We start from the raw sequence: 72,089 nt of genomic DNA, 5'->3' as shown, positions 1-72,089 counted from the left end.
CTGCAGCGAGCCTAATATGCTGTAAATCTGGTAGGTTGTAAAAGAAACTTGTTGCTGGGAGTGCTTGCAGAAAATTCATCTACAAAGAATGATTTGATAACCAAAAATATGGCTGGATTTCTGATCTTCTTTGCATAAGTTGGAGTAATGTTAATCAGGAGCACAAGACCAGTAAACAAAAATGCTTCCTCTTGCCTCACTTGCACTACATTTATCTTTTACATTGCTAAATGAGTACATGCCAGACATCTGTTTGATAGTAAAGGTTCAGCATGCTCTGCACAGACAAATGTAGTGGTAATGGAACTGGCCTTTAATAAGTTATTAAAGTTACAGAAGACAACTCTGTACTACTCCTTCTTAATCTGCCCTGAGAAACCTGGAAAGGCATGCAGTTTAATAAAGGTTGTTCACTCATTTAGAGCTAACTCTAGATTTGAAGGGTGCTAGCTATTATGTTTCAGCACAAAGCCCTCTCTGTTCAAACAGAAGAACAAGTCTCCTTGAAACTTCAAGTTCGTAAGGATAAAGATGCAGGTTCAGAGAACCCGAATTCCACTTCAGTTTCGTTGTACAGTGCTTCCTATTAGCTGCTTGTCTCTGAAGACCTACCAGCAGGAAACAGAAAGTGCTAGCAGGAGAACTAGAATATAATTTATATCACCTGATTTTGTGCTCAAGCACATCCTAATACATGTAAGCTTTCAGAAGTCCTGAATGACATAAAAATCAAGTGAACAAAGTGGAAAATCAGTCATGGGAGAGGTACGTGATAGGAGAAGACTATTTCAGAGTTATGAGATTAAATACATGCTGCACTTGTTAAAAGATAATTTCTCCTGGGGAAAAGATAGCAGACAGAAAGTTTACTTCTGAAAGGAAGAAAGGAAGGCAGAAACATCATTAACAATCTATGTTTGTGATTTGTGAGTTGCTGGAGGCAAAAAGCAATATTTTTAAGGAAAGACATATGATGTGACAATTTTATGATAAAATACGGAGTGAAGAGATAGAGAATACATCTTAATTTTTTTCTAAAACTTATCTCAGGCTCTGTTTCTGTCACTAGGACTGATAAGTTTGGTGGTCATTGTTCAACAAAGATTATTATTGTGGTTTCACTTACAGAACAAACAATATAATTGTTAAGCAAACTTAGAGAGAACACAGAAGGAAAGAAAAGAGATAGGGCAAGGTCTTACCACTCCCTCTGCTCTGCACATCTTCAGACAAAGCAGTGACTGAAGATGAGGTATGGAAAAGAAACCCAACATTGTTTAACTTCTGGACATGAAAGATTTTCTGTGCTCCCAACCGCTAGTTTCAAAACAGGATCTCAGTTTCTCAGAGAAGGAGTATCAATGGCTCATCCCAGCAGAGGAGCTGACTTGCTGCATTGCTGTTTTCAAAGTCTGGTGAATAATTTATTGATGTGTGCTTCTGTCTCACATCTGTGCACACAAACAGGCAACATCAGTTTGAGAAAGGATACTGACATGCTGAAGGAGGGATTTGTATGTATGACTGCTTGTTGCATTCAGTGAAACATCTTTTGCCAATGGGAGCTTCCTCTAACGGTGAGTACAATTTTCTGAGCTCAGATTAGATCCTGTCTTTGAAAAAAACACTATTTCTGGGCAATTCTTGGATGCTCAGTACTTCGTGTTTTGTCACTCCCATGCAGTATTATTGTTTTCATACTACTGTGTTATTTATCATCGTTTATACTTACTGTTTACTTTCTTCAAGTGTCTGAGATATGCTTTTTTTTGTTGTTGTTTTGAGACTGGGATTGTGAAAGAAGTGAGGATATTTTGCACTTATTTGTAGACCCTTAAGGTATATTGCTATTATTAGTTAACACTTCAAATAGTAAAGGTTCAGAGTGTTGGCAGTTTCAAATAGTCATGCAATTTTTAAACACTCATATAATAATTAATTATCTTGCACATAACAACCTAACAAGTGTTTGCTGTAATCATAAATCATTGTATTTTCATGTCTTCTTCTATTTTTTTCCATAATATCTGCCTTGAATGCAGAGATAGTAGGAGAAGTTATAGATACCCTAAATGATAGGAAGAGACTGATTCTTGGTAGACCCTCATGTTATAAATTTTATGGACATCTTATTACAGAGATTCACAGTTCCAAATGAATTTGTGACATTTCCAGGAAGGTTCAATGAAATTTTCCCCTATCAGCTGGTGTTCAAATGCAGCTACAGAGGGGATGTGACTCACAGGGAATTACTAAATTATTGGTCTGTATGGAGAACCAAAGGGACTGAACATTGGCAACACTGCTCCTCAGTGGAGAAACCTTGAAAACTGTTTTCTTTGAAAAGAATTATTCCAATTTATGTACATTTTGTTTTGCTTTTTACCCTCTAGTAAACTTACAAGAATAAAAAATTGTGGAAAATACTTAGAGAAAGAAATTATCCAGCCTGTAGAAAAAAGATGTTGAAAAGGGGACTGAGAAGCCAGCATGTGGCTAGATTGCTAGTTACAATAGCAAAATCTCTCAATTAAAGACTTGATAAACAGTGGTTCATCAGAAGAAAAGAAATTTCTTTTATATTGATTAACATGTGATGTAAGTAAAACAGTAGCAATAGTCATTTTTGTGAGATTCATGCTGAGAAAAAGACTGTGATTAACAGCTGAACACTATGGTCCTGAGAAAAAAAATAAATAAACAACTTCAAACTGAAATACCAAACATATATACAAAAATGCAATGAATGCAAGAACTGAGCTGTATACAGAACTCCCATGATAAAGATGAAAAAAAAAAAAAAAGGAGATAATACCTTTTAAATATCTTCATGAAAAAATAAATAAATAAGACACTGATATAGAGGTTGTGTCTGAACACAAGAGAGAAATTTGATGAGTTTTATGACTCTAGACAAAACTTGATCAAAACTTGCACATCAAAACTTGATCAAAACTTGCACAGTTAAGAATTTTTCCTTTCCCACATAACTTTGGAGAAAAGAATCTCTAATCAAAGACTGAATCTTTTGTGGAGAGTGTGAATCCAGCTTACTGGGGAGATTTATGAGAGCAGCAGCTTTATCACTATAAAGATGTCTCCTACTGAATTTCAGGGAGAGCACTGAACTAAAATAGCCATCAGTTTGGAACAAGTGTATCAAGATAAAAGGAGACAAAAATAAGACAAAGAAAGAATAACAGGGAAAATAACCCTCATAGGTTAGTGTGCTGAAAGAGCAACAAAACCAGGAAGAAGGACTAGCCTTTGGGCTATCATATGGGGGAGAGGGAAAACAAAACCTAGTCAAAACCTAAACTTCAGGTAGCCCCAGGACAAAAAGGTCACTAAGTACACCAACTTAAAAAGTGGAGCTTTATAACAACAGAAGTGTGTGTCTAGCAGATCTATAGGTTCTCAGTGCACAGACTTTGCTGCCAGCAATTCTACTGACATGTTTAAGGCCAGCTCAGTAGACTCCGGCTGGATTGTTCAGCCAGCTGTAACATCATCTCAGCAATAATAAGTGGTGATGTTTGCTTAGAAAAATGTGATGAAGTGGTGTTGCTATTTATAAAGCACTGTTCTGTGGGCAAAGAAAGATATCAATGAGAATCTCTATACTAATAATAAAAAATCTGCTAGAGGCTGTTTTTTATTCAAATTTCTTTAGAATAGAAAATTCTGATATCTCAAAACCAAAAAAAATCTTCAAAATGTGGGTGTCAGCTATCTCAAATTATAAATTAAAATGCTGAAGCTTTTCTTTTAGAAATTAAAATGAAAGGAAAATTAAATATCAAGCATTTTATATTTAATATGCTTTTCTGTGGAACAAAAAGACTTTGAGTCATAAAATACATGCATGTTTGTGTATTAATATGTTTTTTTAATATGGTCTGCTCTTCACTGATGATAGTTTTTATACAACTGGTGATGACTAGCCTTCAGAGTGAAGTCTCAGCTAAAGACCCATAAAGTTTTTATTTTTTCACTCCTAGCAAAGAAGTGCTTTTAAAGTAACTGACTAAATTCCCTCTAGGGTTAGGGCAGGCTCCTTTAGAGTTCTCTGCACTGTGAGTTCTTGATGACGATAGTTAAGAATGAAAATTAGTTGGACACAAGTGCTTCTTCAAACGTCTTCAGAGACATCTGCTTCTTTCCTTTCACTGTTTATTGTGCTAAGGCACTTAAACAGTATCACTAGGTACCTAAAACTAAAATCTAAATGACAAGCCTGAATTTTCTAAGCTAGACTGCAAGCTAGTCCTAGATTTTCATGAAAGTAAGTGGTTGAGTAAAGGAAAAGTACTTTGCATTGGCAGAACCTGGGGAAAAATATCACTGGGAGCTCACCCAGCCATCGGACAATGTACATGGGAAGGAGACTGAATTTCCAGCTGGAGATACCATTTTTTTCTTACCGAAGTCCTTCATACAGGTAAAAAGTTCATGGCAAACCAGCCACCCTCAGTGTTGGAGCTTGAAAAACTATATACTTGTCTGCAGTGATTTGTGACTTTGTCACAAGACTGATCCATAATGCAGTTGACACAGGTGATGGAGCATGGCAGAATTACACATGTCAGTAATAGGAAAGTACCTGTCCTATTGAGCAGCTTGAGGTGCTACATTTGTCACTGGGACTGTCTGTTCAAGCACATGATATGCTTGACATGTCTGATTCACTTTGAAGAATTGAACTTCATCAAATGGTCTGTATTTTATAAACTAATACATTTCATCCTGCTAGATATGTTGAAGGCTAAATATTGTTTTAAGGTGTATCAGTGGATCCTGAGCTACAGGATTGCAAAAAAGATGAGATCACAAACACAGAAGTAAGGTTACCTAAGAAAATGGTGGAATTTTTTTGACTGAAACATTATTTTTCTTGGAGAGGGTGAGAGAGAATGAATTCACCATTTCCCTGGTGTGTAGATTGTTCAAATGTACAACTTTTTCCAATTTGAATGTTATTGGCGTTTATTTCATTTTATTTCATTATTTATTTTATTTTTTTTTTATTCCTGAGATTTGAGAGATCTTTAGTAATCAATATCATTCAGAAACACACATACAGCTTGAAATAGTCACCTGCCATCTGCATCCACCCTGTACTACAGCAGTCAACTCAGACAGTGAGGATGTGAAGTCCTGTTCACAGATGCCCAGTCCACAAAGTAGTCCCTTCTTTGTCCTGTATGTTTTGCATCTCCTAAGTACATTTTAGTGTATTAAAATGTACCTTGATAGAATGGTCTCAGTTTACTGAGCAATTTACCAAGTGCAATGGTATTTCTTCATCATTATTTAGCATTCTGTTTATCTTTGCATCATTTGATGTGATTTTATCAGCAGTGGTTTTATATTATTTCCATATCACTGAAGAAGATATTAATTAGCGTCAGCTCTACTGTCAGCCCCTCCAGAATTTCCACAGAAAGCAGACCTAGGCCAGTGTTTTTAAAGTTTCCTCCCCCCTTCCCCCACTCGAGTTTATAAATATATTGGAATTAATAAACTTTCTTTTTGCTGGTTTTGATGAGAGTTTTACAAAGGGATTTCTCAGAATCAGGAATGTGTAACAAAACTGAAGATTACAGATTTATCTTTTAGAATAAGAAATCCAGGTTTTAGGAATTTGGAAAGTCCCAGTGCAGATTACCCTTTTCTTGATTCAGCCTGCTGTGGTTTAACCCCAGCAGGGAGCTAAGCCCCATGCAGCCACTCACTCTCCTCAAAGTGGGGTGGAGGAGGGAGTCAAAAGCTAAAAATGCAAGAACTCATGGGTTGAGATAAAGACAGTTTACTAGATAAAACAAAATCTATGTATGCAGCAAAGCAGAATAAGTATTTGCTTCACTACTCCCTGTGTGCAGGCAGATGTTCAGCAATGTCTGGGAAAGCAGGGCTCATCACACATAACGGTTGACAAACTGCATCACTCTAAACGTCCCCTCCCTACCTCTTCCTTTCTCCCAGCTGTTATTGCTGAGCATGATGCCATACAGTATGGGACATCCTTTTGGTCTGCCTGGCCCAGCTGTCTAGGCTGTGTCTTCCAACTCCTGGTGCACACCCAGCCTCCTCAGTGGCAGGGCAGCATAAGAAGTAGAAGAGTTGATGCTGTGTAAGCACTGCTCAGCAACAGCTAAAACATCAGTGTGTTTTCAAAGCTGTTTTCATCACAAATCAAAAGCATAGAACCATCCCAGATAACTACCTCCCAAATGTCTTGTCATACTTTATTTATTCTTAGACAGGTCTCAATACCTCTTTTGGGGTCTATGTGTTGGATGATTCTTAATTCATTGATAATAAAGACTGCTACCTTTAAAGTCAGAATTTTAGTAGTCAGTACTTAACTATTCTATTTCTGCAGTTGTCTTTATCAACCAAACCTGTAATTCCTGCCAAAATTGAATCTTATTTTTTGACAAGACTATTTTCCTTCTAGCCACACCAAGTGATGCTAATTATACTCTTATACTTTATTCTTTCTTAGCTATGTCTTGTTTCAACCTTTTCCTAACAGAAGTGATGATTAAAATGAGTTACTTTGTTACATCCTGTAGGAATCAAGATGTAATAGAGGATAAAATTCCTAAGAACAGAATGCATTGCAATGAGACACAACTCTTTTATGTTCTCTGTGTTTTCCAAAACAAAAGCAAAACACAAACAAAAACAAACAAACAAACACAAACACAAGCAAGAAAAATATCCTGTAAAGTATATGTTTTTATAATTAAAACATCAGTGGCAGAGAGTGACTGTGAAGGAGTGGTGGAGATGAAGTGTTAGGGACTGACTGCAGCCCCCATTCCCTGTTCCCCTGTGCCGCTCAGGGAGGGAGGTAGAAGAGGGTAGATGGGGGGGGGGGGGGGGGAGGGGGAAGGTGTGCTTACTTTGCTTTTAGTTTCTCACAAGGTCTGTGATAGTCTGATAATGATAAGCAACAAATTACCCTAATCTCCCTATGCTGAGCCTGTTCTGCCCATGATGATAACTGGTGAGTGATCTTGCTGTCCTTATCTCAACACTTGAGCCCTTTCCATCATATTTTCTTCACTTTTCCTTTGAGGAGGGGGAGTGAGAGAGTGGCTCTGGTAGAGTTCACCTGCCCAGCAATGTAAAATCACTACATCCAGGAATCATCTCACTTTTCAGAAAGACCTCTAATGTTGAAAAAACAAATACATACAAAATGTGTCAAAGAAAATAAAAAGACCTCTCATCTCTAATTTCCATATGGGAATGATTAGAAGATTACTTTCTTAGCCTCTTTTTTTTTTTTTTTTTTTTTTTTTTTTTTTGTTAAGCAGGGATAAAGCATAAAGGAACACCTCAGTAACCCTTGGTTCTCAACATGCACCTATTCTTATTATGCTTTGATACATAATAGTTCTTTGCTGATGTGATTCAGAATAGCTCAGATAAATTGATTGCTCAGACAAATTAGCTGCTTTAAATCAGTCAATAATCTAGCCTGAAATAGATCATTCTAGTTACAGAGCTATCAAGCATCAGAATACTCCAAGCATGCTGCCCTACATCCTGCCATCTGACTTTCCTTAATTCTTCAGCTATTAACATCCATCTTTGTTTTGCCTTTCAGTGGCAGTGCCTGAAAGAGACTCTACACAATTATTTCCTGCCAGAATCAAACAGAACAAGCTCCTTCATTCTTCACAGCTATCTTCCATTCCAATGAATAACCTAAAATCTTCAACTTGCCTGGCCACACTGGCCAGGAAATTTTTGTTTTGTTTATTTTATATAGAAGAAACCAGCTTCTATAAAATATACATTTTATATAAATCCGTATGTTTATGTTGTTTTTTTTTTTTTTTTTTTTAGAATCTATTAGGAATACTTAAACACTCATCTTTTTGCGAAACTTAAACAGTTAGCTTCAGTGCAGCATTAACCTGAATATCCTTCTGTCACTGAAGAGTTTCATAAAATCTGCAGATTAGGTGCTTAGAGTTCTGCCTGTAATCTGTGTTGCCCAGGCGGATTATAACTCTCATGATATCATATAGTAGCCTTTTGATTGAAAGATGTGAAGATTTGTGTCAGCACATTGTGAAAGCTGAAGTGAAAACTGCTTATGAAGAAGTAGATTATGAGCTGTTGATGATACAGCTCCTTTGAGACCATGTGGGATGGCAGATAATCCAATTTAATGTCAAACTGACTCATAACAAAATATTTAGCTGTTTCTGAATCAGTTTTTCTGAACTTTTTTTGATGAGCAAAAGCCTCAATATTTTGGCATTGATTTGTAATGAAAAGATGCTTTTCCAAGGGATTAGAAATTCAAACTTTTGCTTATAATATTTTGGCAGTATAATATGATACTCCAAGGGCTACAGAATCCTACTGAAAGGGCAACTTGGTTCACAGACTACTTTAGATCATCTTATTCCCTCCTCTCCATCAACCCAGTAAATCTTTTTTGTCACTGTCTTTCTCCTGGCATCTAAGTGATGAATTTTGCAGGTGTCAGGATTCACACCTTTCTTCCTTCTCTTTTCTTCTTTAATGAAAAAATGTTTGGTCAGTACACCCTGAAAGTAACATAGCCACATTTGAAGCACGGTTAAAGGAAACTACCGGTCTGGAAGGATAATATATGTATTTTTTCCTATTTGAAACATATAAAAGACCAAGCAATTCAAAACTACTACATCCCTTTTACTTCCTAATCAATAACTCTTAGTGGGATATTGGGCTTCTGTGGTAACTCCCAATTGAAATGATAAATGAGCTACTGCAAATAGAAAAAAATTTAGAACAGCATAATCACAGAGAAAGGGTCCAAAAAGGTCTGAAGAGCCTTGCTGCAGGATAATGACTGTCAAATAGTGATCACTATTGCTGTCAACAAATAACAGTAACAGGTTCTGTTTAATGAATAGTAACATGAACAAGAGTGTTACTCTGAAGAGATTAAAATGCTCAACACTTGCACCAGAAAATGTACAGTGTACAGTTCTGTTTTTCAAACTGGATTGCAATTTGCTGTTTGACTGCCGTATCAAGCCTTAAGTTAAAGGGATAAAAATTTCTGACAATGGTAGCTTTCTACGGTTTGGGTTAAGAATGGGGAAAAAGTCTCTAAAATGAACCAGCCATTATGGTTTAACTCAAATGTTTTAGGTATCACATAAAAGACATGGCATATTCTTATGGAATTTGAAGGATTTTTTTTTTTTTTCCGATGACATCGAAAGATTGGAAATTAGTTGTTTCCATAGTCTAGCATATGCATTTTTAATGTTTTTATCCAGATTCCATGCAGAAAAAGCTTATTTGGCAACTGCTTTTGCCCTCCAACCCCCAAGAAAAGAATAATAAAAAAATCTCTGTGGCCAATTTTAACTAAATTTGACAGACAGTTAAAGGTCTAAATGATATTCATTTCCTATAAATGTCATGCAATAGAACAAGCAGAAAGTGCATCAAAGTACTTCTGCACTGAAAGAGAGGACAAAGTCAAATAAATTTAGTAAGGGCATATGGGAAAACAAGGTAAGAATTTACTGCAGGAAAAGCTTTTACCAAAACTCACACATTCAATACATGTTGGCTGGGCATAAATCCATGGAATCCTACCACGTGCACGCCTGGCTTCAGATTGGTTTGTGGCCTGGAAAGAGATGGAAAAACTTGACTCAGGCTTCTGGGCTTGCCATAGGAACTTAGAAACTTGCCATAGGAAGTTACCCTTAGTGTGTTTTACACAGTTCTCCAGTGCCAAGGAGTGGGGCAGGAAGTGTTGCACATTGTATCCTGCTCAGCAGCTGAGTATGACCTGGGGAAGGAGTGAGGGCAGGAGGAATGGGTCATCACAGCAAGAGCACCCCAGAGCAAGGCATCCACACAGTCACAAACTGCTTTCTCACGCCTGTCAAAAAGGCTGATTAAGCTCAGTGACTTTTAACCTCTTCCAGGTAATGCTTTTTGCTTTAATTTTACTGTAAAGAAGGAGGCAAAGGGCTGTTTGGCAGTAGCACTCATTTCACACCAGCTGCTCAAGAGGATGGCAGCTGATCAGTAGCTACAGTCTCAGGCTCTGAGAGTTAAGTTTCTAAAGTTCATCGTAAAAGCAACAACATAAAAAAGAAAAGTCTTTGAGGTGTTTTATCCCATCTCTCTTCTCTTATCTTTTGTCTTTGCACACAAAATATCTCTATGGCAGCGAGCTGTGGATTTATCATTCCTGTATCAAGCACCACAGATGGAAATAGAATTGAAATTAGAGTCCTCTTTCAAAAACAAACAAACAAACAAACAAAAAAAAATCTGTCTGCAGATCTTATCCACAAGGAATGAAAAAGCATATCCTCCTTTTGAAAAAACACACAAAGACACAAACAAACCAAAAAAAAAAACAACAACCAACCAACCAAAACTCACATGTATGTCACATTCTTCCAGTCTCCCATCTGTGCTTTCCCATATGGAAATCAAGGTGTGTTCAGCTTCTCTCTCTGCTATTTTATGTAAAGCAATTAGGACTCTATCTATTAAGAAGCTCATTTTAATTGGGGTTGAGAACACTCACCACCTTAGTGATGAGGCCTGCTTTGCTTTCCTTTGCTGCTTTGCATTTCCTGGTTATGCTTTGCTTCTCCTGGTGCTACTTTCCTTTGCTCTGCTTTGCCTTCCCTGGCCTTGCTTCGTTTGCTGTTTCAGGCCATTTTTTCCTTTCTTTAGCTTTGCTTTGCTCTGCTTTGCTTTGCTTTGCTTTGCCTTTCATCTTTTATTCTTTTTTTTTTTTTTTTTTTTTTTTTTTTTTTTTTTTTTTTTTTCTGCTTCATGTTTACATTAAAGAAGCAATAGAGTTCAGACTTTGTATATAGTCTGGACAGGCAATATTTTACCACTTTCCTCTTATTTCTTGTCCTTCTTGACATTTTCAGTAAGAGGTGAGAAGGTATTTGCAGAGTTTGCCAATTCTTTTTCCTTTCCAGCTAAGTCCTGACACATAAAGAGACTTTATACTCATTTAACAGCATGAAAATTCTTTGCATATGGCCAGACAGTGGGTGACCTCTCAACTACTTAATATGCTAATATATATATTGCAGTCTTATCAGTGACTCATATCTAATATTCTTTTACAAGCTAATGCTCTGATGGGAAATGAGAAGTCCTGCAACTGGGATTTCTGTCCTATGCCCCCAGATGTACAGGTGGCTAAAAGCAGGAAAGGGAAGGACCTGGGGTTCCTGGAGGACAAAAAGTCGACCATGAGCCAGCAGTGTATCCTTGCAGCAAAGAGGGTCAACAGCCTCTGCATTGCCAACAGATTGAAGGAGGTGATCATTCCCCCTCTACTCAGCACTGGTGAAACATATCTGGAGTTCTGGGCTAGGTCTCGGCTCCTCAGTATGAGGGAACAATGAAAGAGACTCCAGCAAAGGGCCATGAAAATGATTATGTGCATCTCTCATGTGAGGAAGCTGAGAGAGCTAGGACTGTTCAGCCTGGAGAAGAGAAGGCTCAGGGGAGATCTTTTCAAGGTGTATCTGATGTAAGTAGATAAAGGCAGACTGTTCTTATTATGGTGCCCATGGACAGAATAAAAAGCAATGGGCACAGTCTGAAAAACAGGAAATTCAATTTAACCATGAGAAAAAATCTTCTTTACTGTTAACTCAAAGCATAACTGGCAATCAAAAAGCGTTACCCTTTTCTCCAGACCTTTGAACTGTGCAGATAGAGCACAAAGGAAAAAGCATAGGTATTTCGGGGGGTTCTTAGGGAGAGACCTCAGTTGTGCAACCAGGAACATGGCTGTATTAATGATAGAAAAAGTATAAGATACCCTTCAAAAAAATCTGTGATGCAAAGCATGGTTTGACATGAACACCGTTGAGCATAATTGCTTATGAACACCGTTGAGCATAATTGCTTATGTGCCTGAATATTGCCTTTAAGTATTGTATATTCTTTTCCTCTGCTGCATTTATCTGTCCTGGAGCATGCTTTTAGACGGGGTTTACACCAGAATTTAAACTGGCCATGGTAGGGATGCTATGGCCCCATATTCTCTCCCAATCATATAGTTCCCCTCTGGTGCCACTACTGCTTAGAGAGCTGCATGGAAAACTTATTATACAGATGGTTTTCCCCACCATACTTATATAAATGTAGGCTGATTTACATCAGTTCACTGAACTTTCTCCTTGGCTTCATAAATGTCAGTGTAAGGGATTGGGAGACAACAGGTTGGGGAATCAGGGGTGCTGCAACTCCCTGATTTAAATCAGCTGGAATTACATTAATGTAAAAGCCCAAACTTGTTAACATCACATTTAATTCTATGTCACCAAACAATAAGTTTGACATCAATAAATACTGAGCAGAAAGGGAGGTTGACATATGTAAAGACAATCATAATGCTTTTCACAAATGGTTACTGTATGCTGGTATGAGAATGAAACAAGTCTTGTCCTTCTCCAGCTCTGACCTTTTTCTGCCTTTCTTTTGACACTTTCACAGCCCACATTACTCTCACAGGGCCTATTCACTGTGTCTAAACCATTGCTTAAATGTATATACAAATGAACTCTAATGCAATACAATACACAATTTTATTGCTATTTTGTGAAATAAGTAACTCACAAATATATGTATTTGTATATATATACATATATGTTTGTGTATATATGTGTGTGTGTGTGTGTGTGTGTGTGTGTGTGTGTATAAAAAATAGCCAGGAAATGTTACTAGAAGGAATAAGCAGTGAACTTGCATACATATCTTTTCAGCCAATTCTTGATTTTGTATCTTCTGTATCTTCACAAAACAGAATTATGCCTACTCTAAAGCAACCTGGACCTGAATTTTACTGTAGTGTCTTTGTTTTTTGCAGAATACACACTCTGAGTTTACTGTTGCAGAGGTTGGCAAATATAAACAAAGGTTTTATTATTTTGAAAATAAAGGACACAATCTCTCATATCTGCTTTGTTATGTACTCAGTGCTAAATTGTTCCAACCCCAGCTCCACAGTGAGGAAAATTAGTTCTCATCTGCTGGTGACAGAAGCTTCCCTCGTAAAAGCAGTCATGGTTTCTATGGATTCACTTCTTTGTTTTGAAGTCTAATAAATAGTGAACTTCATTGCAGTGGAGACACGAATGGGATATGTCTCCTCTACTTGGCTTCTCCCCAGTGTCCCCTCCAAGCATGTCAGAAGTGAGTATATTTGAACTTTTACCCTTTACCAAGTTGGGTAGAAACTGGCTTCTGAGTTCAAATACTGAGTGCAGAAACATAGATTAATACAGATGACTTGACATAAGCCTCTTTTCCTATGAAAAAGAAGCTGAAGAACAGATGAATCTGAATGCAAAGGAAGAACCCACTCTCAGAGCATGCTCGTTAGGACTGGAATAATCTTAATAGCAACATGATGATTAACAGAGAACAATGACAGGAAGGAAATGATAGTAGCTGCCTAAAGAGAAGAAATCTGAGGATGAGCTAGTTCTAGGTTTCAAAGCATGAAGTGAGAAAAAGGCATATGAGAAGTGTATGAAAGTATAATTTCCTTCATTCTTTGGTAGGCCTTCACAAAAGGGCAAAGCACAGTGAAAGACTCTTTTGAGGCTTGATATCTCCCATTCTTTCTTTGCTAGGAAGAAAAATAAAATGCTGTTGTGTGCATGTACATGTGTGTGTCTGAAGGGAAGGGATACCAAGTCCATGCATGCTGATATGTGCATGTGGAGAGACTTATGTACAAACATTTGGCATATTATTCTATGTCAGATAGTGCCAGATTAAAGACTTACAAGGCAAAATGATGATTAACAGATAACATGATGTTTTATTTTTTTTTTAATCTAACTTTTGACATTTTGAAAATTTTTGATTTGTCTTTTATTGAATTTCTTATTGCTCTAAATTTAATACTGAGGTATGAATTCAACATTACATACTAATGATACTCTCACTGTAGTGTCAAGCATGGTATGAACTAAAAAACCCTGACTTTGTAAGGTACATCCAACCATCTGAAATTAGGAGTGAAGAAGAAAAATTTGATTTACTATTTGTGATCAGAGGAAACAGAACAGTGATTGGTGAAATGAATCCTTATCCCTAATGTGTTAATCTCAATTTATATGCATTCATCTGGATTCTGTTTGTTTTCTTGAAAACAGCTTTCCAGATGTTTAAACAGATGAGTATCTGTAACTCCAGGGAAGAAAAGTCCAAATTTTTAAGCCTCATAATGTGATAGTTCAATTTAAACTGGAAAGACATACTTTGTATAGAAGATTAAAATACGTTGTTCTTCATAGGTAAACATTAGCTGTTCTGGGAGACTGTCTCACTCCTTCTCTGTCTGTTTTCTTTCTTCTTCCCTCAGATAACAAGAACTAAGCATAGGTAACCAGCAATAGGACTAGAAAGAATGTCCTCAAGTTGCACCAGGGGAAGTTTAGGTTTGAAATAAGAGACATTTCTTCTTAGAAAGAGCAGTCAGGCATTGGAACAGGTTGCCCAGAGAGGTGGTGGAGTCACTGTCCCTTTGGTTGATTAAGGAAAGGTTGGATGTGGTGCTTAGGGATGTGGTTTAGTGGGTGACAGTGGGGGTAGGAGGATGTTTGGACCAGATGATCTTGGAGGTCTTTTTCAGCCTTAATGATTCTACGATTCCTTCTTGGTGTCCGATCAACCTTTCTTCTTTCCAGTTCTGACACAGAAACTATGCTTTACTGCAGGATTATGGATTTAGTACAATGTTGGTCTATTGAGTAACCCAGAAGACTGTTTAGCCTATTAGCGACAGCTCTGAAGAACTGGTGGTCATCAAGCAATGTCCAAACGGTTTTTATACCAGGGTCACATCAGACTAACTTTAGTCGGTGGACTGATGATGCTTTAGTGGCTGAAGCACACTTATGGAGCTCATCTCCCAATTCAACATCATCTGAAGAGTATCTAGTTCCTGTATTTTGAGTGCTTTGTGAATCAGAGCATGGTATGTGGGGACAATCTGGAGATTTACTTCAAAAATACTCCTTTACTACAAAGATACTCCTTATCTAAGCTATAATGCTAAAGTAGACCACCCCAAATCACTCTTTAACTTTCTCCCACCAGTTTTCTCTCTGGCAACTTCCTCATGGAGGAGAACTGATAAGGCTTTTAGCAGATTCTGTAGCTTCTGTTATCTCTAGATTACCTCTATTATCCGTAACTCAGAAATATCAAAGAAAGCACCCAAAAACTCATACTTAAAACATGCTAATGCAGTCTCTGAAGCATCTTGCACTTCCCAGACAATACCAAGCTGAAAAGCAGTTCCCTTCTGTGAAGTATCTCCAACAGACAGACCGATTAGTAATCACAGAAGGAAGCAGAACTACGTAGCAACTATGCAATCAAGTAATGGCACAGAGAGACATAGATGGTGTCTGTCCCTTGATAGAGATTGGAACTGCTACTGCCTTTGAACCTTTTATCTCAGGCTTAAAATGTTAAAAGTGAAGAGATGCACTCAGTGGCCCTCAGAGGATTTTACATTCTATGGGACTTCCAAAGTTCATGTTAAACTTCACAGACAGAGGTCAGATGTCAGTCATGCTTACTTGCCACGTCTCTGCCAGACCTGGAATCTGACAACGATCCATCCTGGAGGGTTGTTTTGCAGTCAGAGTGACTAATTTATCTTTTTCACCCCTATGTAATTTATCTGAGTCAGAACGAATTTTATGAGTTTGGCCCAGAGACAAGGCAAAGATTTGGGCCAGCTTCTTCTACTGCAGGGGGTGGCTCACCTCTACTTGTTTGCAACCTATGAATTTATTAATGGATCCAAATATAGCCAGTGACCTTCTGTGACAGATGGTGAATCATGTCTTACTTCCAGTGCATAAATTAACATTTTAAAAGGATTTTTAAAACACTGTTGACTTTAGTGAGTGAAACATAATAACAAGGATTTGCTGAAATCTGATGCTATAAGTTTGGATATGTTGAAAATTCATTATCTGAGGAAAAATATCATATTATTGTGCCATTAACAAGGACATTGCAAGCTGCCATTTGTTTTAAAATGATGTATGGTTTATGAGGCTGAAACAGACAAGTCACGATGATTTGCCTTGAAGATGATTTATGAATCATGACTAGAGGAAATCATTTCACTCACATTGCTTGCTGGAAGTCAGATCCCTTGGCTTTTTCTTTCATCAGAGAAGTATCTCTGTGGCCCTCAAAATTTTGAACTAGAACCTCCTAACCTTCTAAATTCTCCCCCCCACCCCCTTTTATAAAAACAAACAAACAAACAAACAAAAATATTTTATTTGTTTATTTTTTATTGATAAACACATTTCAATAGGCTAGTTATGCTTTCTTTTGGCCTGTTCTTTTTTTTTTTTTTTTTTTTTTCATACCATGTTTAAGCAATATTACCAAAATCTGGTCACAGTCATTGACACAGATAATGTGTAGATAACCAAGAGGAACTCAAGTTATAACTGAACATGAGTGCAAAGTAGAAGATCCAGTAAACAAATACAAATGTAAATGCCTTGCCATATTTTCTCTCCCCCTGGAAAAAGTTGCATTCACACAATTAGAACAGTGCACACTGACTAAGCCCTAAGCAACTATTGAAACCACAGGGCACAAGTGTTATATACAGTTACTAAGTTTATTATGTCTTTTCTCCATTTATATTGTATGTGGGATAATGCCCATCATTGTCATCCCTCATGCTAGAACAGCAGCCTGCTAATTTTGAATGCCAGTGAGAACAGAGAACAACCAAATGCACATTCTTGCCCTTCCCTTTCTTCTCTTTCAGCTGCAGGTGGGAGGATCTTTTTCTTGGATACTGCCTGATGAGATTTGGATACTTTTTCTTCAACTTAACGAATTCTTTGTCTGAGTCACTGAAATACTTACATGAACTGGTCATGTGTGAAGCCTGGAGGAAACACAAAGTATATTAAGTATTGGTCTATTTAAACATAAGCAAGTCAGACGAAAAATACATTTGGATGGATGCAAAATCTTTCAGCCCTTCTCTTTGTCCTACATCCAAAATTAGAAAATTCAAATATGACAATGAGCTTGGAGATCTCATTGCATTGCAGAGCAAGAAATCCCAGCAGAACTAGAGTACATTGTAAATTGCATATAAGACGTAGGGCCCCCGAGAAATCCCCATAAATTCCTGAACTCCTTTTCCTCTGTAAAATAAATGCACATACACCAAGGTGTCAGGAATGCTGAAGCGGAACAGACAAGATCTGACCTAAGGCAGTTTGGTGTAATTATTAGAAAACATAAAGTAATGACAGAATATGTAAAGACTTTTGTGGATTGTAGTGTAGTTACACTAAGGAGATCTAAAAGTAATTAACTAGTAAGCTGCAGTGCTGCTTAGAAGAAATAAAAGTCATATATTCATCTCATAATCACAAGGATACCACATGGAAATTAATTACCATGTAATTATATGATCAGTATTTATCAAATTTAAATAGTATTTGTGCCCCTTTAATTTGAATTGCCACTTTAATTCTAAAATATTAAATTACTAAACCTCCTGTGACTGTGATCTAAATCTAGAGTAGTAATCACTGTGTGTGGTAAAGCGTGTAAGAAAAAGTCGCTGAATGCTGAATGACCTAGTTCACTTTCTATATACACAAGAAAAAAAAATTGGCTGATGGAATTTCACTGCATATCCCTCTTTGGATTCTTTTTTCATATTCTTTTAAAAATATTTCCATTTTGACTGAGCTAGAGGTTTGATCTAGCCCAGTCCAAGACAGCAGGTAAGCATATGCCCATACCCAGATAATCTGCTTGGAGACAGGAGGTTTAGAATATGCTTTAAAGTCAGGGCATGACTCATTGCTGTGTTACACAGGGGTAAGTCATGGCCTTGTGCTTATGTTTCCTCAGAGGTAGCATAGCAGTCTTCAGCAGAGTTGGCAAAAATTAATATGCTGCACTAAAAAGGAGGTTCAGGTTTTGTCCAGTCCTAGGTGACTCCTGCCAGAAGAACAGTAGGAGCAGAAGAGAGTGGACAGTGATGGATGAGGAGCTAAGGGCGAAGTCCTGGGGAAACCAGCCTGCTGCTCTAGTTGTGACAAGAGGGATGGTGATAACAGAGCATGGGGTTTGAAGCTTTTATGAGAGATTGGTGCACCAAGCAGTGGCCTTCACCTTCTAGTCTCTCCTGGGTGGCATCAGGAAAGCAAGCTGATTTTTCAGGGCTTTGAAATAGTTACTGTGAGCAGTGAGCCATATCCAGCTCATGATCCTTGGCAGTATCCTGCCCAGGACATCTGCCAGCTTTGCTGGTGCCTTGGATCTGCTCAGTTTTCCTGAAGAGGTATATTTTTTTTGAGAGGTATTTTCGCTCTAGGATGGTACAGCTCACTTGCTTTGTACATAAGATCTTGGCTGCTGGCCCTAGCATTGGAAAGCAAAGGTTGCTTTTGGGGTTGGGAGGAAAAATTGTTGTTTTCAGTTGTTGCTGCAATTTAGTTGCCGTGGAAACCTGTTTATGACAAGAGTATCTTCCTTGCGGTAATTTCTCTGAGACCACCAGCTATCACTGATATTTGCAAGGTGATAATTTTAATTAATTGACACCCTGAATTGTAGGACTTTGCCTGCCCCCCCAAAAAAGTTTGAAAATTAATACAATACCAGCACAGGTGAAATCATAAAATCTGATCAAATGAAAACTGATGAATGGAAGTGGAAATGTCTATAACTAAGTATCTGAGACTTAATAAGACTAGTTCCTGCTCCCTGACTTGTTTTTAAACCCTACTCACAAGAAGTATGTTCATGTGTGGACACCCACATAATGCTCCACACAGGTGAAATTTGGATTGACAGCACACAAGGCAAGACAGCAAAGAATCAGGAAAACATTTTTCCAGAATCCTGAAGCAGAAATGTAAAGATGTTCATCACTGATTGTCCCTCAAACACAATATATGGTTACTCACCTTTCTTTGACATCTACATCAACCTGAGATACTGTAAGGCAAGCATGAGATATTCAGAAAATCCAAACCTAGACCTGCGTGATATGGCTGGCTACTCTTAAACTCTTTTGATCTTTGGAAATTGAAATTCCAGATCTGGATCTGATACGTTCTACTTTCTATAACTGTGAAATCAAAGCCAAGAGATAACTGTCATTTCCCAGAGAAAGATTGAAATAATACCTGAAGATCTACCTTAGTATAGGTCTCTTAATATTTTTCTGCATATAACTTGTATTTTTCTTAGTTGTATCTTTTCCTTGGGCATATCTTGTGAGCATTTTTTCCAGTTTCGTTGTAGTATATGGAAGTAGCTATGTGAATGGTATTATTCATTGTCCTTTGAGTAGTTCATGAAGACATCTATTCAAATACATGGGAAGGTCATCATTTTTGTGCTGACAGCATGAAAGGAGGTACAGTACTGGGCAAGAAAGCTAAATTTTGTATAGATATTCATTGTTTCAAATAAAAAAAAAAAAAAAAAAAAGAGAGAGAGAGAGAGAATGAAATAATCCTCCCTAAACAATTCTGAATGCATGAATACAGAGTGTCTGGCTATAGAATTGGAGGGTAAAGATACAAAAATCTGAAGTTAAATTCTCTTTTTCATGCCTTGCTTTTGCAGCTCATAGTCCTGCAAATGCCACATTCAATGATCTGATCTCTTGTCAAAAAGGTGCTTTTTTTTTTGTTGTTTGTTTGTGTTTGTGTGTGTGTGTGTGCTGGTAACTAACAAGCATGGTAGAATGAATCAGTAACTTTTCTCAAGTTAGACGAAAACTTAATTGATTTTTCTTATTGCTTATGGTCCCAAACTCTCCTAGCTCTAAGCTCTGTTTACATAAGTGTGTTGTGTGCCCTCTCCTTTGCCTTTAATCATTTTAATTATTTTCTTCTCTGAAAATCTAAGTTACTACGGCTAACAATTTCTTCTGTCTTTCAATGTTGGAATGAAGCATGTTATGTTTTTATGTTGAAAAAACGCAAAATTCCACTCATTCATCATCAGTAGAGTGAGAAAGTGTGTTCCAATTGCTTCTCACCATCAGCAATGTCTGAGATAGAAATGATTTTATGGAATAACTTTGTGGCTTTTAAATAGAAGTAATTGTTTACTCAAAAAGTAGTTTGGCAATAGTCAGAATGACAGTTTCTATGGGAGTCATTGTACTTGGGGAACTATTTGTTCTCCTGATTCTATTTATCACAAGGTGATTAAGAGGCAGAAGCTGTCCACAGTTTAGTTTTCAGAGTGAATTTTTGGAGGACTGTATCAAATGTTCAGCTAGGGTGCCAACATTTGACAACATTGTCCCTTAGTTACTGATACAAATCTGAAGGGATTGCTGCTTGAGGAGTAACATTTGATTTACAGCAGTACAAAGAGCATAACTGACAGTAGGATGCATCTATACTTGTATGTTTAGGGTAAAGCATTTATCATGTGGTGTATAGAATGAACCAGTGTGGAAGTGGAGCTCTTGTTAGTTTAATGTCTTTTACCATTTATCACAGCCCAGGTCAATTGCTCATCTTTGAATACTGAAAAAAAAAAAAAAAAAAAAAAAAGAATAATTTTGTGGCATATATCACATTGTCAAATTACCAGTTAAAAATTAAATTTGATTAAGCATGTAGGTTGAGCCAAGTAAAACAGTGAAGGTAGGCATATGTTTTGATATTCTTTATCAATGAAATCCACACTTGAGAAAAGTGAAACAATCCGATATGATCTAGTTTTCATACACTGACATGACCATAATATAAGGAGTTGACACATAATGCTGAAAACTGTTGCTGGAACCCAGCCGCATAGCAAGTGAGCAGCAGGAACTGATGTGCTTTTCCTGACTCTTATACGGGCTTTTGTCATGTAGTAACAGTTTCTCCCTTCCAGTCCCTTTGCCTGGGTTCTGTAGTACTCACTAAGGCATCTTCATGATTGGCAGGATTTCTAGATGAAGCTGGACTTTAAGGACAACTACCATTCCTGATTACCCGTGAAAATCAGGACTTGTAGATAGTTCCATAATTCTTAACATAATATTCAGCCAATATCCAGATCAAAAACTTCTGTTACAGTTTTTTGGAAATCTTTAGATCAAGACTTACATTCCTAATTTCAGGTGGTTTCTATTTCCTCATCTATGCTACCTGAATGCAGGAATTGTGGGTCAAAAAAATACCATCTGCCGGGACAAAAAGACAGCCTACATAAGGTCTGAGAAGATGGCGCAGCTACTGCCAGTACTGCAACTGTGTCTTATGCTGTATAATGTGTTGCAAATAAGGGTATGTGCTTGAAAATTCTGCATAGCCTTCTGGTGGCTCTTCCACAAATAGGATAAGAAACAGCTTTTACATACAATTACAGAAAGTTTTTCACTTAAAGTGTTTTTGGAGACTTCTGTTTCTGGAGCTGAAGGACATCAGAATTACATTCATTATATGTTCTCAGTGCACATTGTATGTACCCTTGCTTTGATTCTTCTTAAAATTTTAAACAAAAGCACATCAGCAGAATTAAATCACATAAGAAGACAATATTCATACTAAGGAAAAATATGTATGCAGTGACATTCAAGATAATATTGTTGCCAAAGACTCTGTTCTAATTTGTAACAGCAGCATCACACAATCATTAACCTAATAATAATATTAAGAACTGTATCAACTGTATCAACAGCAGTTTGAAAATCAAAACCTTATCTGTGTGTCATACGCTATGCCACAGAGGGAAAATGTAAAATATTTCTACGTCATAGAAGGAAGAGTCAGCAAGAGACAGCAATTTTCATCTCCAAAACACTTCATAAACAACAACAGTCACTGTAAATATCACTACCCCCATTTCTATAGATAAGGATAATATAATTTACTTTCACATTGTCATGAGTCATTCTGAGCAATTTCAGCACTGCTCAGTTTCATTTTCTGTGTTTTTGATAAAAACATCAGACTAATATTCCAGCCTCTCAAACATAATTATTTCAATCTACGATCTATTTACATTGGACAATGTAAGTTATATGTAAACAAAAAACTGAGAAGGTGAGACTGCACACATAGTATGTGATATTCATGCACAAAGAAATAAAACCAAGGGAGAATGAATTAGGCAAGTGTGAATTATGACTTCTTTAAGAGAAGCTTTAAATTTCATAATCACTATGTTAGTTATTTAATATAGGTCTTCAGTGCTAAACTGTAATAGTTAACTGTAATAGTTAACTTCATATTTATTTAGTCAATTGCAATTAAAATAATTAAAGTATGAGGCATATAAACTTATTAGCCTAGTGCTGATAACATGATTAGTGTGCTAGTAAAAACATAGTATCACAACAGAGAAACTGACCCCTATAAGAAAGGTTAATAGTTTTATTTATCATTTATTGACACATATGTACATGATCTCCAACCTCATTTTCTTTCCAGGACATGATCAATGTATTCTGAACTTCAATACACTTCTTATGTTAAAAAGCTGTAAAAGCAAGAACTTATTGATGCAATTATTTTGTATAATTATTTTATGTTTTCTAATTATGAGTTGTGCAATCTTTATTAGTTGAATAGTGAATATTGTTGAATAGTGAATATAATTGAATCTAATATTAGATGAACTCTAACTAGTCAGACAGATAACAGCTAGATAAAAAGTTTGATGTGATACAATATATTTTTTTTCAATCAGTGGAAATACAGTAACATAACATTCCTCTTAAAAAATGTGTTGACTTTACTTAATTTATTCCAGGCAGTTTCTGTGCCATTATTCATCAGATAAACTCCAAAAGTTGTGTTAAAGCTGGGTTGGAAGTGGGGATACTCTACTTTATTAAGATGAAATCACATGACACTTGCCGAGGCGATCGGCTCCGGGGCAGACACGTTCTGCAGCGGAGCGGGAGATCTGACGGGCAGGGCTAATTTTTCCGGCACCGAGACTGGGAGCCGCCAGGACCCGGCAGCCCTCGAGGGAGGTGAACGAGGCGCGAACGAGGCGTAGGCGGAGCCAGCAGCGCCCCCTCCCCGGCCGTTCAAAAGCTGCCCCTAGGGAGCGCGGCGACCAGGACGGGCAAACAGGGGAAGGTTTACAATCTTTGGAAAAGAGGGCAGGCCACTGAGGAGGACTATAAGGAGGAGGACAAAATTGGGAAGGCCAAAGCTCATCTGGAGCTCAATCTGGAGACTGCCGTTGAAGACAACAAAAAATGTTTTTACACATACATCAACGCAAAACAGAGGACTAAGGAGAATCTCCAGCCTTTACTGGATGTGGGGGGGGAACTTAGTTACAAAAGATGAGGAAAAGGCGGAGGTGCTTAATGCCTTCTTTGCCTCAGTCTTTAGCGGCAAAACCAGATTCTGGATACCCAGTACCCTAAACTGGTGGAAGGGGATGTCCCTTCCAGGGCCAGAATGGAGGGCAGAATGTGGCCCTCACTATCCATGAAGAACTGGTTGGTGACCTGCTACAGCACTTGGATGTATGCAAGTCGATGGGGCCAGATGGGATCCACCCGAGGATACTGAGAGAACTGGCAGAGGAGCTGGCCAAGCCGCTTACCATCATTTATCAGCAGTCCTGGCTATCGGGGGAGGTCCCAGTCGACTGGTGGCTAGCAAACGTGACGCCCATCTACAAGAAAGGCTGGAGGGCAGACCCTGGAAACTATAGGCCTGTCAGTTTGACCTCAGTGCCAGGGAATCTCATGGAGCAGATTATCTTGAGTGTCATCACTTGGCACTTGCAGGGCAACCATGTCATCAGGCCCAGTCAGCATGGATTTATGAAAGGCGGGTCCTGCTTGACGAACCTGATCTCCTTCTATGACAAAGTGACATGTTTATTGGATGAGGGGAAGGCTCTGGATGTGGTCTACCTTGATTTCAGTAAGGCTTTTGACACGATTTCCCACAGCATTCTCCTCAAGAAACTGTCTGATCGTGGCTTGGACTGGCGTATGCTTCGTTGTGTTAAAAACTGGCTGGATAGCCAGGCCCAAAGAGTCATGGTGAATGGAGTCAAGTCCAGTTGGAGGCTGGTCACTAGTGGCATTCCCCAGGGCTCGGTACTGGGGCCGGTCCTCTTTAATATCTTTATTGATGATCTGGATGAGGGTATTGAGTGCACCCTCAGTAAGGTCACAGATGACACCAAGCTAGGTGCGTGTGTCAATCTGCTTGAGGGCAGGAAGGCTCTGCAGGAGGATCTGGATAGGCTGGACCGATGGGCTGAGGTCAACTGTATGAAGTTCAACAAGGCCAAGTGCTGGGTCCTCACCTGGGGCGCAATAACTCCAAGCAGAGCTACAGGCTGGGAGATGAGTGGTTGGAAAGCTGCCAGGCAGAGAAGGACCTGGGAGTATTGGTTGATAGTCGGCTGAATATGAGCCAGCAGTGTGCTCAGGTGGCCAAGAAGGCCAACAGCATCCTGGCTTGCATAAGAAGCAGTGTGGCCAGCAGGTCTAGGGAAGTGATTGTCCCCCTGTACTTAGCTCTGGTGAGGCCGTATCTCGAGTGCTGTGTTCAGCTTTGGGCCTCACTACAAGAAGGACATCGAGGAGCTCAAAAGAGTCCAGAGAAGGGCGACAAAGCTGGTGAGGGGTCTGGAGCACAAGTCCTACGAGGAGCGGCTGGGGGAACTGGGTTTGTTCAGCCTGGAGAAGAGGAGGCTCAGGGGCAACCTTATTGCTCTTTATAAGTACATCAAAGGAGGCTGTAGCAAGGTGGGGGTTGGTCTATTCTCCCATGTGCCTGGTGACAGGATGAGGGGGAATGGGCTTAAGTTGCACCAGAGGAGGTTTAGGTTGGCTATTAGGAAGAACATCTTTACTGAGAGGGTTGTGAGGCATTGGAGTGGGCTGCCCAGGGAAGTGGTGGAGTCACCATCCCTGGAGGTCTTTAAAAGGTGTTTAGATGTTGAACTTAGCGATATGGTTTAGTGGAGGACTTGTGTTAGGTCAGAGGTTGGACTTGATGATCTTGAGGTCTTTTCCAACCTAGATGATTCTGTGATTCTGTTATTCTGTGATTTTCTCTTTAGAACCATGGTTGACTTCAGAAGAAACTATACTGAAGTAGCAAGTAGTGTTTTTTGACTGAAAAAACAAATGGCTGGAAAAATTTGTAATATGTTTAGCATACTTAAGTATTTTGTTAGCTCAGGGGAGAACTTCATAAGTAGGAAATGCTGAAGGTGATTTCATTTAGTCATATTTAGAAGTCATTACAGGCTTGTCATGAGAGGTTCACTTTAAAGCACCAGGTCTGTGATGGCAGTTCTGGCTTCATTCTGGGTCTCAATTCCCTTTTAATAAGGGCACAATACCTGTCATGGCTTGATGAGAAACAGAAAAGTTTTAATGTGACCACTTGACATGACTGCAAATGATGAGACATTTTATTCTTTGAACGTTTTATTTTCTTACATCTAGATAAGAATGTTATGTGTAAAGACAACACTGTGGGATGCTAAGGCCTAAAGGTTTTAGTGACTTAAGTGTTGGAAGCCCACAGAAGTAATCAGACTTAAAGTCAATCAGTCAGGTCATGCTGTGCTTTGATATACCAGAAAGAAGAAAGAAAGCTTCAAAGATTTTTAGGGTTTTTTAAAAAGACTTGTGGGTGCCATTTGTATAGCCATCTTCATATTCAAGCCATCCAAACTAGTTATTCAGAAAGAAACTGAAAAAAAAATGGGAAAAGTAAAATGATCAAAAGCAGTGCTTACACATTTAGACATGTAATAACCTTGTACGTTTCATCAATGAAGTTTTATTATAATCTAAAAAAAGGTATTCTTACATGGGCGAGAGTGTGAGAGAGAATGAGGAAAGGAGACAAGAAATGTGATTCACTATAACCAGTGAAGAATTTTATGAATATTTTGATCCAGAAGTTATTGCAAGTTTGTTTTTTCTGTCTTCCTTCCAGTAAAAGAAAGTTGCTTTAATTTAAATAGAAAGCTTTAAAGGCAAATATATATTTAAAAAAATCCACTAAAATTTTATATTAATTCTGTAGCAGATTGTTTTTAACACAGCTTTTTGTGTTTATATAGAAGTCGTATAATAAGTTCCATTATATAATTAATGTATAGCAAATTCTAAGAAAGACCACAGTGGCTGCAGAAGTCTTTCAGTGCAGATTTATCATACTGAAATAGAAATATCTGATAAGAGTACAATTAGGCACAAAGCTAGCAGACCACATTAGTAACCTGTCTACCCAGTCCATTGGCTTATTTATACTGGCTGGAACAAAATCCTCACATAGATGGTAAAAACACTTGTAAGGAAAATAATGACTCAGAAAAAGCCTTACTTTAAGTCCTATCATTTTGAGATGAATTAATGATTTGAATTAGGAGCTTTTAACACTCTTCAAAACATTTACTTCCACTCTCTGAACTTTAACATGGAGGTGTATACCCATGTAGACATTTAAGTATTAATGTGCAGCTTCATGTATGACTTGTCTCTGTGTCTAATCCTATTTTTGGTTTAATTGTTTAGCCTCAGCAGTAATCTGGCACAGAAAAGCCTTCTGAATAGTTTAGATACATCTACATTTGCCTCAACTCACTGGTCTCAGGAGTGCTATGAGATGTAGAACATCTGATTTTCCCATAATTTTCCTGTAGGCAGCCTGAATGTGGTTCAATTTTAGATTTCATCTGTCTTTGTATTAGGCAACAATGAAGCTCTTCTAGGAAGGGCCAGCTTGTCTCCTGACAAGAATGTCAGTCATGTTATGCGACTGCAAGGGCAGATGAAATAACTCAAAGGCAGAGTCCAGAGTCACAAAGTCCATCCACATACTAAATAAATCTCTGCCACATTTTGCAAATTCTCCCAGCTCCTGAGATATCTCCTGCAAAACCACTGCAAGAATGCTCCTGCAGGCAAGGAATATGGATGAATGCAAATGTGGCCATCAGCCTGGCCTTAGAATATTTCTTACCCACCAATGTAGAGGCAACAGCTGTACTGTAGTAGGATACATACTAAGTAGATACAAATTTGCTTATGTGAGAAAATTTGTCTGCAATACAAGTTCTGTATTTGCTTGAGTAAGGCTCCACATGACAGCTATAGCCCTAAACTTGATTCCCAGGTAGGACTTTAAAATATCATTAAAAGCCTGCAGCCTGACATCCTGGCTTACAATATTAGGCTATAAATAAGTCTACATATTATTGTACAGACAGGTTTTTACTCATTCCACCTATACTTTAAGCCAAAAGGATATCAGCCAGCTTTAAACTAAAGGCACCATGGTCAGAATTATCCTTGCTCAGAGCACAATGCTGGCTAATGAAGCTATGTTGTTTCTGGATGAGACCTTGATTGCATCCAGCCAGTTCAGAGCACAAGCACAACAAGCTCAGAGCTGTCTGCAAAGGATCAAATGGATCCTGAAATGAGGCAAATTGCAAGCTCTTAAGTGAAAACTTTAATGGCTACTTCCCCAATTTCTAGAGCAAGAATGAGACCAAACTGTGGTTAATGTGAGAACTGAAGTTGTGTAAAATCGGGGTTGGACCCGATGATCTTTCAAGGTCCCTTCCAACCCCTTCAATTCTGTGATTCTGTGAAAATTCCACTAACCTTGCTTACTCAAAAGTGATTGTGCAGGCATAACAGTGGAGAGTATGTTAAGCAGAGAAAGAGACAGTGGAAACTGTCCCACTGTCCCAAAATAAGGAGGATAGCTAAGAAAAACAAGATGAGCAGTGCGAAATCGGTAAAAAACAAAAAATCATGGGCCCTCTAGTCATGAGAGAAGGGGGAAAAAAAAAGGGAAAAGGAAAAGGCTAAAATAATGATTGGTCAAATAAAATTGTACATATATGATACAGTAATAAGCATTGAGTAGTTTGTGAACCTGTAGTACTCAGCCAGTGAGGAAATGGGAGGAATTAAGCTTTGTATAATTGCGAATATAAGGTTATGATAATGCTTTTGCTGTGCACTCCTTCTTGCAATCACTAATAAAAACGCTGCTTCACTGAAATCCTCACCTGAGCCTGTGGATGCAGATTGTTTCTCACAGTTGAGAAACAGTAACCTGATGCCAGTTGTGAAGCAAAGTTGTGGAGTGCTTGTATATTGGTCCAGTGCTGCATCAGACTGTGTCAATACAGCATAGATGTAATCAAGGGTAATGAAGAAATATTGGTATGATGAGTGACATTTTGGAATGATTTTTAATCTTCTTAGATATCCCAACTGTTTTAGTGTAGAAGGTATTTTGGGGTAGTAATGTTGAATGAATATATATAGCTCTTTGCATGCTTGTATTTATCCTTGTGTGTCCCTATATTTGTTGCTATTAATAGATGCTCTAGCAGAAAAATAATGAATGTATTGGAATAACAGAGTGGAAGCTGACATGGATATTGGAGGCAGAAGGCAGCATGCTTTTAAGAATGTCAAGTGAAGGTAAATATAAATTCCTGATACAAATTTTGATGACTAGCCCATGATTTGTTTTTCAGTGTTCATACTTGTATCATTTACTTTCTTACTGCAGGCAGAAATCACATGAGAAGAAATTCTGAAGTCCTTATTCTTTAGCCAAGCAAAACTGTCAGAGACCAAGTATTCCACTATTCTTAGGTGGATTCAGACCAACAAAATATACTTGTTATCTGTTGTTTTCCACAAATTCTGTAACATATTAATATGCTGAATGCAGATTTCAGGCATGTTTAGGTCTTGCTGTTCAGAAGCAGAGGGAGGTTAGACTCTTTGATGCCCAAGGCCTCATCTCTGAATGCCTCTCTCTTCACCACACTGCATGAGAATTTAGCAGCTGATGAAGCGATGGAGGGGGAAGAAAGTCAGTGTGACTAACATGCTCGATTGGTTGTATTCTCCTAAAGCAAGGCAACCACCTAGGACTGAATTCTGATATTCTGAGTCTCAAGATTTGGACTGCTGTGCTCCTGGGGCAGTACAAATATGTGCCATTCAGGGCTTGTCATAAATCCAGTTTTGCCCTTAAAAAATGGTGAATTTTATTAAAGTGAGAAAAATACTGTTAGTAAGAAGAAGGGCACATTTGGAAGTGCTGTAAATAGCTTGTCTCTGTTAAACTTGGTGGAATTTGACTGCTATCACCAGTTCACAATTTTGATAATATTTTGGCAGAAATGAGCCTTGAGGTTCCGCCATAGCGAGTTCATTGTTACTGTTATTTTCTCTTAGGTTTCACAGCAGGGAGAAATGAAATGAGTGTGAAATCTTGTTAGCTATCTGAAGACCATCTGTATTTTCTTAATGAATGCAGCATTCCTCTTGAAACCATGAAATATGTAATATATTATGTTGATTCTAAAACAAATTGTGTGGAATTTAAACTTTACATATACAGTGAACCTTCCTTTATTTAGGAGATTCTCCTGTGAAATCTACCAATGTGATATTAATCATTTAGCAGCTGCTACAAGAAAGAGCTCTTAGAAGGTTTTCCTTAAAGTCTGGCATTGAAGTAATTACTTATTGGCTATAGGCACTTGATTTTATCCAGTGAGGAATGCTGAATTTTAGCTCATTACTTTTTATGATGGCTATGTCCTTTAGTGTAAACCTTTCATTGGTTGTAAGCAGTCTATACATTCTAAAGCTATAAAACACAAGGATGGGGGAGGACGAGTTATATGTACAGCCTACCTGAAAGGAATTTTTCTCCTTTGAAATCCTTTGAGGAAACCTTTAAATAGTACCAAATGTTAATGCAGAATAGCAGTAAAATATTCAGCTGAGTTTCACAAATGAAGATGTGTGTTTCATAAGTGTCCCAGAAGAGCTATGAAATGTCATATCTTATAAGCCATTAAGTATTAGGCTGCTTAGATTCTTAGTGCAGAATTGGCATGGTTTAATTTTTGCATTGTCATTAACACAATGATACAGCATATTGAGGTTTCACAGAGCCTTTTAAAAAGCAAGATGGCATGAAATGTGGTTGGGGAATAAGAGGCAGGTTGTGCTAGAGAATCTCCACTGCTCTCACTTACCAAAATAATTGACACTTCATTATGTCAATGCTGTGGGATCTAAGACAGGTTCACAGCTCCTGAGATCAGACACACAGCTGAGCCAAAACCTCACTCCATGTTGGAAAAGGGGATAGACATGAACCATGCCTATACAGCTGGCTGATCCTGGTTTCCATGGAAAGAAAAACTACTACTGAGCAGAAGAGGACCCCTGGTGCACTGTCCCACATCCCCAGATTTGGACAATGAAGGGTCAGGTGTCTCCTGTGGCACCATCAGAAAGGTGCCATAAAAAAAATACCCCCAGTATTTATATATAATATTATATATATTATATTATATTATATAATTATATTCTATATTCTATATTCTATATTATATTCTATATATTATATTATATATTTAATTATAATATATTAAATATTAAATTAAAAAATTAATTAAATTATTTTATTAAATTAATTAAATTTATATATATAATATATATATAATATATATATATAATATATATATATAATATATATTATAAATATAATATATATAATATATAATATAATATTATATATATTATATTATATATATTATATTTATATACAAATACTGTGAGCCAGGTAGCCAGGGAGGAAAAGAACTTTTTTTTTTTTTTTTTTTTTTAAGTCCATTTAATTTTTTTTATTGTATGCACTTGCTTGATCTAGTCCACTTGATGAAATAGGGTAGTGAAATTTAGCTTTATATCAAGTTTGTGGCTTTTGGAAAGCCACCAGCTATAAATCAAGTATGAGAAAGAAAGTCTTATATAAAATAAGGATTATAATAAAAACTGTTAGGGACCATTAACTTTAAGCATTGTTACTGCTCTATGAATATTACAATTAAGCATCTCCTTAAATTTGAAACATTAAGGGGTAACTTCTTGCATACACAACATTTAAGTTTGGGTGTAAAATGTTTGCAATATAAACACCACAGAGGTGAATGCAGATAGCTGTTTTTATTTATGACTTTCTTATATGATTAAGTGAAGCTTTTCCTATTCATTTGTTTTCCTAGACACGGGGCCTTGCCTTGGAGGAACTATTTTGCCTATTTGCGTCTATGTAAATGAAAGGCATGGGGGGCATTCTTCTACAACAATTAGCTCTACAACAACTTTGCACAGCACAACATTTGATTTTTGAAAAGCCCTTACAATTTGACCCTCAAGAAGCAGAAGTCCAGATGAGTAACCTTCACAGTGCTGTTCTTTTATTTAAGCACCACAGAGAATGAGAAAGGAAAGGAGCCAGGGTTCCCAGCTTAGCTGTTTGATACAGGTAATCAACAAACAAAGCTCTAAGCAAAACTGTGGCAAGAAATAATTATCACGTTCATTCCCTTTGTTATCATGGTCTCTTGTCTTTATGGAGCTGAGCACTGTTCCCTACTACAGTAAGTGTTGATTCGAGAATCACCAAGTAAAAGCTGTACTCGGTGTGGGTGCATTCCTTTCACTTAGCACAATAATTTTCTGTTCTTACTGTTCTCATGCTTGGTCACATCTCTGTGATGTAATGAAATGGGGAATGGAAAGGGGGAAAAGAAAGGTTTCACATTTGAAATGCGCTTGCCAGTTCATTCTCCTTTTCCTTCTCCTTCAGCTTGGCCTTGAAATTCTCCATTACAGAATCCCTCACTGAGCAAAGGAGTGCATGAAAACCAGCCAAGAGCCCTCAGGTCCCCTGCCCCACAGCACAGAGCATACACCATTTCAGAATACAGGCTGGAAGATTTGAGGACAAAGAGATTGGAATGAAGACACTGCTTGATGGGAGGAGTGGGTGAGGGAAGCCTGTGAATTACTTGCTTCTTGGTGAAGAGAGAGTTTATCTGAGAATATGCACTTCAGGGAGAGGATCCTGCCTCACCTCTCCAGGCACAACTTTGGTTTTGGATGGCAGCACACTTGGGTCTCTCACTTGGAAGCTGGGAACTTAAATGTCATGCTGGCTCTAATGCAGATCAGGGTCTGCCCCGTGACTCTCCCACTGCTGATTGTCCTACGTAGAGTCTACAACAGACAGGAGGTGCCTCACCACAACTTTGGTAGGTATATATGCCTCTGTTGTGACTTTACCTCAAAAGAAAACTGCTGCATTAGACAGAAATTAATTTAATCTGTTGGGCAATCCCTGGATTGTTCTGATACACAACTTTTCAATTAGCAGTAGTGGTGTTTTCAGAATTGGGAGCTCTTTTACCCTGTGTTTCTCTGTAATTTCTTGCCAGTGTTTAAAGGAGCATTTGTGAAGAAAATAAAAATGTTTTCTATGGCTTGACTTTTCATCACATACTCCAATGTGCATAGGTTAAGTTGTTAAGCAAAATCCTGTGTAGACAGGAGTTCTGTTTATACTTACCCACAATATGTATAACATTATAATATATATAAACTGAGTAACTTTGTCATGGGATATTGTTTAGACCATACATCTATTTCTTGTAACATATGCATTGTTAAGTTCAATAATACTAGGTACTTGAGGGTAGAGAGGATTAATTGCAGACTCTGTTTTTGCAAGCAGGAAGCAGCCACTTAGGGTGTATATGTGTGGGTACTGAAAGTGAAATGAAAAGCAACAACGGGTAACGACAAAAGTTCATGCTGAAACAGAAAATAATATCAAATGAGGCTTTGTTGAACAAGGAGCCCCTGTGAAGTGGGGTTTCGTACCCCTTATTGGCTTCATATTCTTTCTGTAGAGCTCAGAAATCCTGAGCCTTCATTACTTTTTTATTGCAGCCTGCACCTTTCCCTACTCCCACAGGCACACATGTAGCAGAGCTATGGAAAGGTTTATTTCCTCATGCTAGCAAGGATTTAATTGTGTGAGCTGTTGGACACTTATATCTCTTATTCAAGTCATCACAGCTGAGGGCACTCAGGATCCTCCAAGATCAAAAAAAATAGAAACCACAACATCTTCCTATCTTTCAAGAAGTGAGAAGAAAATCCATAGTAGTGCTAATCCTGCTCTGTCTCCAGTGCTACTAATTCTTGTTTGAATGAGTGCTAGTGCTGCTTTTCTAATTTCTGATTTACAGCAGGTGATTATCACTTGCCCTCCTAACAATCTATTTTTAACTACTCCTAGTAAATATCTACATTTTTGAAATGAAATGGGATCATGAGAAGTCACTCTACGTTAACTTGAAAACTAGGAATTATTCAAATTTGTTGCTGTTCTCAAGGCTACCTCAACATATAAAGTAATTTAGATGTTAAACCATCTGTAATGCTTCTTCCCATAAAACATAGAGTGAAATTCTAACACACCGATTAATTTGTTATTTTTTGCTTTCCATTCATAACACTACAAAGCCAGGCTGTTTTCAGATGTCCTATGTTTTATTCATAAATCTACCTTTAAAACAATAATAAATTTTAAATGATACTAAAGCAAAAAACATTTAAGTTAGTGGCAGCTATAACTGTTTCCTTTCGAGCAAAATAATTAAACAGGGATTATAATATTATTTATTTTAACGTGGTTGGCATTACGTTTTCTCATATACGAGCTTTTGGCATTGATTAACTTTATTTTCATTTAAATTAAAGCCCAACAAGAAGAAAAAATAAAAGTCAAGTGCCCATCAGACAGTATAGTCTCACACAGAATTCAGAGCACTGAATGAAATGGAAACCATCTCTGCAGGAAGAGTGCTTCATAATTTAAAAGCAAAGTACACAAAAATCAACTACTATGTGTTTACTGCCTCATATGCCATATGAAGGATGTTATCACTCACACTTTTTAAATAGCTCTTCAAAATGAACTTGTTCTGTATGGCTTGCAGCTGTTTGCATTTTTATAAGTTTAGGAGAAAATTACAAATTGTGGATGGATTTGCACTTACTCAGCTTTGTATCTCAAAGATTTTTTAGAGATATATAAAGGCCAATATAAAAACAATTCAGTATGGAAAAATAAGCTTGGACAGACCTGTTTTTGCCTCACAGAAATTGAACATCAAGATAGCTAGGTTTCCTTTTCATCACCATTAATTTATCTGAATCTATGTTCTGAAAACTGACTGGATACTGGCAAGAACATAAACATACAAGTTGGATAATGACATTAGGTTGATTTTTATAACTGGTGATACATGGCAGGCAGTATTCAGTGCTCTAAATGTCAGTGCAGGTCCCGTAAGAGGTACTTGACTGGTTCTGGACACCAGAAACAGTATATTTGAGCTAGCACAATGCCCTCCTGCAGTTCTTTTACTATATCTAGTAACAGTATGCTTTGACTTTCAAATCCCATGCTGCATTTCTCAGACTGAGATCCAACATGAACCCCCAAGCATATTTTGCCTGTGACATAATAAAATGTCACACAGCCACATGCATAAAATGCTTCATTTTGTAGTATCTTCTCATAATACAGCATCATTTTGAACATCATAGTGGCAAGTGTGGATTCTATTAGTTACCACATAGCCCTCAGGTACAAGAAGTCCTTTCACTTTTGCCCCTCATACCTAAAAAGCAAAAAGGTTGCATCTTGATACTACCCCTGCAGAAGTTCTTCACAGAGTCACAGAATGTTCCAAGTTGGAAGGGACCCACAAGGACCATCGAGTCCAACTCCTGGCTCCACACAGGACCTCCCAAAAACCAGGCCATTTGTCTGAAAGCATTGTCCAAACACTTCTTGGACTCTGGCAGGCTCAGTGCTGTGACCACTGACTGCACTGGGGAGACTGTCCCAGTGCCCGACCACCTCCGGGTGCAGAATCTTTCCCTAACCCCCAGCCCGACCCTCCCCTGTCCCAGCTCCATGCCATTCCCTCAAGTCCTGTCGCTGTTCCCAGAGAGCAGAGCTCAGCACCTGCCCCTCCTCTCCCCTCGTGAGGGAGCTGCAGGCCACCACGGGGCTTCCCCTCAGCCTGCTCTGCTCTGGGCTGAACAAACCGAGTGACTTCAGCCACTCCTCATACATCTTCCCCTCCATTCCCCATCTTCATAGTCCTCCTTCAGATGCTTTCTAATAGTTTTATGTTCTTCTTATACTGTGGCGCCCAAAACTGCACACAGTACTTAAGTTGGGGCTGCACAAATCCACAAATCTTCCTCTCCAGTTTAATTCATGCTTTACTGACATAAACCCTTTCCCACCTCTTCCACTTATTAATCCTCTCTGCCCACTACAACAGTTCTTTGATCATTCACCTCTGAAAAGTCTGTGAATATCAAAATGATATGTCATTCTGGACTTTTAAAGCAGGATTTGCTTCCTCTAATTTAACTGCCTAGAATTTGTGTATTTCAGCCATTCATTTAAACTTCATTTACAGTGAGTAGAGAGAAGCAGGCATCTTCAAGTATATATTCATCCTACCTATCTAAAATACATACTTTTTTTAATCATTCCTTTAATCAGTTCAAGGGGGAAAGGACCTACACATAAAGCTACATTCATAGCCTTAATATTGTGCAAGATGAAGCAACTTCGCCAAAAATCCAGTTGGTTCTTAACTACTCATTCCATTTGGGAGGCTACTGCTTCCAGTAAATTTCCAAATGATTATTATTATTATTATTTCCCTTCTAAGCCAAACCAATGTGTGTAATGGTATTTTCAGCCTACATTGTTGCTGTATATTGAGAAGAGAGGCAGTGAAGATCACATCAGATAGCATAACTGGGGATGTGTTGGAATAGTGAGCTTCTTACTCTGGAGTAACACAGTAAAGGAGTAAAACTTTCAGAAGAAATGATCTCTTTTGGGTTGCTCATGATCTCCTCAGCTGTTGAGTGTTTACATTGACTCTGACCTGGAGCTTTTTTTTTGAGATCTTTGATTTCAGTAATAGCTAATTGTTAAATACCCTCAGAAATTTTGTGTGCAGAACAAAGGCAGGGAATAGCATAACAGGTATTGGCACCCTATATTATTTATTTCTTCAAAAGAAATGGAACTATTTTGATGAAAACGCAAGAATTCTATTTGGACAGCACAAAAAAAAAAATAATAAAAAGCATTTCTTATTTTCTTGAAGCATTTCTTTCTTTTACTTATTTTTTCTTTTCTAGCTGAACTGACAGTCTGAACAGCGAATTTTCTGGATCATGAATTTCTAAAATTGTCTTAGTTGCTTTACGCTTCCCTGTTAGATACTTCTCTTTGAATTTGTCCAAGTTCTACAACTTAAACATTTAAACATTTTCATTCCTACCTTTTACCCAGTAAATACCAATTCCCCAGTGTTGCTTCATTCTGCTTATAGTTTTTCTAAACAAGTGATTAGAAGCCCATAAATCATCCAGTTTCCTGTTTTGCTGTTATGACACTGCAACTTGTGTGCTTCTTTTCCTGTGGAAGAGGCAAGGAGCAGGTGACGAGCTGTGGTGTTGGGAAGAGGTATCTTCTCGCCACCTACCATGATAACCCCACAAGGCTGAGGGAGGATGTGACAGGTAAAAGTGCTCCATTGCTACGTGATTGGACGTTAGCAAAGATAATCCTGTATTACTTTACATAGTTGAAGCCATTCAACCTTACATTTCTGCTACAAACACACGTTTGAAAACAACATGGGCTTCTTCAGCTGTAAAGTTTCCTTGCCTAGAGCAAAGTGATAGGTAATGGTTGAAAATTTTGTTTCACCCCTCTCACCACACAGAGTTATCAGATTCATATCTCCATCTCCTTCGTTGAATCAGGGCCAAATATTCATCACCTCACAGGAGAGATCCTTTGATGCACGTACATGATGAATGCAGCATCCAGTTCAGCTCACCACATTATCAGACAAACAATTTGAAAGAGAAATTAATGCTTTATTTTTCCAGTTTTATCTGCTTTAGAGTTTTATCCTGAATTCAATATCAAACCAGCAAATATTATTGTAACTAAAGAGAGGGACCAGATTGTATTACTTTTGTCTGTCCTAGCTGCTAAGCTTTGTGGAGGAGCCTGTAAATTTCATGCTGTGATGCTATGCATAGTAATGTATATATAATGGTAAAGCCTTCATCACATCAAGCATTACAGGATACAACATAGGGAATGGGGTTTTTAGTCTGGGAGGACAGTTCAGGTTAGGTACCTTAGGCTTTTTCTTATGCTGGTAAAATATCCTCATTAGTGATTTGGATAACAGAATAAAGAGTAAGCTTAAAAAATTTGCAGATGATGCTGAGCTGAATGATTTGAAAGTACTGTGGAGGAATCAGAAAGATTAGAATTCAAAGGTTCTTGATAAATTGAAGAAATAATCTGAAATCAGAGAGACAAAATCCACTAAAGAAAACTGTATAGTTCAACGCTTAGGAAGGAAAAATCAAAGGTTTAAGTACAAAATGAGTTATAACTGAGTTGTCAAAGATAGTGCAGTGAAGACCGTGAGGGCTAAAGCAAATCACTAATGAAACATGAATCCCTGCTGGGTTGTTATAACAAAAAAAGTGTATCTCATTCTGTGATATATTAGCACGAATAGTATATAAAGGAAACAATTACTTCTGTTAAGTGCTGGTGAAAAACTGGAACTTGGGCAACGTGTTTAAAGAAGGATCTATATAAAAACTAGAGACAGACCACTAAAACCACTGAAATGAAAGAAAACTGTACTTCTGAAGCAGTTGGCTTTATTTAATCTAGAAAAGAGAAGAGGTGGGAATATGGCAGCAGCCTGTGGATGCTGAAATGTTAGTGTAAGGATATTGTCCATAGTTATCAGAAGCAAGAGAAAGGTTACTTTGCAGCAAGGAAGATTATATAACAGTCTATGAGAACTGCCAGCCTTCTTGAACAGTGCCTGTTTTATCACTTATTTATTGTGTTTATTTATTTATTTTTAAATAGATAAATGTAGTTCATCCTAACTAGAGAGATAATGCAAGTACAAACAGAAATACATGTATGTTTCCTCACTCTTTTCATAATTAACTGTGAGATCTTACCAAGGTGAATTGCTTCCTTCCAAAACAGTTAAAGGATGAAACAGATGGGCAGGGACTTTATGTTGTTATTGTCTATTGTCTATTCAACTATAACTTAAGTTTACCAAACTATGTTCTGTCCAACAGGGGACCCACACATGTGCAGTGTATTCAGTTCTACTCACAGTACAACATTTGGTAGAGATTTTTATAGACTTAATAGATAAGTAAGTGGATATCAATTTAAAATCAATATAAAAAATCTTAGAAAGCAAAAACTAAGACGAGAAGATATGCTAACATTATCTTAAAAAACATATATAGAGAAATTAGTATGGTGGTTTCACACTTACGTAGCTAAACATCACCATGCTGCTCTCTCATGCTCCTTCCTCAGAAGGCCATGGGGTAGAAAATAGGATGAAAAGTTTGTGGGCTGAGAGGGAGGGGAGATCACATATCAATTACCATCGTGCGCAAAACAGACTCAGCATAGGAAGATTACTGAATTTTATTACCTATTACTAACAAGCTAGAGCAGTGAGAAACTGAAAGAAAACTAAAACAACCTTCCCTTCCCATCCACTCTTTTCTACCTCCTCCCCACAAGAGGTGCAGGGGAATGGGGAATGGGGGCTGCGGTCAGTCCTTAACGCTTTCTCCCTACTACTCCTTCACGGTCACTCTCTGTCCCTGCTCCCCGTGGGGTGCCTCCCATGGGATGCCATCCTTCCCAAACTGATCCTGCAGGGGCTTCCCACAGGCAGCAGCTCTTCAAGAGCTGCTCCAACATGGGTCCGTACCACAGGGTCCATCCCCCAGGAGCAAACTGCTCCAGCATGGGTCCCCCTCGGGTGGGAGGCAGCTCCCCCCAGACCCTCTGCTCCTGCTCCTCTCACATGGGCTGCAGCTCTGGCCCAGGGCCTGCTGCTGCGTGGGCTCACCATGAGCCTCAGCCTCCTCCAGGCCACATCCCCCTGCTCCACTGGGGGCTCCTCCACGGGCTGCAGCGTGGAGATCTGCTCCATGTGGGACCCATGGGCTGCAGGGGGACAACCTGCTCCACCAGGGGCCTCTCCACAGGCCACAGGGGAACTGCTGCTGTGTGCCTGGAGCACCTCCTGCCCTCCTGCTGCAGTGACCTTGGGGTCTGCAGGGCTGGTGCTCACTCCTCTCTCCCAGCTGCTGTTGTGCAGCAATTTTTTTTCATTTTTTTTTTCCTTCAATCTTCTCTTCCAGAGGCCTAGCGTCGCTCCCTGACTCAGTTCTGGCCAGCAGCAGGTTCCTTTGGAGCCCGCTGGAGCTGGCTCTGCTCTGACGTGGGGCAGCTGCTGGGCTCTGCTCACAGAGGCCACCTATACAGCCTGCCTGCTACCAAAATCTTGCCAGGTAAATTCAGTACAATTAGTTTTATATAATTTTGGAACCTTTTTTTTTTTTCTTTTTTTTTTTTTCTTTTTTCCCCAGCATACATGTTTTTAAGCCACATGGAATAACACTGTACTATTTGCAGGATAATCTAGATTGTGGTAATGGTATATTCTGCTAGTGATGTTCCTCAGTGAATAAAATAGAAAGACCTAAAAAGACTGCTCGGCCACAATATCTTGGATAAAGCACTCTGAAGATATTGCTAGTGGGTTCAGAGACATGCTATAACTGGAAACTGATCTTGACTAAATATCAAAATGGAACTTGATAAATTCTAATGAAATTAACAAGTAAGCAATCTGAATTGCACCAATCAATTATTCTGCCCATCTTGCCTGCAGTTGTATGAGTGTTTAATATTATGCTGAAGTATAGTCCCATTGTAGTCACATAAATTCCATTCTGGAAACAAGGTAAACAAACATACACTCAGAGTCACCTCAGAGTTTATGAGTAGCGTAGGCACAGTTAAATATTGCTGTTCTAAGAATGGGATAGAAGGGCCTTGTTACCTTTTTCTGCTAGAAAAGGGAGGAAGAAGGGTGGGTCAGAGACAGAGGGTAGCTTAAATAGAGATGTCAAAATATGTACCTTTCATTCACACTGTGTTAGATATCAGATGGTGTCATCTTGCCGGTGACAGACTAATCTGGAACAGCTTGGAATATTGAATATAAATCCAGCTTAACGTAACTTGATTTTTTTTTTTTTTTAATAAGAATCATTGTTCTCTTAACAGGATCTAACCAACTCTAAGGATATCTACATGGAAGCTGTGGTGATGCAGATTTTTTGTACTGAGTTTTGAGTTTTGATGAAAAAGTCATAAGCTGTTATGACATCAGGGAGTGTTGCCCCAGTGAAGTTTTTATTTATTTATTTATTTTATTATTATTTTTTTTAGTACTGTATTGAAAATCAGAACATAAAGGAATTGTTATATGGTCATAAATACATAAGCATTGCACTTCTGTGCAACTTTTGATTCTTTAAGTTTTAGATCTACTAGGTTTCACATTCTTTACTCAAAACAGCAAACAGAACAAAATAAACAGATCAAAACAATGCAACAAAACTGTTACAACTTATTGTAATTTGTAGTCTTCACAATTTTTGTCTAAAAAGGATAACATTTTAAAAACATTCTAGCCTAGCTGACAAATTCATTTCCTAACATCCTCCTTAAATGTGGAGTGCCAATATATGAGATAATAAGTGAATTTGGTTGGACTTTGAGTCAGTTATGTATGCAAACATGCAAATGCTCCTTTGAATCCTTTCATGCAGGACGTCCAAACTGACATAATTCACCCATCTCCTATGCTTTTATAAACATATTCAGTACTTGTTGGATTCATTAAAAGAATGTGTCACTAGATTCAAGGAATGTCAGCAGATACTTATTAAAAGAACAGAATTTCTTCTGCTTGTTATTTATCTTTCATATCTGTACAAACAGCATCTTGGTCTTGCCTTCTATTTCAATTATACAGAAAATATTTTGGAGAAGAAAAAAATTATATCCCCAAATAGATATCGTGTGGTGTGGAATAATGAATGAACCATTTAATCAAGAGCTACCTCTTCTCCAAATATGTGAAGGACTCAATTCACTCATACACCATTGAACTCTGGAGGACTTTCATAATAATCAAGGGAGGGAAGGTGGGACTAAATTTAGATATAAGTTAGTTTCTCATTTTATGCAATATCAGTTGTAGAATTTTGTTTTCATTAAGAATAAATTATCACTAAAAAGGGTAAATTCACAGTGAATATGTGAATGTGAATTGTCAGCATGTTGTCAAATTGGTCACGCACTGAACAGTAACAGCAATTTCTTGAATGAGTTCATAGCTCTTTCAGGGTAACATGATTGCTATCCCCAAGGGAATATGACAATACCATTTTGTAGGTGGTGGGTTGTTACATTGTTCTAGTTCATGAGAAAGACAGGGATCAAGAATCTAAGGAAGGACATAATATTAACTGCTTAAATATGTACTTAGCTTTAATGGCATTTATACTAGTGAAATATGTCCACGGCCATTTTCTGGCACTAGCCGGCATCTAGCCAGGCTAGTCTAGTCAAGTCTATCCTCCAGAACAGAGTAATCTCATATTAAATGCCTCTTGGCATGAGATGACTCCTGAAATGTGCTAAAGCGATACTGGGATGTAGCAGCTGGCCTGAGGCATAAACGGTACCAGGGATCACTCTAACAATTTAATAATATAGATCAGATTACAATGCCTGGGGCATGATGGAAAAAGTGACCTTATATATTCATTTCCCACTGCCTCTATCTACCTTTGCAGCTGTGGCTCATAGTTCTGCTGAAGCCAGATTTCAGGGAGATTTGGGTATTCCCCAGTCACTTGAAGGACCAGCAAGGAGGGCAGTTCTGTGGGGCTGAAGGCTGTGGGAATACATATACACAAGCAAGGACAAGTCTTATGTTCATGAAAGAGGACTGAGAAAACTGTATCTTCCACTCCTCTGAGGCTCTCTGAGTCCAGTGCTGGTTCTGGAATTGGTTAACGTTTGAATTTTATAGAGAAATATGGTACTCTGTTGCTTGTGTACCACATACAATGTCATGATGCCAACGCAGTGGCGAATTAGCTTTATCCACATGCTGCTGCCTCCGAGGTGTGTAGCTGGCTTGCACATCCCTGGCAGCCTGCTGTTTCTGTGAACTAACACAGGTACAGCCGGATAAGCTTTCAATTAACTCTCACAGCAGACTTGCTATGGGAGAAACGATACCATTAGACAGTGTGCCACCTGCTGCCATATCTGAGTAGCGTGCCACTGGGATTGCCTGAAGAGTGCACACAGACTGGTAAATGAGAGGGATTTTAGAAGTTGGCCAGTGAATGTGGTGCTCACATTGGTCTTCAGGAATGACAAACTGTGGCATCGGTAGGTCAGATTTCAGATGCAATCATGGCAAGCTCAGCATGATGCTTCTGTATGAGGACATAAGAAGGATCAAAGTTGGCTGGACATGGAGTCCACCTAGCCCAGTGGTCTGTCTCCACGAGCAGATAAAAGCAGATGCCCATATGTACAGTGCAGTAGGCTTCCTAAAATAGTTTTTCTTTAATGCCTGCTTAGCTGTGTACTTACTTGTGAGCAGCTTGTATTTTAATGAACAGTTGGGGAATGGTTGTTCTTTAGCAAAAACTCTTAGCTGTTATTCTAATGCTTTCTTTTCTTTTCTACTTTTTTTTTTTTTTTTTTTTAATATGTGGACGTTTGGGAAATACTGTCAATACTGTCTTTGTAGGTAAGACAAGAAGGGAAATATTGCATGAAAGGAAGTTAATGTGATTCTTACAAAATCAAGAGTCTGATGAAGAAGGAGCTTTGTAAATGGATTGAAAGTGAAGCAGTAGTTGTTTCAGCATAGAGGCTGGTTTTTGTCTTGTTTCTTCATGGAAGTTGAAAGTTGAGCTTGTGTTTCTCTAAGGATATGAAAATGGTAGATATTTGTAATGCTTCATGGTAGAAGGAGCTTTGTTTCAGAATGAGATATTAGAGATATTTCCTAAGGATACGAAGCTTAGGAAATGTGATTTACTAAGTGATTAGTGAAGTGATTTTACTAGAGATTACTTTCTCCTTTATATGTATCTACCTATGTCTCTCTGTTTAGCGGTATCTTTCAAAATTTATCAGGACATGAGACAATTCCACAGAATGTTTGTAGATGTGAAGATAATATGTTCATATGACGTTCATTGAAATGGGCAACTAGATAGTTCAAACAGTCCTGTAAAGTCTTCCTTCTGGAAGAAAGCCTGATTTCTGAATGCAGCCCTCCAGAGACACCAGGGAATCCACAAGAGAGAGCTATTATGAATGTCCTGATTGTGAGAAAAGCTTTAATCAGACATCACACCTAATTATATGCTAGAGAATCCAGCTACAGGACCTGAATTCATAAAACTACGCTTCATTTCTTCTTCTGCTAAAGGATCTTAAAAGAATTAAATGTCTATTAAGGGGATAGAGCTGGTGATGAACTTCACTGAATGACTACTGTGGAGAGGCATTGTTATGTTTAGGAAATAAATTGAGAATGAGCAGTGTGTTGTCAAGGTAAAAACTGGTGGTGGAGAGGGATGTTTTGAGGAACTTTTTAAAACCAGAATGTGTTGTAAAGTAAAAGCCACAGAAGTAATTAGCTTCAGAGGAGGTGATAAAGCTTATTAAGCCTGTTTTCTGTCTTGGAGGGTGTCATATCATACAGTGGAGATATTGCTGCAAGTATTAGAACAATGCAATCAACAGTGCCTTGAAATTAATGTTTCTGGACTTCACAAGCAATTTCAATTATATTATGCTAATATGTTAAAATAGGAAAACAAAAGTTATGTAAGGTTTTTAGATAATATTAGGGTGCTGAGCTGGTAAATGAATGAAGGGAATTCTGCTGTAGTGGGAAGGGACTGAGAAACAGTTAAGGGAGGAGAATTGGGAAATGCCCTCAAGCTGAAGCAATCTGCTATTGGGAGAGCAATAAAAAATCACTATAAGGCCAGAGACATCTCCAGTAAAGGGCTCTTTGGGGAGGGGGCTGGAAGAGAGATGGAAAATGGATCAATCATTTTAGAGAAGTACTTTTGAAGCTGGTACTACCAAGCACCTCAAATACTGTATAGAAGTCTAGTCACTCGTATTCAGGAAGGATAAATTGCTCTTGGCAGATAAAAATATCAGGGCATAGCAAAACTGTGATGTGAAAAGCAAAAGGAAGAGCAAACTGAAAGCAGAGAAGGGATGCAACACTAAGAAAACACATCTTGAAGGTAAATTTAAGGGAGGAAGAAAACATTTTTTTCTCTTTTAAGCTGAAGAGCAGTGCTGTCACAAGATAAGATGGGCTTCAGTGAGAAGGAATACATTAACTATTGAAGCACCATGATTCTAAGCAGCAAAACTGCTTCCTGAGTAATTTTAAGGTAAGGTATGAAAAGATTATGCTCAAGTTACTGAGAATGGCTGGTTCTGGGCATTCTGTCTCAAAATGTATCCTTTCCAGTCCTGTCGTAAATCTCAACTATCAAGTTGGCATTAACAGATTGTCAGAAAAAAAAAGACAGGGCTACAGGGTAGAAAAGTAATGGGAAGGGAGAAAGGAGCTATCTCTTCAGTGGGGATATAAGCATTAAATGGTTTCCAAAATATCTAAATGTTTCACTCAAGACAAGCTATATTTGCTTTTCCTGAGAGATTAAGAGAAAAATCTCTTTGTTAATGACACCTTTATTAATGATGTGGTCAGCTGTAGTCAATTGCTTTGTAAAGGTATGTTCACCACAAGGAGAGGCTCCCATGTAACTTAGTCACAGATTTCATTACAGGATTAAGAAATACAGAAAATCACCTAAGGCTGTTTTTCTTCCATTAGGAGAAAAAAATACTAATCTTGAGGGAGAAGTCTAAAGATTTCCTGGATGGAGGGGTGTAGCAGATCCCTTTCAGAAGTTCAGTGGCTCAAGGTGAGCTTGCTCAGGTGCTGGGAGTGGTGCGGGCAGGTGGTTACATTGGTATGTATGCGTACTGTGCTGTACAATAGCTGAGCTAGTTCCTCCTGCTCATGGCTGCACTGTGATAGCAGACAGCCTGACTACCTGAAGTGGACTATCTCATTCGTAAACTCTGCTTCAGTTCTTGTAGGAGGATGAAAACATGAGGATTTACACAAGACACCAGTTTGTCTGGAAATTAAAGGCCCCAATTTTGCAAACACTTGTGCAGTGATTTTCTTAAGTATGGAAGGAGTCTTATAGCCTTTTATGTCTACAAATTGCATTATCAAGGAAAAACAGCTTTAAAAATGCTGAAGGGTCAGATCTATTTCATTAACTCTTTGATCTCCTTGGTTGAATGGAAGATTGGAAAAAGCAAGAGTTATCATTATCATTATGGTGCACATTTCTGCATATTTTTTTTTTTTTGCTGATAAGAAAGAACTTGTGAGCTGTGTTTTCATTTGTAAGTACATTTCTGAGCCTTATAAAAAACAAGGTAGAAGATCTCTGTCTTGCTATACAATATGTTTATCTGTGGAAAACATTCATCTCAAACACAAACTAAAATTTAATGCATCAGAGACATGTAAAATCACTACAAAGATTAAAGATTTGGTTCTGTAATTTTTGTAAGAGGTTCTGAATGATAATATTAAGTGCCACTGCTTTCAGAGCTAGTGGAAAAGAGCATGCTCTTTAATATCAAACAAACAGAAGATAAAAGATTTTTTCAGACATCCAACATGAAAGACATAAAAATAAAATAAATTAAAAAAAGATGAAGCTGCACTTTTGAACATTCTCTCATTGACCCAGATCTTGTATGGCCAGTGGGTGTCCTGCAGGATTAAGCCTGCCTCAGTCCTCACCAGGCAGTGCCATCCAGCTCTCAGGAAAGCTTGGAGATGTATGTATTCTTCAACTTGCTAGACAGCTTGTCTGGGGCACTGGAGAGCTCCGTGGGTCCGCATGGTGCTCTGTGCTAGCCAGAAGCCAGGACACTAGGTGCAGACTCAAGGATTGTGATGAGACAGAGTTGATAAATGGTGCTGGACATGAGATGGGGCTGTGCAGGTGGATTTTGCTGTAGTAAATTGTACAGTATGTCTACCTGTATCTGATTTTTATTTTTCAATTAATCAGGAAATCTCAGATAACATCTGACTGCATGGTTACCCTGTGATATTGCTCAGTCCCCTTCATATTGCTTGCTGTCTTTGAGCTCAGGACTGGGTCTGGTACAGTACAACCACATGACAGCTTGGAGCAACATTGGAATAAAAGGTTTCAAGGGTAAAATTGCCATTCTGGATGTGATTGACACATCCAGTTGATTGCATTACAATATATTTGGTTGAAAAGCAGAACCAATTAAAAAGTACCTGATTGCCTATGTACCTTGTTAGATTTCATCTCAGTGCACTTATCAGTGAATTAAATCTAATTTAATGACAATGAGGGGGCAGTGGTGTAGGAGTATAGGGCTCACTAGTTCAAGTGTACAGGGGCTTGAATCATTCTAGCTGGAAGTAAATATTATTATTATTTCTTTCTTCTGTCAAAATAGACAGAATGCAAAAATATAGATTCAGTGCAGAAGGGGAGGGCATGATATGGCTGAGGAAACCAAGTTGACATAAGGTGGAGACAGTGTCAACAAATGCCAGAAACTGATGGTTCTGGAAAACAAGAGTGAGCAGCTTAAAAAGCAAAGTGAACTTTGTACCTTGAAAGAATGTGTCTGAAAGATGGCAATGAACTATTAGACGATTGCTCCTATTGCAGGAATAACATGATTGTGGTGTATCAGAGAGTCTGTGACTATATAGAAATTATTTTGAAACCTTTTGCAACAACTTTTCCATTTTGATTAACCACAGCCCACTGAGTATGTGTTCTTCACACATGACAGAATTCAGATGACAGAGGCCAAGTGAAGAATGAAAATGCTGTTGATGACATTTTCCTCATTCAAGAATCCTGTCATTGAAAAACAGCCTCTTTTGGGAAAAAGAAACATCTCATAAAAATTAGTGTGGAGTTTCTCAAATTAGTCTTAATATTATGTAGTTATTATGGAAATATTAATATTATTTTAAGGTTTGAATTAAAAGCAAAAATTTTGAGAATACTTTTGATCTTTCATAAATATAAATTAGAACATTATAAAAAACTAATTTTTACTGAAAAAATGGAACCTTATAATTTTTCACCTTTCAGCACAAGCAACTATTTTCTTCTTCCTTGTACATCAAAATTAATTGTAATAAAATTATCATTGAACTGCTAGATAATACATTATTTTTTAATGTGATCTTAGGCAGGACTGAAGATAAAGACCCGCAGAGTAGGTGAGATGAGTTGCTCTCAGACTCCTTTTACTTTTTTTAACTTGTGACTCTTTCTCATGTAGTGGGAACTTATTTATTGCACCTCTACACACCTATATGTAGGCATCTGCTCTGAGATATCTTAAGCTACAACCAGGTCTTTTGCCTAAAGGCTTGTTATCCTATCCAAAAGCTTCATTGGAATTAAAATATGTGTTGAGAAAATATTAGACTTGGAAGGAAGCTGCTATTTTAGTTAGTGAGAATCAAAATGGGGTATTTTGTAATGTGGTGTGTCAGGGTGCAACCAGCTGATAGACTAAGAAGTGCTGTAACTATTTGTCTGTCTCTAACTTCTATATCAGCTTTGCTGAGAGGTGCTAGCCTGTTCTCAGACTCACACTGGCTTCATATTCAGTTCCATGCACTGTTTTGTGCCAAAGTACCAGCCTGCATAAAGCTAAAGTGGGGTTATTGCTGGTTTTACTGCATGAGGAAGTTGTGCCCACAGCAGCTTTATCACTCATAGATATGGTTTCAGCTTCTGGAACCCTAATGCTGGCAGTGCTAGAAACCTGCACAACTTCTGTGCACGACAACTTCTGGCTTTCACTTCAGGTATATACTTCTAGAGGCAGATCAAAAAGTCAGTTGCTTCTGACCCGGTTTTCTAAACATGTAAAGCTTTATGTCCAATAAGTTGGTGTATCCAGAAGGAGTTTGTATTTGAGAGGGAGAATGAAATGGATCATTTGAGAAAAAAAAAAAAAAAAAAAAAAAAGTTCTGTTTTAAAGGCAGAAGGTTGTATTAGCTGTCTTAGCCTGACTTTTTGATATGGCTTTTGAATGTAAGAAGAGGAAATGAGAAGGAGTGAATAATGAAATGTGACAGGGATTTCTTTCCCATGTACTATTAAAAAAAAAAAAAAAAGCCTCTGCATTTTTTATGGGTAAGTTGAAGATAATGATAATTCTAGTTTGAGCAAATGACATAAATGTAAGAAATTTTAAAGAATGTATCCAAGCTTTAGCTCAGGTGGAAAGCAAATTACCCAGCTAGTGGGAGGGAGAAGGATTTTTGAACACCCTAACCAATTCTACAAGTTGCAATGTAGCCAAAAATAATATTCTGCCTTGCTATTCTTGCCTGTTATCATGGGGACCAAATACTCTGTTCTTTTGGGAATGCTGCATTAGTTAGTACATTTATTTGACTGGCATCATCAAAAGCAAGGCAAAGTAACTTCAACAGTAGTACCATAATGATTTAGCTATGTTGCTTACTGTACACGGGAAAGTCAAACAAGAGTCCACATGAATTCATTCTGACTCTGACCACTTGCAAGGATTTTGTGTGTAACAGCTTAAAAAAAGGCAAAGTACTGTTTGTGAAATCTCAGTCGGAAGTCATGGGAATGACTAGCAACAATCAACAATCTTTAGACACGGCTCTTGTTGAGAACTACAAAAAGAAAAAGAATGGCATTAGACCTACAAAATAATGATCAAAGACTGTAGTACACTTAGAATGTTTTCTTTTATTTTAAATATACCTATTACAATAATTTGTTAGGCTTATATAGAGCACTATTATTTACATAATTCAGTGTTTATCCTTTGGGGTGAATTCCAGTGCTCAATAAATAAGAGTCAGTGAGCTGCTTGTTAACCATGTCAGGATCAGAGTTCAGAAAGATTAATTTCACATAAATGATGAAAGTCCTTGAAATGGTTACAGTTACCTATGGTTTCATACAGCAGGTATCTTCTGACTGCAGTCAAATTGTGTTTAAAAATCTGACCTTAGTTACACGTATTTAGAACAAAGATTAACAACAACATCAAATTAAAAATATACTGAAAAACATCAGTGGTTAAACCTCTACATTTTTCAGATGCATCTCAGGGTGACGATATTGTTCGAAGGTAACAAAGAAACAGTTTGGTAGAATTCCTGTTATAAAACATCATGGGGCAAAATATACAGTCACTAACAAATAAAAAATACAGCTTTTTACAATATTTCCTTTTGACATGGCATCTTAAAATGTGCCTGCAGATAAGAATGGTTTTAATTCTTTTATTAAAATTAAGTTTTCCATAGTTACTATTTCTTACACATGAATTTATGCATTATGTATGCTATTTAAAACATATAAAAGATTAAGTTGTCAGTACACGAAATATTATTAGTTGAGAACATGAATAAAGGGTTCATATCAGATCCCATTCAATGTTATGCTCAAATACACAAGAAAGGAACTTTGGTCCTGATCTTTCACTAGGAGAGTAAATGTCCCATGTTTCTACATAGAGAACTTACTATCTTTACAGAGATTGTGCCAGTCCTGAGTGCAATCCCGTGATCCATGCCCAAAGTGGGTTTGAATCAGGACAAGCAGCTTTAGGGTTTTTCTCCTAATTCTTGTCAATATGTTTTGGAGGTCAAGTCTATGGCACATCATGCAAGTGGCTGAATATCTATGACATTCAGCTATGGCACCCAGTATTGTTTCTCCAACAGAGAGAAAGATAGGGAAGTGCAGCTCATAACTACCAGGCATTTATCCTAGCGAATGTAGCATTATCATCATTATCATGGACCAAAAACCATTGCTTATTGACAGTATGCCTGTTTGTTCAACAAAACATTTTGAATTTCAGCAGCATTACAGCTTTGCAGAGAATAGTTTCTGAAGTACCTTGTTACAGTTTTGAACATCTGGCACATTTAAGACACCCACCCAGCTATTTAAACAATATTTTAAAGCAAAATTAATGTTTGATATAAAATAACAGTTGTGTTGTAAATGTGGAAAAATAGCCTACAAAAAATAAGTATAAAAGTGATATCAGATTTATGAATATGTTTCATATATAAACAAGTCCAGGTGACTAGTCTGTGTGTTAGAAATGGCCCTTGACAGGCTGTGTCACAACAGTACATCACATTTTTCACAGTTTACATTAACACAGTTAGATTCACTATATGATGACACCTTATATAAGAAAAATAGTATTTTACAAACTATACATTTGGCATCTATTTTTACATTTTTTTTTCTGTTTCTTTGTCAGTTCCTTTTTTTTCTTTATCCCTCTTTTTTTTTTTTTTATTTTCTTACAAAATAGTGCAAAATTACAGTGCATTAATAGAAGATTTTGCAAATCCTAATAAAAAGACATACATAACTTTTTATTTTATTTTTAAATTATTATTATTATTATTCACTGGAAGCAGTTTGGCACATTAGAATTTTGTATAGATGGAAAATCTTCTCATTTTGTTGTCTTCAGGATATCCACTGAATCCTTGAAACATTAACCTGCACCAAGGGAGTTAACTTTCCATACTTTTTAATCTCATTTAACATATGCATTACAGAAGGAAACAGCAAAGGAAAATATAGATTTTATGGTTAAATTATTTACCAAACAGCATACATATATCAGACTGGCTTTTCATACCATGTTATAAGGAAAAGGACTGATGGGAACATTTTCATTTGGTGACTGTTAAGTGGTTAGTTACAGCTTCAAGGCTCTATAGGAAATTTATCCCAATTTCAAAGCATTAGTTTATGGTATATCTTTCACATTTTGCTGTCATGCATGTCCTTGTATATAGATCCAAACTGTCTGTATCAAGTCAGGGGGACAGGGTTTCATGAAAGCTTGTTTTATGCTGGACTAATTCATATATAGAATAACAAACAATTGCTTTTCCTGCCAATTTGCAATGATTAGATGATTTTTTTTTTTTACTAATTATTTACTTAGGAATGTTAAAGAAGAGTTCCCCCAGGTATGAACACTTCATTTGTACAGACAAGCACTATACTTCAAAGAAATGCCAATACTCTTGAAGACAAGAGACTTCTGTGTAATCACAAACAGGCATGGTGAAGGCAGCAGGACTGGGAGCACCCTAGGTCACTCTGTGCACTGAGAAATGCACAAAGATGTCACATGAGTTCAGTTCACATGACTTCAGTTCTTTACCTCCTTAGCTAAAAGTAAGAATGAGAAGCCTGGTTGAGATCATAGTATCACCTGCTAGAGGTTCCCAAATAGCCACCTGCACCAACCTACTCATAATTCAGGCAATTAACCCAGAGGTGAAAGGCTCTGACATGTGACCAAACCTCTGAACTCTTCACTGCACAGAAACTATTGGGTTCAGTTAATTGCATGGGGAATATGGCAACATAAAGGTTTCTCAATTAAATAGCTTTCCAATAGAGTAATTAAGTGACTTTTTCCAATACAGAAACCACAGGATGATGTCTCTAGGACTAATTATTTCTCATGAGTTTATGGTTTTATTATCTGTATCACTCTGTGGCATTTGTGCCATGAATTAAAATTACTACTGCATGGTTTATTTAATCAATTTCTTGGCATTCCTGTACTTTTTATGAATATATCTAACCAGTATGAATGTTACACTGATTCTTTGAAGTTAGAATGGGCTGTAGCACTAGAACCATTTATTCATATATTATAAGGAAAACATCCACAAATAAGAAGGTTGCTTTTTACCCCAGCCATTCCACTCTGGGCTCATCCTGTATGAAAGTTTGGGAATGTCCCATTTGGGAATGTCCCATATCGGCTACTGACTTTGGTGGAATATTTGCCTGAGCAAGGGGTAAAAGATGAAGCTTAAACAACCATTTTGAATGAATTGTATTTGTATCGATTGTGGTCTAACATCCAAAAAAACCACTTATATGAGAAAAACAAAACACCAAACAAGAAAGCAGAATTGTCACCCATTGTTAATAAGAATACCCACCAACTGTTAGATAAACAAGTACTTCACCTAGATTCTCTTCTCAATAATTTACTGGTTTGGATGAAGGAAGCACTTGAATATTTGACTAACTTCCACCATTAGATTTAAAGAGGTCAGAAGCCTCCCTGTGTGTGCAGACACACTTGTGTTCTCTGTCTCTCCCAGGCTGTCGGCCTCTAGTTCCTAAAACTCTAGTTTAGTATAAATCAGTAGTCCAATTAATTTACTTACAACTCAGTTGTTTCTGGTTCTATGCTTCTCTAAGATGAAGAATGCAAACATTTCCTCAACAGTGGGAATAAAACCATGTGCTGTTTTTCAATTATATGCCTTTTCTTATCCTCAGAAAGCAAATAAGTAATTCAGGGGTTCACATTTAGATGTTCAAATAGCATTTGGACAATACTCTTAGATATATGGTTTAACTCCTAGGTTGCCCTGTGTGGAGTCAGGAGTTGGACATGATGATCTTCATGGGTCCCTACCAACTCAGGATATTCTATGATTGTTCTAAGATTAGACTCATCCCCTCTAGGACGTCCTTGGTCTGGGTTAAATGAAGCAGATGTGACCAGGTTTTATACTTTCTTCCTAGGAGAATATTCTAAATATCATCTCAGCAAGCCTCAGCTCCTCTCACCTCTGTATTCAACATCTAAGTGCACAGCACAGGGAGGTTGTAAGGTGGGGTGCCATACTGAATGGATGATATGAGGTGATGATGCACATGCTATATGCTGAAGCAGAAGAGTAGGGCCAACGTCTGATGGATAAGCACTAAGCTAGAATTAGTCTGAAGAGTTTTCAGTTTGGAGTAGCCAGTTTACTCACAGAATAGACCCATGGATGTTAAAAGGACACACAAGTTGGCCTATGCTATAGACTGTGCTCTCAGGCACAATTCCCAAAGACAGTAAAAAATATACTGTTAGAAGCCCCATTGCATTAAAGCACTTAAGATGATCTTAAATTCTCATGGTCATATGCATGTGCTTAAGGTCCTTTCTGAATGAGGTCCACAAAGCATTGTTGCATAAGTGCAGAAGGATTTATTTCAAAATCAAAAAAGAAAAGATAATAAGAATTCTTTATATCAAATGGGAAATATGATTAGCATACTGACAGACTTCAGTCTTCCACCCCCAATGTTATTTTTTATCTAATAAAAGAGATAATACAAGGCCAACAGGAGTGTCATTTTTGAATAACCAGTAACAGTTATTAGTTATTTAACAGATGCCTGATTAGAGAAAATTATATGGTACTTTTTCTCTTCCTTTTCCTTTTCCTTTTCCTTTTCCTTTTCCTTTTCCTTTTCCTTTTCCTTTTCCTTTTCCTTTTTCTTTTTCTTTTTCTTTTTCTTTTTCTTCTTCAGTTCCAGGTTGAAAGTGAACATAAGTAGCTAGAGCCAGTAACCATCTGTTTACTGTGATCAGCAGTGCCAGTTACACAGATAGTGCTCAGTCTGCATGAAATCCGCAGCCCCACATACATATTCTAGCTCTCTCGGTCTTTCATTTCATTTAATATATTTCTTAAAAAACAAATATGTTGCTGGCTCTTTCTTGCACAGTCTGTGGGCCTCGCTCAGGCTGCTTGTTCATTGCAATCACAGCCACCTTGGATGACAAGAGGCATTCAAAGAAACTGGGAACCCGAATTTGCTAAGGAAGGGAGATCTCACATTGAGCATGAGCTGCTATGGCCATTGAGCGTTGGTGAAATGAAAGGAAAAGTCTTCTTTAGAAGGATCTGCTGCCAGTTTGTCTGACATCTCTTCACATTCAGTGGGATAGCAATGCATCTGCTGTTAGCATTTTATCTGTTTTGGATCTTATTTTCCACACTGATTAAGACAGTATAATGTTGATAGCTCAGCATAGCACAGAGTGCCTAAGAACAACCAAACGAAGGTATAGTAAAAGAAAGAATAATGATTACTCTGTCTTCAATGACTGATGATGTAATATGTGACAAGTAAGCATGCTGCTGGATTACTTGGCTGGCAAATAATATGAACTGACTGGCTAAATAAAATTGTTAAGAAAATAGTAAGAATTGATGTGATTTCTCATCTTTAATTTCTCTTTTATTGTACAAGTATCTTCTTTTGACAGTGGTACCATGGCATAAATAATGCCTTGTTTTCCATTTTAACTAATTCCGTGTAATTTTTCTTTCCATAATTAATTGTTTTTGCCCATTCTCCTTCACAGTGATTTACTATTTGAACCCATTACACTAATTGTTCATGTAGGATGGCACACAGAAAGACCATAAACAGACTGGAATCAATCTTCTGTTAGTTAGGTGTGTAGGTCCAGGCAGATTGCATTTTTGCATGCATGAAGTCCAGATAATTTACAACCATTTTTTCCATCATTATTCACCTAGGCTGGATACGTCTGAAGATGTTACAGCTTCTGTCAGCAAAGCTCTTTACATTCAGTCTTCCATACTGCTTAAGTCTTGACAATACATACACGTAGATCCCCCTAAAATCTTCATAAAATGACTGACTCACTTTTGTTCCAGACCGCACACTTCAGGAATATCAATGAGACATTAGGGCCATGTCTTGTGTTAGGATTTGATCATGATTCTTAGTCATTTCAATCTGGTTTAATTTTTTCCTGTTTTATTAATCTTTGAAATAATTCAAGTAATGAATCCTCAAGGCAAAGTATCTACACAAGCTTGTGTAGAGTTTTTGTGACAAGAATGACTGTTTCCAGTTCCAGCAAAAGACTGTCATGTACCTTAAAATTCAGCACAAGATTAGCCACGCTGACTGGATCCAGTGCTCACAGAAGTAACAATACTACTTACAGGCTTAACACATAGCATATATTTCAAAACTTTCCAGTGTATACTCCTATTGATCTTTTTAGTAACGAGTAATATATATTCCCATCTCATCTCATTATTGTGCTTACTTGTTATTAATATAAGAATTTATCAGATGAATCTTGAAGCCAAGGAATTAGTCTCCTCTGACTAAGGCCTTGTAATGCCTAGCACACCTCGTGCTATCTGGAATGAGGAATGAAATAAGAGACAGTACATGTTCACCAATGGGTGAATATACTTCCACTGAGGTCAATGCAAAGAATTTTAAAATTCCAGCATCAAAGAAATCAGGTAATCTAGCTGAAGCAGTGCCATATTCAGCAGCTGAGAATTTCACAGCCCTGAAAACAAAAAGTATGAAGAAACAGAAAGGTTTTGTTCCTGTGGGTAATAGCCACTTGCCTTCAAAATGATAGAAATATTATTCACATTATGACAATGTCTACACTGGTTTTAGAAGACTGGGTTTCCTTATATTGCATTAATTTGCAAGGTAAGCCCATCTTGTTTCCTACTGGAATGCTGGTGAATTTAGGAGGTTCACAGTATCTTGTAAATTATTTTTTTAAGACAGCAATACACAGTATAAATAAATATCTAAATGGAGACATAGGGAGAACACAAGTGTTTCTATAAGATTTTCAGAGGAGTTTCTGAGTTTAGAAATGTAAGTATATTATTCTTACAGCCTTCCATGTTTCTGTTCCAGCCTGGGGTAAACAAAGTATCTCATAAATCACTTTATTGTTTGTTAATCATCACTTACAACTTGATTCATTATTGCAGCAGACTTGTCTGCAAGTTTAATCTTAAGTACTTATCAATTACATTGCTTGATCAAGGTCTTCTACATCACATAACTAGAAGTTTTTCCAGTTAAACTATTAGACTTTTTTTCATTCTTTTCTGTATGTAGCTTCTTTTACCAGGCCTTACTTTAGTAGCAGGACATGTATTTGTTCACGGTAAACGAAAAGTATCTTACACCTTCATGTTTCAAGCTTTTTACATGTTATTTTCTTTTTCTTAGGGATAAGTCTCAAAAGTTTGAACTCAATGTTCATCTGTTAACTATTGAAACAACGTACTAATTTTACTGTGTGATGCTTACCAGTGAGTTTGTACCTTTTAACATTTCTTTTACAACTCTTTCTGTAGTTTAAATAAAAGATAACATAGTCAGAAAAGAATTCACATTTCTAGTATGATTTTAAAACATATCAAAATAGTAGACACAAGATTCTGAGAGCTGACTGCAACTCAGTAGAAACTGTACTCTGTAATATTTTGACCTAAAAAAACAAGCTGATTGGTTTTCAGTTGGTATCAAAATATATCTGTATGTCCTACATCATTAAACTAACCTTGTACTATACACAGCAATCCAGAATTTAAGTCTTAGCTGTTGAAAGAAAAAAAGTAATAAAATCAAATAACACACATTAGAAACAGACATATTTTTAACAATCATGACAATCATCACATTTCTGTATTTGTTATCAGAGCAAATTTAATACTTAAAAACCTGCTTGTATATTCAGATTTTGAAAGCATCTACTGTTCTTAAGAATGCATTTGTTTATACCTGTCACACAAAATGTTTTCAGAAAAAAAAACTCATTAGCATAATGAGTTGAATGGTTGAATATGTCATCTTGATAACTTATTTACTGATTTTCAGCATATTTCTTTCAGAAAAGAAACTCGGTACTCAGCAAGTTGTCCAACTATAATTACAGTTCAACAGATCTTTACAGAATTGGAGAGAAATTTAACAATAAAAAAAAAGGAGAGAGAAATTTCTAGAATCTTTTAACAAGCTATTTCTAAAAGGTTACTATTACCAGCTAAATTCAGTGCATGAATCTACGCGATCAAATGCCTATATTAAAATCCGTTTACTTCTGTATCAATATATCACCAATTACAGCCCTGATTCAGGTAAACAATACTTGATACACCAGGAAAATTAAGGACATGCTGCATTTAAATGCATTCAAAAGTTGGATGAATCGGGCTTTGATCACTATGGTTGTTCATCTTGTTCATATCTGGCTTCTCTACTCTTTGGAGGGTAACAAACGTATTACTAAAGTAACTCTAGGAGCTGTTTCTTAGGAAACTCATCCGTTTTAGAAACAGAGCGTCTGCTATGGTAATACGTTTTAAAAACTGTATTTCTACATTCTGCACCCTTAAAAAGGGGTGCAATTGATCACACTGAAATAATGACAGATATTGAACTTCACTGTGTTCTCAAAATATAAGATGACCCATAAAAAAGTTACTGTTTTTTAAAACATTACACACATTTCAGAATAGAACAGAAAATTATGTTCTTAAAATTCTCTATGGCATTTAAGAGTTGTGTCCTCATTTTCCAAATAGGTTAAAAAGCAAATAAAATCTTTAAAAAAAAAGGAAAAAACAAATGTTAAAAATCACCACTTTATGTGCAAGAATGAGGCATACTTCATAGACAATGTGAAAAATCTTGTTTAAAAATTATAGTAAACAATCAAATATTCTTCAGTGCACATAATTAGTATGTACATTATAATTTCAAACTGAGTATTGATGACTGTTGCTCATGATCTTTAAAATCTCTTACAAAATATAAATAGGACAGCCAAGAGAGGATAGCTGATAAACCATGACATAAGGTTTTCTCTTCCTTCTTTTCTTTTCTTATTCCTTTCCTCTCCACTTGGACTAAAGATCCTTCTGGCTTCTTCAAAAAAGTGCACACGTACGTGCGCACACACACACATACACACACACACATTAATTCCAAAACCATTTTTCTAAATTTCCAATTGACTTGTATTCCTGGTGTCTTTTCACATGATCACAAGCAAGACATGCATGTGATTCCCAAAACCTAGGAAGATGCACTGAGAAATCCTTCTTCCAGTTGAAATAACTAAGGTACATCTTGTTATTTTTGTCAAGCATTAGAAGATATTCTGCCAGCTCTCTTGGGGAGAGAAAATCTTCCACATGTATGAAAGAATCTGATGGAATGTAATTCTCATAGTTTTCTCTGGAAGGGCCCAGTACAACTGGTACTGATCCAGCCAGAAGGGCATTGTAAAGTTTCTCAGTAATATAATCTTTGTGGATTGAATTTTCAAATGAAAGGTAGAATTTACAAGTAGAGATAGTTGGAATTAAGTTTTTATCATTGACGTAGTCTCCGAAGGCTTGCCCATAGGTATGGATTTCAATGTATTTGCTAAGCTCATTGTAATACTTGACTCGAGCATGCTCAGGGTTCCAGTTACTTACAACCCAACACACCAAGTTTTCTTTACTTGGCACTTCATATGTAAAGGAACTTGTACCAACCATCATGAAGCCATAAGGCACCTGAATATCTGAATCACGCCGATAAGTCAGGGTCAGGTTAAAAAGGTGTTCAATGCCACTCTTTTGAGGAGTATGAGTTGGAGACTCCAAGTTCATCCAAATCCATTTCTGGAATGGTGGCCTGGCTTGCTGAGGTAAATTAGTCAGATCCCAGCTAATGTCCCTGTGATGAATGAGAACTGCATGGGATTTGTTATATAGTGAGCGGTCAATAGTCAGATGGCACCCATGGATGTTGAACATTGTTTGGCAGGATGTTAGATCAAATGTCTGACCAAATGGCCAAACCCAGATCAAAATAGTAGTCTCGTTAATATTATCAGTTTTGGAAGAAAAGAAGCTCTTCATTTTCAAAACTGAGCTGGCTGATTCTATAGGACCAGAGATCCAGCTGTTTGTCGGTTTAATATAAATTAGTATAAATGCCATGAAACAACCAAGGACAATGAAGATAATCAAAAATGGCCGGAAAATTCCTTTAGATGTCGATGTCATAATTTGTTCTGAGAAAAAAAAAAAAAAAAAGAGGAAGAGAAAGAGAGAAAATAACATCAGATATTTAAATCATATATATATGTCTTGTTAATGCAATCAGACATCAGACCCCAAAATGGACAAATTTTGATATCATTGACCTATAATCTCAGAAACTTCTTCTAAGTAGAGAAGGTATGTTGTGGGTGCCCCATCCCTGAAAGTGTTCAAGGCAGATTGGATGGTGCTTTGAGCAACGTGGTCTAGTGGGAGGTATCCCTGCCCATGATAGGAGGGTTGGAACTAGATGATCTTTAAGGTCCCTTACAACCCAAGCCATTCTGCACTTCTATGATTCCATGAATCCATTTTCCTATGAATCTATGTGATCTTGCACAGCATTCATGGCAAAATTTTGGATAATAGCATATTTCTCCTCTTCACATTAGAAGCTATCTGACATAAATTGAAAGTAGGGTTTTCAATATATATATCAAGCATGACATGTATGACATATATATATCAAGCATGACATGTATGTCTTAATCATTGTATATCTTAAACAGTGTTTTTGCTTAAAACCTAGGCCGAGGATTTGAGACAAATGATTCTCTTTGATTCTCTTCTTGTGTGTCTGGGTGAAGGATAATATGATGCAGTTTTGGTCCATACATATTCATATGTATATATGTATGGAGGATGCAGCTTTAGAGAAAAGAAGAAGGAAAGCACTGGAACTTTAATTCTGTTATCAGTAAGACTGTCAAAAAATTAGCTTATGCCTGGTGGGTACATGGGTATGAACATTTGTGCCTTTTCCTGAGAACTCCAAGAACAGATAGGGAAGCAAACAGCAGTACAGGTTCTCAGCTCCCATATTCAGCGTCACAGTTCCCACATAAAGAAAAACAAACAGTAGTATGTCCTTAAACATTTAGTTATGTTTTTATGCCACAGCCCTGTGTTAAAAATTACAAAACTACAGATATGCTGCATCTTTTTGAGGCATATTTTTTTTTTCTTTGGGGAAAGAAAGGGTAAGAAGTTCCTATAGTTTCCTTTGTTCTCTTTCTGGTAGTGTCTTTCTGAGATAACTGATAAATCTCTTTCCAGCACTCATTTTCCATATGTTTCTTGTGAAACCTAGCAAAGTTAGGGATTGTTTGTGGTTAACTTCTACTGCTGTATGTAGCCCTATAGGTGTTCTAAAAATAAAAATAGTTAAACATGTAAAAAGTACTATGACACACAATGAAAAACGAACAGAAGTTAGATATCAATAAGAAGTGTTCTAAATATACTGTCTGACTGTAGAAATGTAGTCCTGCAGTACACTTTAATTACTATAAAATTTGTCTGACTTTCTTTTTCTGCATGTTTTTCAGTGCTTTGGGTTTCTTATTTATTTATTTATTTATTTTATAAAGTACTCTTTGATTCTCTTCTTGTGTATCTGCGTGAAGGATAATATGATGCAGTTTTGGTCCATACATATTCATATGTATATATGTATGGAGGATGCAGCTTTAGAGAAAAGAAGAAGGAAAGCACTGGAACTTTAATTCTGTTATCAGTAAGACTGTCAGAAAATTAGCTTATGCCTGGTGGGTACATGGGTATGAACATTTGTGCCTTTTCCTGAGAACTCCAAGAACAGATAGGGAAGTAAAGCAGCAGTACAGGTTCTCAGCTCCCATATTCAGCGTCACAGTTCCCACATAAAGAAAAACAAACAGTAGTATGTCCTTAAACATTTAGTTATGTTTTTATGCCACAGCCCTGTGGTTCTCAGGTTCTCAGCTCCCATATTCAGTGTCACATTTTTTTTTAATTAAAAAAAATCCCATGCCTAAATATATATAAAATATCACTCTTAAAAAAAATAATCAGACAGAAAGCAAAAAAAAATAATATATATATATTTTAAATTTAAACCAGCTCATCTCATTTAACCTGTGAAATAAACAATTACATTCAGCACAAAGACATGGTAGAATGTTGTGAGTGTAAAAGATGATGTGTAAGCATAGCAGCACAGTTACAACAAAAAACATTTTCACATTCATCATTTATGAAAGGGACACAGAGGGGATGTCATTCCTAGTTCTACACTACCACTGTATCTTGAGGAAAAGAATTTTCCACAATTTCTTCCTTATTTTAGAAGGTCAGATGGTCTTAATTTTCTGGTTTTAGGTACTGTAGGTTAACCTTGGCTGGCTGCTATGTGACCACCCAGCTGCACTGTCAATCCTTCTCCTAAGCAGGACAGGGGCAGAAATTAAGATGGAAAAGCTCACTGAGGTAAGGATAGGAAGATAACTTAGCAATTACTGTAAGGGGACAATAAAACAGACTCACTCTGGGGAAAATTAATCTGATTCATTGCCAATGAAAATAGATTTGGATAGTGAGACCCCTCCAAAGGGAGCAGAAGGGATTGTTAATGGGGATTGAGGTCAGTCTATAACAGCTCCACCACACCACTCCTTCCTCACACTTTTCCCCTATTCCAGTATATGGGCTGTAGTCTTTCTATAAATAACCGCTGGTCCAGAATGGGGTTTTCCACAGATTGCAGTGTGGATATCTGCTCCATCATGGCCCTCTCCGTGGACTAGGGGGAAATCTTTGCTTTGGTGCCTGAAGCATCTTCTCTACTTCTTCTCTGACTTTGGTGTTCACGGGGCTGTTTCTAACACTTTTTTTATTATTATTATTATTTTTTTTTTTAAAAACCCTCTCATTCCTCACTGCCTGTCTAGTGTATTTGCCTTTCTTAAACACACTTTTTCCTAGGCACTGCCATCTTGGCTGCTGACACCAGCTGTGCCCAGTGGCGGGGTCAGTGGAATTGGCTGGAATCCAGCACGGGGCAGCCCCAGCCCCTGCTCACAGAGGAGCCCTGTAGCCCTCCTATCCTACGAGTGCCTGGACATGGACAGCCAGTAGAGATATTTAAAATCTTGTGGTGTGTTTAGTCTGACTCCTTTGTCTCATCCTCTTCTTTTGGACATAGATTAGCAAGTCCTCTATGCTTTCAAGCAAAATGATCCTGAAAGGAGTAAAGGGGAGGAATGTTTATGTCCATAACTTTTCCACTTCTTCTCATCAGTTCAAGTTCCTCTGAAGGAAATTTGTGGTTTTACAGCTACATCACACTGGCTTTTTTTTTTTCTTTCTTTCTTTTTTTTTTTTTTTTTTTTTCCCCAGCTTATGTTGATTTTTGCTTGAAATACATCTAGAGGGCAGTTTATGACCCACAAGAGCAGAAGGTTCTTTCCCTGCCTTTCTATAATGACAGTCTGAGCAGGGTCTCTGAGGAATAAGGGATTTATGTTGAACAGCTCTAGGAGATGAAACTCAAGTTAAAAACAAGGGGCTGAACCAATCTTTATGTGACTGTTCTTAGTTTCTCTGCTATCGAAACCAACACAGAATAGGGACAGCTTTTCACATAAGAGCTAGTGTGAGCTGAGTTTGGAGAATAGGTTGGGAAAGGTGTCTATTCACAGAGACTGATCATTTTCTGGAGACTGAAATGGCCGGCAAATCAGAAAAGTACTTTAACATTGTGCCTTGTAATGCAGTCACCCTCCGGTTAAAAGCTCACAAGGCTTTCATTGCAGGGATTATTTTACACCAAGCTCATCTGCTAACTAATGAAACCCCCTGTATCATCACAAGACAATTTCTGCTACACAGGAAAGAGTCAAATATTATTTATTCTGTTCTCTGCAAGAAATTGTAGTGTATTCACGGTGCAGTATTTGTGTAGGAAGTTTTGAACTATAATGTCAATGTGAGGATAAACACTTGCTGCTCCAGAATACCAACATTAACTTCTCACAACACTAAAAAAGTAAATTAACCTATTTTCTGTCCTCAAAATCTGTTTCCTCACATTGTTTTGGTGCCCTCTACTTATGTGCCCCCTACTGATGCGGGATCGTGGTTCTTAGAATTTACCTTTCACTGAAACACTAACTCACAGACAGGATAGTACTGTCTGGTTTTACATCCTTTGGGTTCAGCGAACTAGCCATTCATTACACAGACTCAAACATCTATTAGGAAGTTACTGCTAACAGGATTGTGGAAAAGTGTTACAAAAGCAAGATGTTAAAACCTGGAATGAGAGGTTTGCAAGGAAGCAGAAGCCCAGAGCAGAATTCTAGCAATGCCACTTGCTTATACTCCAAGGAGCTGACAGGATTTTGTGGTAACTGCAGTAATAACTATTAAGATATTCACTGGGAATAGCAATATTTTTTTTTCAGAATGAAGTGTTAACCTCAGAAGCAATAACTTCTGCCTTCCTTAAAGCAGACTGAAGAACCAGCAAACTCTGCCTTCATGGCTTTTGGGACCCTTGGTTCTATATACAGGGAGGCAGTAGACCAGTGAAAACATACAGCAAGCACCTGTTGACAAATAGTATTTTCTTGCGAAGCAGCTTTTCTATAATGCTAGGATATAGAGATTGGTTCCTTTGTTTGCCCACTAGAATTTATGGAAGATTTATTTTTCACAATGTTCTTCAAAATGTGTTTTCCATATTTAACATTTCCTTCTTCCTTTTTGTGCCTAAGGTAACTACCAATCTCCTGCTGTAGCTCTCACATAAAGGTGACAGACACTAAGGAGACATTCATTACAAGACATCCAGCCAAATAACCTTAGCTCACCCTTCCTCTTTCATGGCTTTCCTTCCACCACGGAAGCACAAATTTCCTTTTTGCAGATCCCCTCCCCCATCAACCTCTGGCATGCCAGCCTCTGAAAAGAAAACTTTGTCAAAGAAATGTGTTTACTGAGACTATTGCCAACTGGAAGAATTCATTACCTTTGATAGTTTCATTATAAAGTACATTTCTGAGTGTTGTGACATAGCGAGTATCTTCTAGGTGCTTTTTTTCCTAGTTGAAAGTATAATATCTCATCAGTACAAGACTATTTTTCTCAGTACAAAACTTAGCAAGGCTCCCTTTAAAGTGCAAAATTTGGCATTACATCTGCAAGCAACTCCACGTAGTAGCAACACAACCAAGGAGATACTAGCAGGGTACTAGCAACATTAACCCTAAGTACACCAGGCAAGGCTTGCAAAAAATATATCTATTGTGTGAATGCATCATGTTCACAAAGAAATAAAATGGAATTTTAAAGGAACTGTTTTATCATGGCTCCTTTGCAATGGTGACTTCTTAGTTATTCCAGAAGGGATATATATATACATTTCTGATATGCAACACTGCAGGAGGGAGAAAAAAAGGTAACCTTCCTGGTCAATAATATCAATATCTGCTTTTCTGGCATATCTTTATGCTAGCTTCACTGGCATACTATCAAAGTTTTCCCAGTAACCCAAATATATAACTACTTGCAGAAGTATAACTGTCATTACTAGTTAGTACTGAAATCTTCCAAAGGCTTAGTGTCAAGGTCAGTCCTATGATTTTTTCAATCCAAAAAAGCTGGCCACTGCATCCATCAAAAAAAACACCTGACTGTCAGCACTGGCAGTCACTGCAAATCTCCTAGAAGAGCTAAGATGGCTTTCTGGAGAATTTGAAAGTGTGAGGGAACGTTTTGTTTCCAAGGGTGGAAAGGGGCATTGAGGACAGTATTTTAAAATTAAGCTGGAGCAAAGGGACAGTGTTATTTTTGAAGTCATGGACACTGAATAATGAATAAAGACCTCTTGTTACTTTTCTTGCCTTACTTAAAATCCTGAATTGTTCAGGGCTAACTCTTATCTTTATCAGCATTTGGTTTCAGGAGAACTCAAGAAGAAATACTTTAAAGTCTCTGGTGATCACTCCTGGGATCAGATTGGGCATCTCTGGCACAGAGGATTTGTCAAAACTGAGAAGCAGGAGGACACTGAGGCAAACAGATGTGTCAGAGATGGGCCCATCTAGAAGCAGATAGTATCTATGGAGATACTCTAGAAATATTAAAAGGACAGTTGAATGCAGTGGGAACTGATACGAATCTCATGAAAACAAACATTATTGTTGGAAAGAACATTCCTTTGAAATTCCTTTCCCTGTCCTCTGGCATATTGTAGCAGCCCCAGCCGCGACATATCTACCTTTATGCTAAAGGTGGTGTTGTCTTAGACCAAACTTACAGTTAGCTGGAGGTTTCTTCACCTGCAGTATTAAAAGAAAATATATTGCTTCAGGCTAGCTTGAGTTTATCTTTCTATCTCCAAGTCATTGCTGTGTGGACATGCCCCAAACTACTTTTGCTTCAGTTCTCTGAGACTAAAAAATTTTTCTTTTTGGTGGAATTAACTCTTACTGCTCCCAGTTATGCCTTTTTAGCAACTGAAGTAGTGGATTTTTAACTTGCATGGGCTTGTTTCCATTCTTTTCCACACCTGTCCCACAGATTTCTGAAAGCATCCCAGTCTGAAAAGACTCATCAGAGCTACATAGAGTTAAAGGTTTTCATGCTGAAAGTTGAATGAGCTGCTAATCTCAGGCTGTGTATTTTGATTCTATTTGCACCATTGTATTTGCACCATTCTTTTTCTTCCCTTCTCCACCTCTTTTGTTTTTGGGTTATTTGTTCAATTCCTCAGATTCCAGTTTTGTGTGTTTGCACATTGAGGACAATATAGAATGTTCTTATTCAACAGTGGTAATTTTTATTATTATGAACAGTTTTAGAAAAATAATCTAAGAGGACAGGTAGCATAATTAAGACATTGTTTAGGGAATGTGCTAAAGCAATCACTGGAGACTGTTAAGAACAGGTTAGACAAGCATCACTCAGCAAGGAGAGATTAGATTCTCTCAGGTCCTGGGGCTGGGCTAGATGACCTCATTTGATTCCTTCCAGACTTTTGGTCAGTGATGATATTAATCACAGACTGTTGTAAAAAGTACCTAACAAAAATGCATCCCGACAGCCTAAAACTGCAGAAAATTGCTGAATAAATTAGTAAAAAAATCTCTCATCTTGAAACTTTTCTTGCAGTCTATGAAACAGCAATACTGCATAGTGAAAATGTAAAGGAAACTGAAAAATCAAGTGCACAACAACGACAACAACAACAAAAGTCCCCGTTTTCAAAGGCAAAACAGAGAGCTTCCTGTCAATTGCTGGCTGAGGTACTGCTGCTTTTTTGAGAATCTCTGAATCTTGTCCTCTCAGGCCTTGGTGAGGAACACCCTATTCTCATCTCCATTCTCCCCATTGCTGTGCAACACACAGAATGCTGCAATGGCTCAGCAGCCTTCAGCGTTCCCGTGTGATTGCCATCTATCCTCTCCTTCTCCTGGTGGCACTCACATACTGTCACTCCCCAGCTGCTGAGGCAACAGCTCAGTGGTTCCTTTCTGCAATCTGACACTACAGCAGACAGCCTTAGCCAGGGATGCAGGGTCTTTTGTAATAACAGAGGGAAGCAGCTACAGCATTGCTCTCCGTACTGGACAGATCCTACTTCCACGCCCCACTGCCACATATTTGAAAAGAAAAAAGAAAAGAATTACCTGAAAATCCTATCCAAGGAACTTTTTCCAGCCAATACAGAAGTAGCATCAGGACACCCCACTTCACACTGCAGCTCTATCTCTTTCTATTTATGAACTCTAAGGGAACATAAGAGTACTGTCTGTTCCCTCTCTTGCACAACTGGAAAATTCATGCATGCAGAGCTTTAAGAAACACCAGCAGCATTGCCAGGCTTGGTAACATGCAGAGACAGTAACTTTTTACCTTAATGACCATGTTGGCTTGTCCACGTCAAAGCTAGTTTACAACTGATAACATTCTGTGAAGGGAGTGGTGGCTTTCCATACTGTGCTGACTACAGAAAAGGCAGTTCTTTACCACCATAACTTACGAGCCAAGTTTATCCACCTCCCCAGGAAAGTACTTTTTGTCTTCCTGAAGATAAAACTCCTCCTAGTTATACAGCACAATCCAAACTTCTTTCAAAAGCACTGAAAATGCTCTGCAACAAATGAAGCTGTTCAAAGAAAAGCATCCTCAGAAATGGGTAAGGGGGTTTCTTTCTCCCTTCTTTCCATGTAGTTTGGGGACAGCAAATTGCTGTTCTCACTGATTGTGCCAGAACTGCAGAAAGAGCTGTTCAGTAGCTTTGTGGATGGCTTGTAAAACTGCAGCCAACCAGCTGAAATATGGAAAAAAAAACATATCTACACAAGGTATGAGTTTGTGATGGCCACCAGCCTACCAGAAAGCCCTAGTTAACTCACAGTAGATGTGAAAATGGTGTAAATTAAGTTAAAAAGAGATGGGATGTAAAGTGGCAAATGAAGAATCATAGGCTTTGCTGTGTATGTGTGCTAAACTGAACATCCCAGAATTATGGTTGCTTCTGACAAATTTCCTAGTATATAATTCCTTAGTACAATGGAAAAAAATGCCTCTCCATGCAAAGCAGACAAATCAGGGTCAGGAAAAAGTGGAAAATGCCTGCTTATAATAGTGAACATTTACTAGGGGACATTACTTCTGTGGCAAAGCAAGGCTTTTGGAGCTCTAAGCACCAGCTGTTTGTGTAGATATGATTAGAGGCTGTGTGCAGCCTCTTACACTGCTGAATCTTGCTGCATAGGCAAGCTTGAAAATTTTAATTGGGATTTAATGCTGTTCTTTTTGCAGATACAACTGCAAAGATCTGGAGGATTGTGCCAGTGGCAGCATAACTTCTGAGACAGCTCTGTAGCCTAGACAGCTCTGTAGCCTGAGAGGCCTCTAAAACTTCCCATAAAATCCTCATAATTTGAGCTCTTCTTAACATTTCAGTTCCCTGCCTGCCTAGCACCTGTTTCTTAAGAAACTCATAAATATTCTGGCTTTTGGATCTGTACTGATATCAGTATTTTAGGATGCAAATCGATGGTCTTGCTTTAATTTACAAAGCCTAAACTGTTAAGAATGCTAGTTGCTGGAGAGAAAACTGCTCTTGAGAGAAAAGGGGGCAACTGAAGTGCTCACATCCATTGTAATCAGCTCTATGGTTGAAAGGGAAAAAGACATTTACTTATAAAGTCAGAATAAAAATGCAGAAGAGAGCTGATTTTCAACAGGACTCAGCAATGGCCAAGAGTCCTTATCCAGATTCTGCAACTTCTTGTCCACACTGCTCTTGCTTTCTTAAAAGAGACTCAGTAAGTCAAAGGCTGAGGTTAAAGTCAGTGTATATAAAATACAAATCCTTCGTATCCTATGATACTGAGTGCCAAAAATGATCGTCACTTATTTTCTGTATTGAAAAAATGTACTTCAAGTAAGTGAACACTTATAAGTGCAAGTGCCTCAATACAAAATACATGGACAATTGGAAAAACACCAATCATTTTCCAATTGCACACCAGCAGTTATGTTTTCAAGGTGAATTATGTTGGTAAAGTGTTAAACATTTTAAAGAATGAGCCTGGTAGGTGTAAGATGGAAGGTCATTATAAAACAGGACTCTTAAGGTAAGTATTTTATCTTGCTGGAGCAAAGAAGTGTGTAAGTCACTATAAACGTTGGCCAAATTTGGAAATTTTAAAAAATAAGAAAGGAAAACTTTTTAGAGACCAATCCATTTGGCTTCTTACTCATGCACAGAAAGCAAGAGCAAGATCCACACACACACACACACAAAAATAAATCATAATTGCTCATAACAATTTTATAAGAGCTTAAAAATCATGCATATACATACCCTCACACACAAACAGAAACAAAACTGGAATCCACCAAAACCTAAACAGCAGAAAATTAAACAGTAAGGATGAAAACATATTTTAAATATATGTATTAAATAGTATATATTGTAAACCCAGCAAAAATAGTAACCCCTAAGCCTCTCAAACTGTACATTCCTCTGAGAAAACAAAATCTCAGTTGAGAGAAACAGCGGTTAATTTCTTGGAGTATCTCTTTGTGTGTATAATGAAAGGAAGAACAAAGAGCTGGAACTACTAGTATAACAAGCTGAGAAATACAAAGCTGTAACAAAAAGTCACTGAAAAGACATTTTCTATAGAAAAGAAAAAAAAATCTTTCAGTCAAGAAACAGTAAATACATGAGGAGTGAGTTGAAGGAATTACAGTCTGGAAAAAAAAATCCTACAACACCTACATGCACTAAGATGATGTTTTCTTGTTACTACTTACTGTCTGGGTTAACATATGCAGTGATGCCTCTGAAAGCAACGCTCACAGTTAGAATATAGGAAGGAAGAACAAGTTGATGACAATAAATTGCATAAAACAGATTGGTAGTTAGTACAGAGATCATGCTTAATTTGAAAAGACTCAGGTTACTTGCTATGGAACTTGCTGTTTCCTAGCTAATTTTCTTCCTTTTCAGACTATTGAAAAAAACAAGTTGAGCATCTGCAGTGTAAGTTAAAGCAGTCCATTCTGATGTTCAGTTACTGCATTTTACTGTCATACATTATTTTATTCTTAATAGAGCAAAAATTCCATAGTGAATTCATGTATTTTTTACCACTGCAATAACAGGTTAAAGTAAAATTATTTACTATATCTTGAAGATGCAATTTGCTAGGCAGTCTTTTTGCCATCTTAAGGTTTGCAGCCCATATTTTTTATCTGCTACAATCCTACTGTACATATTAGAATGAGGCATTTAAATAGGGGTGAAAAAATAGTTCTCATTTGTTCCAGTACATGAGGAAGACTTTCTATAGCCATTTTACTCAGAAAGCAGCTTTCTAAAAAAGTCAACTGAGATGTCTAGGAGCAAATGCAAGGAGAAAAAGAGAGGACAATGAAAAGAAATTAGAAAATAGGAAAAAAAGGAGCACTCTGCTAAATTCCATTTTCCTCTGCTTTGAAGATGTTGGTGTAAAGAAAAATGATGGCAGGCAGTTGCCTTTATTTAGTCTGTGTCTCCCTGCAGTTAGTGCAGCTTAGCACAGGTGGGTAGGACTAATTTGATGACAAGGATGATAAGAGGGACCGAAACTCATGCTTGGTTAGCCTACCCCTGGTCCTAAGGAGCCCTAAACCAGAAACAGGCACTACTAATAGGGCTCAGGGGGTATGCTGGTGTCTGACTCCAAAACTGCAACCCTGAAAATCTCTGTTCATTTGTTCCTCAATGCTAGTCATGCTTGAACACTCTCTGGCCCTCTGCCTTTCAGCCTCCTGTGCACTCAGCAGCCTGGTGCCAGCACATGCCTGGAAGGGGCTCATTCTTCACAGGGAAGGGCCACTTAAATCGATAAACCAGCTATTCTCCCAGCTTGCAGCCCTGAGGAAGAACTTAGTAGCTGTGTCTACAACCAGAGACTCCATCTCAAATGCAGTGTTAGCAGCTGCTTTTTGCTTCTCTGCTTTTAAACAAACCAGAATAGGGTGAAGTCCCTTTATGCAGCACTTGAAGCTACAAACTCGGATGAGAGATACAAATCCTACTTCAGCATGAAGTGATTCGGTCCTAGATATTGCACTTTCCTTAAAGATTTCCTAGCTCCTTGATGGCAGTGACTGTTGATTTTAAAATGTGAGAAGAGATCTAGGATTAGAAGGAAAGAATCCTTTCCTCCTTATTGGTGCCCGAGCTGCTAATCCAGACACTACTATTTTCCCCTGACCTCCTTCTGTCTCTTGCCTATTGACTCCTTAATGATTTATGCCCAGGGGCACATCTGCAGCAGTGGAGCATGGTGTCCAACTTCCTTCCCTGTGCAGTTTACAGCCTTGTAATGGGGGATGGTGCAGGGAGGTGATAGAGGTGGTCTGAATCTCCTGTGTTGGAAAGATCACAAAAACTGGTCTGTATGATGGGCGACTGTTTTTTCTGTCCTCCTCTTGCTAGGTTTAAAAAGCTGTAACACCCCAATTTCTTCATAAAAGAAAGAGTCTAGCTCCCTGATTTCAAGGGAGGATTCCCAGCTCTGAGTCCCAAGGAGAGTACTCTTAAAGAGTACCGGATGTGCCTTGGTGAGGGATGGAGGAAGGCACATCCCTGTCCCATTTTAGGTAGCCTCTTCCATTGCTTATCCTGTGTCTCCATCCTCACTGGTTTAATTTCCTGCATTTAGGTTGGCAGCCTAAATACCCTAAGGAAGCTTTTGGGTTCCTATCCTGGGGCTGACAGCTAACAGGCAGCCATGCTAATGTTTAGGGCACAAGCTGGATCTGAGTGCAGATTCTGGCATGCATGGTCAGACATCAAACAAAACCAAAGACCAAACTACTATGAATACTATGAAGTCTCCCTCCCAGCCAAATTAAATGAAGTAAATAAAATTCTTATGTTGTAATCTTTCATAAAGGGAGTGAAACCAAAAAGAATAATAATATTAGTAAATCTTGATATTTCTGACCAGCATATTGATCTAATGAAGAACAGCATGGTTTTGCCAAGTCTAAATCACTATTAGAGCCTGCTGGTGCCCTAAAAAACCTCTTACATGGGACAGAGAGCAAGGTGATAGGAGAACTTCCTGGCTCATTTATCCGTTTCACTTGAGTTCAGTTGAATGAAATTTAATTTGGGTTAATCACTTTCTATCTCTTTTTTTTTTTTTTTTTTTTTTTTTTTACAACTATAGCATGAAACTAATGATATTTTCCCTCCTTTAATAAAATACTTTAAATAGTCTACAGATTATAAGCACCATACAAGCAAAACCAATGCTGCATTGGTAATAGCAATAGTTACTTCTGAAATGCCTTCCTTAAATAATCATAAAGGACCTTTACAAGCATTAGTTAAGTTCTAATCATAGCACAGTTAGAAAATTATTACTGAAACTGCTTTAGTGGGAGTCAAGGAGGGGTGAAAATGAAGTCCAAGAAAGATTAAGTGATTTACATAATGCCATATAGTTTTTATGGTATTTGACAATGATGATTTTAATTTATATCAAAATGGTTGCATCTGTGGGATAGAATATCTTCCTTCAAACAAATGTCACCAGAAACTACTCATCACATTAATTCAGACCAGATACCTCTAGCATACCTTCATTTCAGTCTCTGAAAACAGATCCCGAACTTCTTGACTGTAATACATTAGTAGAGGAAAATGTAAGATATAATCAGAAGCCAATATAAGCCAATGACGCCTTGATTTGTACAATAAATAAATAAATAAATAACACCTTGAACTCCTTTTTTTTTTTCAGAACACTGAAAAACACTGTCAGAAGAGCTGAATTTATTGAAAGACAAGAAGTATCAGAGATGAAATCTTGCTCACAGAAACACTAGCAAGCCTTCTATTAATTTCAGTATGGTTACGGTTTTGTTCTTTCAAGTGAATGCAGCAACATCTAAG

At 37.7% G+C, this 72,089-nt stretch overlaps 1 protein-coding gene across 3 annotated transcripts; it reads right to left on the bottom strand.

Moving 5' to 3' along the window:
- Window positions 1-48,914: 48,914 nt before the first annotated feature.
- FUT9 (fucosyltransferase 9) lies at window positions 48,915-66,612 on the bottom strand. 3 transcript variants are annotated; one of them, XM_082757966.1, is made up of 3 exons: window positions 66,307-66,520; window positions 63,487-63,577; window positions 48,915-58,827 (listed from the first exon to the last, which is right to left on the bottom strand). In XM_082757966.1, exon 3 carries the CDS (start codon window positions 58,817-58,819, stop codon window positions 57,740-57,742), a length of 1,080 nt encoding a protein of 359 aa, XP_082614092.1. In that variant the 5' UTR covers window positions 58,820-58,827; window positions 63,487-63,577; window positions 66,307-66,520; the 3' UTR covers window positions 48,915-57,739. The 3 variants fall into 3 exon arrangements, with proteins under 3 accessions (XP_082614092.1, XP_082614093.1, XP_082614091.1); XM_082757967.1 differs by lacking the exons at window positions 63,487-63,577; window positions 66,307-66,520 and adding an exon at window positions 66,533-66,612; XM_082757965.1 differs by lacking the exon at window positions 63,487-63,577.
- Window positions 66,613-72,089: the final 5,477 nt, after the last annotated feature.

This window comes from Aythya marila (genome assembly GCF_965140915.1).
Source record: "Aythya marila genome assembly, chromosome: 3".
Taxonomy (NCBI): domain Eukaryota; kingdom Metazoa; phylum Chordata; class Aves; order Anseriformes; family Anatidae; genus Aythya; species Aythya marila.
The sequence above is the reverse complement of the archived record's forward strand: the minus strand, read 5'-3'. Positions and strand labels throughout refer to the sequence as shown.

Coding starts and splice junctions, on each gene's coding strand:
- FUT9 (XM_082757965.1), bottom strand. CDS start 66,355: ATGCTACTTCTGTATTGGCTGGAAAAAGTTCCTTGGATAGGATTTTCA. Junction 58,828..66,306: donor TCCTTGGATAGGATTTTCAG/GTAATTCTTTTC, acceptor TTTTTTTCTCAG/AACAAATTATGACATCGACA.